The 68,674-nt window shown below is 44.9% G+C and overlaps 1 long non-coding RNA gene across 1 annotated transcript; it reads left to right on the top strand.

Annotated features, from left to right (window-relative positions):
- The first annotated feature begins 8,663 nt into the window (after positions 1-8,663).
- Positions 8,664-46,414, top strand: LOC130356083 (uncharacterized). The gene is made up of 3 exons (XR_008888772.1): positions 8,664-8,708; positions 38,832-38,895; positions 46,369-46,414. It is a non-coding gene; the product is annotated as an uncharacterized LOC130356083 (long non-coding RNA).
- Positions 46,415-68,674: the final 22,260 nt, after the last annotated feature.

Below are 68,674 nucleotides of genomic sequence, written 5' to 3'. Positions count from 1 at the left end.
GTGAGGTGGCACTGGTGCCACCTCACGATTGCCCTGATTCGTCGGCCGGATTACCGGCCGACCAATCAGGGCGCCTGCTGCGGGTGTCACTCCCGCAACCCGCTCCGCCCCTCTTCCGGAGGACGTGAGCGGGTGCGGGAAGACGACCCCCGATGCTGGGGACCCCGATCCCCGGCGTCCCTGTTGGGATCGGGGCCCCAGGAGCAGCGGCGGCGGCGGAGACGACGAGGGACTGACCTGTGCGGCGAGGATCGTTGGAGGTGAGTGACAGCCTCCTGCTGTTGCTTAGCAACAGCTCCCAGCATGCAACACGGGCATGCTGGGAGCTGTAGTTATGCAACAGCAGGAGGCAGACCACCACAACTCCCAGCATGCCCTTATGGGCATGCTGGGACTTGTAGTTTTGCAACAGCTGGAGGCACATTTTTTCTATGGAAAAGTGTACCTTCAGCTGTTGTGTAACTACAACTCCCAGCTTGCACAATCAGCTAAAGTGCATGCTGGGAGTTGTAGTGGTGCATCTGGTGGTTGCATAACTACAACTCCCAGCATGCCCGTTGGCTGTCGGTGACTGCTGAGAGTTGTAGTTTTGCAACAGCTGAAGGCACACTGAGTTAAGTAGTAAACCAGTGTGTCTCCAGCTGTTGCATAACTACAATCCCCAGCATCCCCAGCCAATGTAGTATGCCTCCGGCTGTTGCATAACTACAAGACCCAGCATGCCCTTCTGCTGTCCGTACATGCTGGGGGTTGTAGCTTTTGCAACAGCTGAAGGCACACTGGTTGCAAAACACTGAGTTTGTTACCAAACTCGGTGTTTCACAACCTGTGTGTCTCCAGCTGTTGCAAAACTACAACTCCCAGCATGCACTGATAGACCGTACATGCTGGGAGTTGTAGTTTTGCAACAGCTGGATGTTCCCCCCCCCCCCCCCCAATGTGAACGTACAGGGTACACTCACATGGGCGGAGGATTACAGTAAGTATCCGGCTGCAAGTTTGAGCTGCGGCAAAATTTCTGTCGCAGCTCAAACTGCCAGCGAGAAACTACTGTGAACCCCCCGCCCGTGTGACTGTACCCTAAAAACACTACACTAACACACAATAAAAAGTAAAAAACACTACATATACACATACCCCTACACAGCCCCCCTCCCCTCCCCAATAAAAATGAAAAACGTCTGGTACGTCACTGTTTCCAAAACGGAGCCTCCAGCGGTTGCAAAACTACAACTCCCAGCATGCACTGATAGACCGTACATGCTGAGAGTTGTAGTTTTGCAACAGCTGGATGTTCCCCCCCCCCCCCAATGTGAACGTACAGGGTACACTCACATGGGCGGAGGATTACAGTAAGTATCCGGCTGCAAGTTTGAGCTGCGTCAAATTTTCTGCCGCAGTTCAAACTGCCAGCGAGAAACTACTGTGAACCCCCCGCCCGTGCGACTGTACCCTAAAAACACTACACTACACTACACTACCACAAAATAAAATAAAAAGTAAAAAACACTACATATACATATACCCCTACACAGCCCCCCTCCCCTCCCCAATAAAAATGAAAAACGTCTGGTACGCCACTGTTTCCAGAACGGAGCCTCCAGCTGTTGCAAAACAACTACTCCCAGTATTGCCAGATAGCCACTGACTGTCCAGGCATGCTGGGAGTTTTACAACAGCTGGAGGCACCCTGTTTGGGAATCACTGGCGTAGAATACCCCTATGTCCACCCCTATGCAATCCCTAATTTAGGCCTCAAATGCGCATGGCACTCTCACTTTGGAGCCCTGTCGTATTTCAAGGCAACAGTTTAGGGCCACATATGGGGTATCGCCGTACTCAGGAGAAATTGGGCTTCAAATTTTGTGGGGTATTTTCTGCTATTACCCTTTTTAAAAATGTAAAATTTTTGGGAAAACAAGCATTTTAGGTAAAAAAAAAAAAATTTTTTTACATATACAAAAGTCATGAAACACCTGTGGGGTATAAAGGTTCACTTAACCCCTTGTTACGTTCCCCGAGGGGTCTAGTCTGGTATGCCATGTGTTATTTTTTTTGCTGTCCTGGCACCATAGGGGCTTCCTAAATGCGGCATGCCCCCAGAGCAAAATTTGCTTTCAAAAAGCCAAATGTGACTCCTTCTCTTCTGAGACCTGTAGTGCGCCAGCAGAGCACTTTTCACCCCCATATGGGGTGTTTTCTGAATCGGGAGAAATTGGGCTTCAAATTTTGGGGGGTGATTTCTGCTATTACCCTTTTTAAAAATGTAAAAATTTTGGGAAACCAAGCATTTTAGGTAAAAAAAAATAAAAAATGTTCACATATGCAAAAGTCGTGAAACACCTGTAGGGTATTAAGGTTCACATTACCCCTTGTTACGTTCCCCGAGGGGTCTAGTTTCCAAAATGGTATGCCATGTGGTTTTTTTTTTGCTGTTATGGCACCATAGGGGCTTCCTAAATGCGGCATGCCCCCAGAGCAAAATTTGCTTTCAAAAAGCCAAATGTGACTCCTTCTCTTCTGAGACCTGTAGTGTGCCAGCAGAGCACTTTTCACCCCCATATGGGGTGTTTTCTGAATCGGGAGAAATTGGGCTTCAAATTTTGGGGGGTATTTCCTGCTATTACCCTTTTTAAAAATGTAAAAATTTTGGGAAACCAAGCATATTAGGTAAAAAATAAAAAAAAATGTTTACATATGCAAAAGTCATTAAACACCTGTAGGGTATTAAGGTTCACATTACCCCTTGTTACTTTCCCCGAGGGGTCTAGTTTCCAAAATGGTATGCCATGTGTTTTTTTTTTTGCTGTTCTGGCACCATAGGGGCTTCCTAAATGCGGCATGCCCCCAGAGCAAAATTTGCTTTCAAAAAGCCAAATGTGACTCCTTCTCTTCTGAGACCTGTAGTGCGCCAGCAGAGCAATTTTCACCCCCATATGGGGTGTTTTCTGAATCGGGAGAAATTGGGTTTCAAATTTTTGGGGGTATTTTCTGCTATTACACATTTTAAAAATGTTAAATTTTTGGGAAACCAGGCATTTTAGGTAAAAAAAAAATAATTTTTTTTACATATGCAAAAGTCCTGAAACACCTGTGGGGTATTAAGGTTCACTTTACCCCTTGTTACGTTCCCTGAGGGGTCTAGTTTCCAAAATGGTATGCCATGTGTGTTTTTTTGCTGTTCTGGCACCATAGGGGCTTCCTAAAGGTGACAATTCCCCCAAAAACCATTTGTCGCTCCTTCCCTTCTGAACCCTCTACTGCGCCCGCTGAACAATTAACATAGACATATGAGGTATGTGCTTACTCGAGAGAAATTGGGTTTCAAATACAAGTAAAAATTTTCTCCTTTTTACCCCTTGCAAAAATTCAAAAATTGGGTCTACAAGAACATGCGAGTGTAAAAAATGAAGATTATGAATTTTCTCCTTCACTTTGCTGCTATTCCTGTGAAACACCTAAAGGGTTAATACACTTATTGAATGTCATTTTGAATACTTTGGGGGGTGTAGTTTTTATAATGGGGTCTTTTATGGGGCATTTCTAATATGAAGGCCCTTCAAATCCACTTCAAACGTGAGCTGGTCCATGAAAAATAGCGAGTTTGAAAATTTTGTGAAAAATTTCAAAATTGCTGCTGAACTTTGAAGCCCTCTGGTGTCTTCCAAAAGTAAAAACTCATAAATTTTATGATGCAAACATAAAGTAGACATATTGTATATGTGAACCCCAAAAAAAAATATTTTGAATATCCATTTTCCTTACAAGCAGAGAGCTTCAAAGTTAGAAAAATGCAAAATTTTCATTTTTTTCATCAAATTTGGTGATTTTTCACCAAGAAAGGATGCAAGTTACCATAAAATTTTACCACTAAGTTAAAGTAGAATATGTCACGAAAAAACAATCTCGGAATCAGAATGATAACTAAAAGCATTCCAGAGTTATTAATGTTTAAAGTGACAGTGGTCAGAATTGCTAAAAACGCTCCGGTCCTTAAGGTGAAAAAGGGCTCGGTCCTTAAGGGGTTAAAGTGTAAAAATAAAGTTAAAAAAATAAAGTAAAAAAAATGTGAAAAACCCCCTCCCCCAATAAAAACGTAAATTGTCCCATTTTCCCTGTTTTACCCCCCAAAAATGTTAAAACAAATTTTATATAAATATTTGGTATCGCCACATGCGTAAATATCTGAACTATTAAAATAAAATGTTAATGATACCGTACGGTGAGCGGCGTGAATGTAAAAAAAGTCCAAAATAGCTGCTTTTTTTTATAACATTTTATTCCCCAAAAAATAATAAAAAATGATTAAAAGTTTTGTATAAGCAAATATCATATCAATAAAAAGTAAAGATCACGGTGCAAAAAATGAACCCTCATAACGACGCTTATACGGAAAAATTAAAAAGTTATAGGTCTTCAAAATAGGGGGATTTTAAATGTACTAATTTGGTTAAAAAGTTTTGCAATTTTTTTTAAGCGCAACAGTAATAGAAAGGTATGTTATCATGGGTATCATTTTAATTGTATTGACCCAAAGAATAAAGAACACATGTCATTTTTACCGTAAATTGTACGTCGTGAAAACGAAACCTTCCAAAATTTGCAAAATTGCAGTTTTCCTTTTAATTTCCCCACAAAAATAGTATTTTTTGGGTTGCGCTATACATTTTATGGTAAAGTGAGTGATGGCATTACAACGGACAACTGGCCGTGCAAACAACAAGCCATCATACTAGTCTGTGGATGAAAATATAAAAGAGTTATGATTTTTTGAAGGAAAAAACAAAAACGTAAAAATAAAATTGTCTGAGTCCTTAAGGGGTTAAAGCACAACTGTCATGAACTCTGGGTGTTATAACCTACGCACATCCTTTGTACTGTGTGCAGATGGTGTGTACAGCATTGTTTTTACCTTATTTTTGCAGGCTTTCATCACCCCCAGTCGGATAGGCATGGCGCGAGGTACCGCTGTGTGATTGACACACAGGTCCCAGCACATGCACCCCTCAACTCATCTAACGTGCGCACCGTCGCATGTTATCCAGGCAAGCGCTCACTCCCCCAGCGAGCGTTCACTCCGCCGCCATCTGCCTCCTCAGTGCGCCTGCGCTCACAGGACAGTTCCAGGTACTAGAGACAGAGAGGAAGCACACTCTCTGCCTCTAGCACTGCGCAGGCGCACTGAGGAGGCAGGCGACGGCAGGCACACACATTAGATGATCTGAGGGGCACATGCGCTGGAACCTGTGTGTCAATCACACAGCGGTCCCAGCGTTTACACAATCCTGACCGGCAAATCACAGTTTTTCCAGGCCAATCGGGTCTTCGGTGATCGGGGTGCCAGCTCCTCCTATCCCCTACCATTGGTCGGTCAGGACTGATCGACCAATGGCAGGAGGGGGGTGGGAGGGAATAAAGTTCCCAGCAGGCAGCGGAAGACAGCAAGAGACAATCCAGAGGAGTGGCGGCAGTGGAGGAGGCTGCGGGCGACAGTGAAGATCATCTTTGGTGAGTGATCTTTACTGTGGCCTGCTAGAAGTTACAAAACTACAACTCCCAGCCTTTGGCTGTCTGGGCATGCTGGGAGTTGTAATTTTGCAACATCTGGGGGCCACAGATTGGAGACCACTGTGCAGTTGTCTCCAAACTTTGGTTAACAGGTGTTGCAAAACTACTACTCTCAGCATGACCAGACAGTCCAGGAATGCTGGGAGTTGTAGTTCTGTAACATCTGGCCCTTCAAATATTGCAGAACTACAACTCCAAGCATGCATGGACAGTCTTCAAAGTGGTTTTCAAACTGTATACCTCCAGATGTTGCAAAACTACAATTCCCAGCATACCCAGACAATCAGGCATGTTGGGCGTTGTAGTTCTGCAACATCTGGCCCTTCAGATGTTGTTGAACTACAACTCCCATCATGCCTGGACAGTCTGGGCAAGCTTGGAGTAGTAGTTTTTCTACATCTGGAGTTTCACAGTTTGTAGACCAATACACAGTGGTCTCCAAACGGTTCTCCTTCAGTTGTTGCATACCTACAACTCCCAGCATGTCCTTTGGCTGCATGCTAGGAGTTGTAGTTTTGCAACAGCTGTAGGCACACTGGTTGAGAAACACTGAGTTAGAGTCTGTTTCCTAACTCAAAGTTTCCCAACCATGTGCCTCCAACTGTTGCAAAACTACAACTCCCAGCATTCACGGTATGTAGTTTTGCAACTGCTGAGGCACATTGGTGGGGAAGCACTGAGTTAGTCTGTTACCTAATTCGGTGTTTCTCCACCAGTGTGCCTACAGCTGTGGCAAAACCATAACTCCGTCTGTCAATGCATGCTGGGAGTTGTAGTTTTGTAACATCTGGAGGTTTGCACACGTTTGTTCACACAGGTGGGGGTTTATAGTGAGTTTCCTGCTACAAGTTTGAGCTGCAGCAAATTTACAACCACAGCTCAAAATCCCAGCAGGAAACTCACTATAAACCCCCACCCCTGTGAATGTACCCTAAAAATACTACACTACACTACAATTACTTGAAATAAAGAGTAAAACACTACATATACACACACCCTTACACTGTCTCCCAATGAACAGCCTCCAGCTGTTGCAAAACAACAACTCCCAGCATTGTTAGACAGCCATTGACTGTCCTGGCATGCTGGGAGTTTTACAACAGCTGGAGGCACTTTGTTTGGGAAACACTGACGTAGGTTATTGTTGGTGGAGGAGGCAAGTGTAACACAGGCAAGTGTAAGTGTAAATAGAGGTCCGCCCCTATGCAAAACTCTAATTTAGGCATCAAATGCACATGGCACTCTCTCACTGTGGAACCCTGTCATATTTCCGTACAGTTGAGAGCTACACCAGCATGTAAAAAAATTAAAAAATGTTACACTAAAATGCTGGTGTTGCCCTATACTTTTTATTTTCACAAAAGGTAAAAGGAGAAAAAGACCCCCAAACTTTGTAACACAATTTCTCCTGAGTACAGAAATACCCCATAGTGGACGTTAAGTGCTCTGCGGGCGCACAACAGGGCTCAAGAGTGAGAGCGCACCATGTATATTTGAGGCCTAAATTGGTGATTTGCACAGGGGTGGCTGATAGTTACAGTGGTTCGACAAACGCAAAAAAGAAAACACCCACATGTGTCCCCATTTTGGAAACTAATGGAAGAATATCGGTCCCGTGGTCCCGAGAAAAAAGAGAAGTGCTTCTGTGGGCGCTCACCTCTGTCACAGATGTAGTCCGTCACAGGTATGTGGAAGTTTCCGAGAACTTGGTAAAATAAAACCGCTTGGACACAGATGTATTTTGGAAAATAAAAAGAAGGTTTATTCCTTCAGCATGCAATACAGCAACGCGTTTCGAGGGGCAGGGACCCCCTCTTCATCAGGCTGTGTGGATGTCCTTTATTTATACCTCATTTGCCCGTGAAAATCACATTTGTGTGTTACATAACATGAAAATAAAACAATAAAGAAAAAAAAAGAAAAAAATTAAATAAATAAATAATCAAAATAAATAAATAAAATCCATAGAAAAGAAGACATTTACATTAAAAATGGAAGTGAGCATTCTGTAAAATAACCCACAGATGGTCAGTTTGACTAACCATTATATTATGCACCTTATCTTGTATTGCATATGTGATATGTAATAATTCTGCAGACGTCGGGCCATTTCAAATGCTCTCCCTTCGGAGATCTACAGTGGCTGGGTGAGAGGTCTGAGGCACCGACCGTCTGTCCACACATCCGTCCTCCTGGCTGCTTATTGGATGGGGGACCGGCGTCAAACCCATTTCCCCACACAGGGATGATTACATTTATTTAATGTGTATGTACATACACACACATCCATACGCATGGTGGATGGATGTGTACTTATCAGCTGTTTGTTTTGTTTTAATTCAGTTTGTTTGTTGTGGTTGTTGTGCCAGTTGTTAACTATCTCATCTTTTTAAGATATTAATTCCACCGCTTCATTCAGGCCATGTGGTTGTAATGTCTGGAGGCTGTAAATCCAGAACATTTCTTTGCGTGACAGGATTTCAAACCTATTTTTCTTTCCCGGTGGAATGTGCTCAATTGGGGTTATGGATATGGCTGTCATGTTTCCCTCATGCATAAGGCTCAGATGTCTAGATAGGCTATGGTGCATGAATCTCTTCTTTATGTTGGAACGATGCTGATTCAATCTCAAATGTAATGGTTGTGTTGTTCTTCCAACATATTGTTTACCACATTGGCACTCTATGAGGTAGATGACATATTCCGTTTGGCATGTCATCAGATGTTTGATGGGGTAGGTTTCACCCGAATGGGTACTGGAAAAACATTTTTGGTTATGGCGTATGGTAAAGCAACATAGGCATCTAGGTTTTCTGCATTTGTATGTTCCCACGTTTCCAGTTTTGTCGTTTTTCTGGGAGGATTTGTTGTGGCATATGAGATTGCTTGGGGCTATCATACCCTTTATGGTTGGTGCCCGCCTGAAAGTCAATCCCAGATTTTTTGGGAGAATTTTTCCTAGATGTGCATCACTTAGTAGTATTCCCCAATGTTTCTTCATGATGTTTCTGATTTTTGTTTGACCCGCTGAATATGTGGTGATGAAATTGCATCTGTTTTTTTCCTCATTCTCCTTTTCTTTTTCTTTCTTTTGTAGGTGGAAGGCTCCCGGGTCCGTTGCCTCAAGACATTCCTCTTGGGTAAGTGCACAGGTTTTTTCATATGCATTTTCAATTAATTCTTTCGGATATCCTTTTGCTATGAATCTGGACTTTAAGATTTTGGACTGTTCGGAAAAGGTGGCAATATCTGTACAATTTTTTCTTACTCTCTTGAATTGTCCAAAGGGGATGTTTTGTTTCCACTTCTTATAGTGGCCACTGGTAAAGGATATATAATTATTGGAATCAGCTTTCTTGAAAAAGGTGGATGTGATGAATCTATCCCCTTTATGGGTGATGTGGAGGTCCAAAAACTCAATTGAAGTGGAGGAAAAAACGGGGGTGAATGTCAAACCCCAGTGGTTGGTATTAATATCCGTGACAAAAGATTTGATGTTCTCTGGGTGGCCACGCCATAATAAAAACAAATCATCTATATACCTTTTGTATATAGTAACATGTTTTTTATACAGGGGATGTTTTTTTATCACCTGTTCTTCAAAGCAACCCATAAAGAGGTTCGCATATGATGGTGCCACTCTGGTCCCCATGGCCGTCCCCCTTATTTGATGGTATAGGGTGCCATTGTATGAGAAAAAATTGTATATCAGAATGAATTTCAGACAATTGGTAAGGAAAATTACCTGTTCGTTTGGGATGTTTTTGTCTTTTTCCAGAAAGGAAATGGTGGATCGAATTCCAAGATCATGTTGGATATTCGTGTATAACGACGTTACATCCATGGTGAGTAAAACCATGTCATCTTCCCAGGGTGTATCATTTAAGATGGTGATCAGCTGATCTGAATTCTTCAGGTAACTTGGTAGATCTGCCACATATTCCTGCAATATCCTATCTAGATATTGGGACATGTTACATGTGGGACTATGTATCCCAGAAATGATGGGTCTGCCCGGGGGGTTTTGAGTGTCTTTGTGTACTTTTGGTAGATGGTAATAATATAGTATCCCAGGGTTAGGATTAAAAAGAAATTTCTTTTCATTCTTTGATATGATTTTATCCTCCAGAGCTTTGTTTAAAAGACTTAGAATGTCTTTCTGTAATTTTGGAAAAGGATCTGTGCTGATCGTTTTATAGTAGTTATTGTCTCCAAGAATCCGGTTGGCTTCTTTGTTGTAATCTGTGTAATTTTGGATTACTATGCTTCCTCCTTTGTCGGCCGCACGAATTATAGTGTTATAGTGTGGACAAAAAGACAACCCCCTTTGTAAAAGGGATTTTTCATCTACTTCTAAAGTGTGGTTGGATAGATTGAAAATCTTGATTAGAGAATCTTCATCCTTTTTTCCCCCTCTATTCGGAGTATTTTTTATTTTCTGTCTTTTTTGATGCAGCTTTCTAGATTTGGCCGTTGTTCCTCCTCTGGTTCCTCTTCTAGTTTTCTTTTTGTTGGTTTTCTTACAAAGAAGTAATCTTTGATAGTCCTGTGCCGTGCAGGACTGGCCCCTAAAAAAGACTCTCCGTGTGTGGAAGAGACAGGAATGTCAAGATGGTTTTGACTGGGACCTTCTCCGGGGTTTAAATCGACCTCATTCTGGTCTATCGGTATTGTATTTTCTTTAGTTCCATCTTTTGATGTTTTGTTGTTTAGGGGTTTTAGAAAAGGGACTGACGCTCCTCTTCCTGCTTCTGTATTATCAATCAGGGTGATCCCTGATGTGTTTTGTGGTGGAGCGTGGCATGGGACCAAGTGTTGGAGCGGGGCGCATATTTTCTCCGATTCCTGGTCCTTTTTATTACTCTCTAAAAGGGAATTTAAATTAGAGCTCTCATTATGCATGGGGGTGGGACATATGGAGACATCTAATAGAGAAAAATCCGTGGCTTCAGTGGGAGATGGAGAAAGGAACATTACTGTGGGGGTGAAATTTTCAGCCTCTGCATTGATGTTCTCCTTTAATTTCTTCTTTATTTGTTCGACCGTACTTCTCAGGTCCTTTAGGGGATCCTCCAGGATCAGAGGGGGGATTGGATTTGCAGGTGTTTTCTGTGTTTCATTGCCCCTCCTTGTGTTGTTATTTTTGTTGTTGTGGAGTGGGGTCGCTGGTTTCTTATTGTATGTGTTCTTAGAATTGTGCCAGGTTTTTTTTGTGGGTATATGTTCCTTTAAGATGTTTGAAAGGTTTTTTGTGGAATCTATGTATCCCTGGTGTACGGGCTGTGTATGGGTCCCTGTTTGTAGCTGCTCCAGGATCCGCATATTCACTTCGGGCAGGGTGGATTGTGGTGTTGGATGTGGAATTGTTCTTTTTATGCCAACATCTGTAAATCCCTTCATTTCTGTCGCCTCTATCTCGCACCAGTTTGCCTGCTTTTTTCGTGATGATTTCTTTTTGTATTTTGGCAATTCGACTAGATATATTGTGGTTAAGTGTGTGGAATTCTTTCCTATGTGAATGAGACTCTAGTTTATGTATTATAGATTCTATCTTGTTAGTGATGTCCTGGTGCAGTTTATTGCGTTTGTTTTTTATATGGTCAATCAACATATTTGAACATGTATTTAACAAAGTATCCCATTCCTGTACATATGCAGTGTCCTCTTTGAAGGTGGGATCAAAAGTTAATCTTAACCCCCTCGGGGCCAAGTTCTCTGTGAGATATATGTTAAGAAAATCGATGTCCACACTATGGCGTAGTTCATCCAACATATGATTTTCTAAATCATTAAACAGTTTTGTCATTTCAGCAGATTCCTGCCTAATACAGTCATTGTTATCCCCAGAATACATTCTGTTTTCTTGGGTTGTGTCAGTCACTTCAGAAATAAGTTGGTCTCTGACCGTATGTCTTTTGGAGAAATATTCCATCTTTGGGGAACCAGGAAAAATTGCTAGTGCCGCAGTAGTCACAACTCTGGCCCTTGGCGGGCAACCCGAAAAACCCAGCGGTGATTCGGTCCACAGTCAACAGAAATATATAGAAAAAGACAGAGGAGACACAATGCGCATCTAAGCGTAGTAAAAAAAAAAAAATATATATATATATATATATATATATATATATATATATATATATAGATAATCTGAGTGTAAAAGAAAATAATTAAATTAAATAAAAAATGGATGTCGGCTCCAAGGAAGGGGGGGAGCAGCCGTTTCCAGATTCGTGTTTTCAGTTGTTATGTTAGGTTTGCTCACCTTTCTGTGTTGTACTGTGGGCACAACACCAGTAGACGCTTGTTTCCCACTATTCTGGGGGACACAGATTGGAGGAGTGCAGCCCGCACTAGACCCGTTCTCACCGGCGGAGGACGGTCACTGGAATGGAAGAATATCGGTCCCGTGGTCCCGAGAAAAAAATTTTGGAAACTACACCCATCAAGGAACATAATAAGGAGTACGGTGAGCCTTAGTACCCGACAGGTCTTTGACAAATTTTCATTAAAGTTGGAAGTGAAAATGAAAAATTAGATTTTTGTTCACTGAAATGCTGGTGTTACCCCAGATTTTTCATTTTCACAAAGGGTAATAGATGCAATAGTCACACGAAATTTGTAACCCCATTTCTTCTGAGTAAGGAAATACCCAATAATTGGATGTAAAGTGCTTTGCGGGCACACTACAGGTCTCAAAAGAGAAGGAGCAAAATGTGCTTTTTTGAGAGAGAATTAGACTGGAATTGAAGGCCATGTGCATTTACAAAGCCCCCATGCTGCCAGAACAGTGGACCCCATTTTGGGAACTATACCCCTCACAAAATTTAACAAGGGGTGCATTGAGAATTTACAGCCCACAGGTGTGTGACAGATTTTTTTGAACAGTCGTCCGTAATAATTAAAAATGTAATGTTTCATTTGCACAGCCCACTGTTCCAAACATCTGTCAAACACCAGTGGGGTGTAAATGCTCACTGCACCCCTTATTACATTCTGTGAGGGGTGTAATTTCCGAAGTGGGGTCAAATGTGGGGGTCCACTGTTCTGGCACCATGGGAGCTTTGTAAACGCACATGGCCTCTGACTTCAATTCCAACCAAATTCTCTCTCCAAAAGCTCAATGTCGCTCCTTCCCTTCTGAGCCCTCTAGTGCAACCACAGGGCACTTTACATCCACATATAAATGTACCTGGGGGTGGAGCGGAGTGAGGGTTAGAATAGTTAATAGGAATAGGTTTCATAGGAAAATAAAACTTACACCCTTGAATCCCATTAACCCCAATAACATAGAGGATGGAAATGTAAAGTGTATGTTCACAAATGCCAGAAGCCTAGCAAATAAAATTGGGGAGCTTGAGGCCTTGATACTGGAGGAACATATTGATATAGTTGGGGTCACTGAGACATGGCTGGACTCCTCGCATGACTGGGCTGTCAATCTGCAAGGGTTAACATTGTTTCGTAAAGATAGAATGAACAGAAAAGGTGGTGGAGTCTGTCTGTATGTTAGAAGTGGTATGAAAGTCAGTGTGAACGATGCCATAGTGTGTGATGATTCTGAGGAGGTGGAATCACTGTGGGTAGAATTACAAAAGGAGGGAAATACTGAAAAAATAATATTTGGTGTAATCTACAGACCCCCTAATATCACTGAAGAGATAGAAGGTTGGCTGCATAAACAAATAGAGAGGGCCGCCCGGGCAGGTACAGTGGTAATAATGGGAGATTTTAACTATCCAGATATAGATTGGGGTCCGGGGTTGGCTAAAACTACAAAGGGGCGACAATTCTCCAATTAAATTTATTGCAGGATAATTTTATGGGCCAGTTTGTGGAGGACCCAACAAGAAGTGATGCCTTGTTGGATCTGATCATTTCCAACAACGCAGAGCCGGTTGGTAATGTAACTGTGCGGGAAAACCTTGGCAATAGCGACCACAATATAGTTACTTTTGACTTAAAATGTAGAAAACAAAGACAGACGGGGAAGGCAAAAACATATAACTTTAAAAAGGCAAACTTCCCTGGGCTGAGGGCTGCACTACAGGACATAGACTGGGGGGAGATGTTCTCAAATACTGATACAGAAGGTAAATGGGACATCTTTAAATCAACTCTAAATAACTATACATCTAAATATATACCAAAGGGGAACAAATATAAACAATTAAAACTAAATCCTACATGGCTGACAAATGATGTTAAAAGAGCAATAAACAACAAAAAAATAGCCTTCAAAAAATTCAAATCTGATGGGTCAGCTATAACATTTAAACAGTACAAAGAGCTTAATAAAATCTGTAAAAATGTAATAAAAACAGCAAAAATTCAAAACGAGAGACAGGTGGCCAAAGAAAGCAAAACTAATCCTAAATATTTTTTTAGATATATAAATGCAAAAAAACTAAGGACAGAGCATGTAGGACCCCTTAATAATGACAATGGGGAGGTTGTCACAGGCGATAAAGAGAAAGCGGAGCTACTGAATGGGTTCTTTAGTTCTGTATACACTATGGAAAAAGGAGCTGACATTGGCCAGGTCAGTGCTGGTAACACATCATGTAATGTACTGAACTGGCTTAATGTAGAGATGGTACAAGGTAAGTTAAGTAATATAAATGTAAGCAAATCTCCAGGGCCAGATGGATTGCACCCAAGAGTTCTTAGAGAGGTAAGTTCAGTAATATCTGTACCCCTGTTCATGATATTTAGAGATTCACTGGTGTCTGGTATTGTGCCAAGGGACTGGCGCAAGGCGAATGTGGTGCAAATCTTCAAAAAGGGCTCTAGGTCTTCCCCAGGAAACTATAGACCGGTAAGTTTAACGTGCATTGTGGGTAAATTGTTTGAAGGACTTATAAGGAATTACATACAGGAATACATAGGGGATAATAGTATTATAAGTGATAGCCAGCATGGGTTTACTAAGGATAGAAGTTGTCAAACCAATCTAATTTGCTTTTATGAAGAGGTGAGTAGAAGCCTTGACAGAGGAATGGCTGTGGATATAGTGTTTCTGGATTTTGCTAAAGCATTTGATACTGTCCCTCATAGACGTCTGACAGGTAAGTTAAGGTCTTTGGGTTTGGAAATTTTAGTAACTGGATTGAACACTGGCTCATGGATCGTACCCAGAGAGTGGTGGTCAATGATTCGTACTCTGATTGGTCCCCGGTAATTAGTGGTGTACCCCAAGGTTCAGTACTGGGCCCGCTGTTGTTTAATTTATTTATCAATGATATAGAGGATGGTATTAACAGCTCTGTTTCTGTCTTTGCAGATGACACCAAGCTTTGTAGCACGGTACAGTCTATACAGGATGTGCATAAGTTACAAGATGACTTGGATAGACTAAGTGTCTGGGCATCCACTTGGCAAATGAGGTTCAATGTGGATAAATGTAAAGTTATGCATCTGGGTACTAATAACCTGCATGCGTCGTATGTCTTAGGGGGGATTAAACTTGCAGAGTCACTGGTAGAGAAGGATCTGGGTGTACTTGTAGATCACAGACTACAGAATAGCATGCAATGTCAGGCTGCTGCTTCCTAAGCCAGCAGGATACTGTCATGTATCAAAAGAGGCATGGACTCAAGGGACAGGGACATAATACTCCCCCTTTATAAAGCATTGGTACGGCCTCACCTGGAATATGCTGTTCAGTTTTGGTTGCCTGTCCATAAAAGGGACACTGTGGAGCTGGAAAGGGTGCAGAGACGCGCGACTAAACTAATATGGGGCATGGAACATCTTAGCTATGAGGAGCGATTAAAGGAGTTACAATTGTTTAGTCTTGAGAAGAGACGTTTAAGGGGGGATATGATAAACGTATATAAGTATATTAATACAAAAAATATGGAGAAATACTGTTCCAGGTTAAACCCCCCCAAAGGACGAGGGGGCACTCCCTCCGTCTGGAGAAGAAAAAGTTTAGTCTCAAGGGGCGACATGCCTTCTTTACCATGAGAACTGTGAACTTATGGAACAGTCTACCTCAGGAACTGGTCACAACAGGAAATATTAACAGCTTTAAAACAGGATTAGATACATTCCTGGAACAAAATAACATTAATGCTTATGAAGAAATATAAAATACCATCCCTTACCCAATATCACGCCACACCCCTACCCTTTAATTCCCTGGTTGAACTTGATGGACATATGTCTTTTTTCGACCGTACTAACTATATGTAACTATGCAACTATATGAGGTATTTCCTTACTGGAGAGAAATGGGGTTACAAATTTTGGGGGGCATTTTTTCCTATTACACCTTGTGAAAATGAAAAGTTTAAGGTAACACCAGCATTTTAGTGTTAAAAATCTAAATTTTCATTTTCACGTCCCACTTTAATGAAAGTTCGTCAATCACCTGTCGGGTATTAACCCCTTAAGGACTCAGGGTTTTTCCGTTTTTTCACTTTCGTTTTTTCCTCCTTACCTTTTAAAAATCATAACCCTTTCAATTTTCCACCTAAAAATCCATATTATGGCTTATTTTTTGCGTCGCCAATTCTACTTTGCAGTGACATTAGTCATTTTACCCAAAAATGCACGGCGAAACGGAAAAAAAAATCATTGTGCGACAAAATCGAAAAAAAAACACCATTTTGTAACTTTTGGGGGCTTTCGTTTCTACGCAGTGCATATTTCGGTAAAAATTACACCTTATCATTATTCTGTAGGTCCATACGGTTAAAATGATACCCTACTTATATAGGTTTGATTTTGTGGCACTTCTGGAAAAAATCATAACTACATGCAGGAAAATTTATACGTTTAAAAATGTCATCTTCTGACCCCTATAACTTTTTTATTTTTCCACGTACGGGGCGGTATGAGGACTCATTTTTTGCGCCGTGATCTGAAGTTTTTATCGGTATGATTTTTGTTTTGATCGGACTTTTTGATCACTTTTTATTCATTTTTTAATGATATAAAAAGTGACCAAAATACGCTTTTTTGGACTTTGGAATTTTTTTGCGCGTACGCCATTGACCGTACGGCTTAATTAATGATATATTTTTATAGTTTGGACATTTATGCACGCGGCGATACCACATATGTTTATTTTTTATTTTTTTTACACTGTTTTATTTTTTTTATGGGAAAAGGGGGGTGATTCAAACTTTTATTAGGGAAGGGGTTAAATGACCTTTATTAACACTTTTTTTTTACATTTTTTTTGCAGTGTTATAGGTCCCATAGGGACCTATAACACTGCACACACTGATCTCTAATGCTGATCACTGGCGTGCATTAACACGCCTGTGATCAGCATTATCGGCGCTTGACTGCTCCTGCCTGGATCTCAGGCACGGAGCAGTCATTCGTCGATCGGACACCGAGGAGGCAGGTAAGAGCCCTCCCGGTGTCCGATCAGCTGTTCGGGACGCCGCGATTTCACCGCGGCGGTCCCGAACAGCCCGACTGAGCAGCCGGGTCACTTTCACTTTCACTTTAGAAGCGGCGGTCAGCTTTGACCGCCGCTTCTAAAGGGTTAATACCGCACATCGCCGCGATCGGCGATGTGTGGTATTAGCCGCGGGTCCCGGCCGTTGATTAGCGCCGGGACCGACGCGATATGATGCGGGATCGCGGCGCGATCCCGCTTCATATCGCGGGAGCCGGCGCAGGACGTAAATATACGTCCTGCGTCGTTAAGGGGTTAAGGCTCACTGTGCCCCTTGTTACATTCCTTGAGGGGTGTAGTTTCCCAAAAAGTATGCCATATATATATATATATATATATATATATATATATATATATTATTATTATTTTTTTTTTTTTTTTTTTTTTGCTGTTCTGGCACCATGGGGGCTTCCTAAATGTGACATGCCTCCCAAAAACCTTTTCAGCAAAATTCGCTCTCCAAAAGCTCATTGTCGCTCCTTCCCTTCTGAGCCGTACAGTATTACATAAACCACTAAAGAGTAATTACGTGCACTCTCCGATTACAAAGTGCCTTCCGATCCTGGAGGCTGAAGTCACCGGGAGGTATCCATGGACCACACCAAAGCGCTCGTAGGCAATGCCAGCCGTTTTGCACGGTACTCCTTGCTTCTTCTGGCTTCAAGTTCACATGATCGCACTGCATGCTTAAATCATGTGTCTCTAGAAAGTAACCATGGCAACACATAAACAAGATGCTCGGCAATAGCATAAGTGTAAGTATTAAAGTGACTATAATACAAAATAGTGAAAAAATCTATAATTATGTAAATAATATTATTATTCTTAAAGAGATAGGCTTTAATAGCTATGGAAAAGTGCACAGAGATTATATGGAGCTAAGAAACGTGGACAAATCTACTCGATCCTTGAAGCTGGCAGGGCCCTGAGCATTACAACTCAATGTCCAGTGGGCCTCTCGTTGTAGCGATAGGGTATGTCTATTACCTTCTTGCACAGGTTCTAAAAGAGATGTTCTGATAATCTGGGAATTCCATGACCAGTTTTTAAGGTATATATATATATATATATATATATATATATATATATATATATATACATATACTCTCCAAAATGTGTCCGCAGTTGCCGTTTTGCTTTTCCTATGTAAAATCTTTTACATGGGCATATGATGTAATAAATAACATAAGTACTTTTGCAGGTGATTGCCTGTGGTATGTTATGGCCAATGCCTCCTAAGTTACACCAGCTAGAACATGTATTGAAAGAACAGAAATTGCAGTCCTTTTTTCAATTTTCGATTCCCACTTGGGGCGCTTGTTGAAAGCCAATTATTCAGAGAGGCTCAAGGGATATTCAGAAAGGGATTCAAGGGACCGGAACACACAAAAACGAGCCAGCAAATAGTAGTTTTCCTCCAAAATTTTGGGATCAGTGTTTTTGCGGCAAGGACAATGAGGGGAATTCATCAAGCGTTTTAGCGTTTTTTGTTTTTTTTTTGCATCAAAAGTCTCAGTCACTTCTCCTGTTAGTTATGTGCAACTTTTGCTATAGATCATATCTGAAAGTGAACTACCATGTGCAGTGCTTTAGACTAGTTTTATGCAGTGGTGATCGATTCATGATGTGAGACTTTTCTCTGAAAGTCGCACAAAAGTCGCAGCTCCTGTCCTTTACACACTAGCCCACACTAATTTACTTCAGCTCTGAAAGTACTCAAAATGCCCGACACCTGACTGCGGGCCCTGGCGACATAACAGTTCAAAGCTCGTGGGCAATGAAACCACCATTGAACCCAACCTGGAGGCCATAAAATGAGTGTGCTGCAGATGATGCAGCCATTCAGAGGAGGGAAGGCCATTCCTGGACACTAATTGGTCAAAGGGCAGCAGGGAGAGGGTATGAGGGTCAACCACATCAGCATAACAATCCAAGAGGTCGGGATAATATAGAAAGGACTGGATAGTGGAGGAGGAGGAAGAAAGTCAATATTTTTCAGAACAGTATGCCCACACAAAACGAGAGAAGGACATAAGGCCTAAGAGTGAACCTACTGGAGTAGAAAAAGGGGTAGGACTCCAGAGAAGGGAGTTGGGATGCACAGGGGCCAACCAGAGCTTTTCCAGTTCCATTCATCTGCTATAAGCATGATAGAAGGACCATGCCACTAAATGGTGGAGGTGAGCAGCCCAATAATACTTGGTGTCATCTGGGACAGCAAACTCCCCGCAGATCTATTTGCCATCATGACAGACATAGTCAAACTGGGCCACTTGGCATCCAAATAAAATGAAAAATGGCCATTTGCAGCAAGCAGACAGCAGCAAGCGGGACCTGGACCGATAAAGTCTAAAAAAAGAAAAGCAGTTTGGGAAGTCCGTCATGTTACCAGCCGCAATATGGCCAAAAAACTAAATATACTGTAATTTCTCCATTGACGCCCTCAGGGCATGGAGCAAAGGAGGGAAGTTAATAAGAGCGGAGAGAAACACCGGGAGATTAAGGGACATCTCCTCTGTCTTAGATAGGTTTACCTTATAGCCCGAGACTACCCCGTAGGAATGCAGGACCCTGTAGAGGTTAGGAAGAGACGTCAGGGGACGAGTCAGAGTAAGGAGAACATTATCCGCAAAAAGACTGATTTTGAAGTCCCTATCATGCAGCCGCACACTCGAGATATCTGGGTCTCCCCGGATTAGAGCAGCCAGAGGCTCAATACAAAGAGCAAAAATCAGGGGAGACCGCAGATACCCCTGTCGAGTGCCAATATAAAGAGGACAACTAGAGGAAATCACATAAGGAAGTTTGATAGAGGCAGTAGGATAGGAGTAGAGGCATCGCAGTGCAGTCAGAAACTTCCCTGTAATTCTAAATCTCTGGAGAGTAGCAAATAAAAAGGGTCAACCTAGCGTATCATAGGCCTTTTACTCGCCGAGGCTAAGCACCAAAGCAGGCTTCGAGCGCCGATTGACCAAATGTATTAGACCCACCACTTTCCTAGTGTTATCCCGACCCTTATGAACAGGGATAAATCCCACTTTTTCCTTATGGATAAGGGAGGGAAGAAAACAGCACAGACGGTTAGCCAAAACATTTGCAAAAAACTTTAAACCAGAATTAAGGAGAGAGTTGGGCCGATAGCTGGAACAATCATGAGGACCCTTAGGAATGACAGTGATCAGGGAATATAAAAACGACTGCAGGACCTCCCACCCATCCAGGAAGGAGTTAAAGAGGGGAACAGGTTTAGGAATCATCAGTGCTGCTACAGAACGGACCTACCAATTTTTGCTGTATCTTCTGAGACAGCCGTGTCCCTAACAGCCAACTACCATCTATACGAAGTTGGGACCACAAGTGCTACATCAGGTACTATGTATACAGCTATGCTGTATTTTTGAAGCGCTGCAATCCCCCACTTTGCTTGGCCACTAAATCCTACTGCATTATTTGAGATCGCAAAATTTATAGCAGCGGGTCTCCTCTCAGGAGAACTAAGCCCTTCTTCCAATTGTTTGCATACATTGTAACACCTGCCTAATAACATTGTTTCTTTGCTACAAGTCCATTCTAAACATCACGGCATACTATTGAGACCACATACTCTCTAGCAGCCGGCTCCCTGCACAAAGAGGCAAACCTATATATTGGATTACAAATAGTCACAGGGAATGTGATTGACTACGTCATGTTACCAGCCGCAATATGGCCAAAAAACTAAATATACTGTCATTTCTCCATTGATGCCCTAAGGGCATGGAACAAAGGAGGGAAGTTAATAAGAGCGGAGAGAAACACCGGGAGATTAAGGGACATCTCCTCTGTCTTAGATAGGTTTACCTTATAGCCCGAGACTACCCTGTAGGAATGCAGGACCCTGTAGAGGTTAGGAAGAAACATCAGGGGACGAGTCAGAGTAAGGAGAACATCATCCGCAAAAAGACTGATTTTGAAGTCCCTATCATGCAGCCGCACACTCGAGATATCTGGGTCTCCCCGGATTAGAGCAGCCAGAGGCTCAATACAAAGAGCAAAAATCAGGGGAGACAGCAGATACCCCTGTCGAGTGCCAATATAAAGAGGACAGCTAGAGGAAATCACATAAGGAAGTTTGATAGAGGCAGTAGGATAGGAGTAGAGGCATCGCAGTGCAGTCAGAAACACAAAGAGCCAAACCTATATATTGGATTACAAATAGTCACAGGGAATGTTGCCGTATTATATTTATATTGATTGTGATTTTATATTGTGTATTTGCTGATCCACAAGGGTTCTGTGAGGTTCGGCACACTCTTTAATCATATATTATATTCCAATAAACCTATTTTTATCATACATTCATTGACCCTGAGCCTCAATTTCCATTTATAGTCTATTGCAATTTTTCAACACCGTGGGTATAGGTGTTATTTCAGTTGCTCAGGTCCCAGGTCACTAGGTGATAAGAGCCTCCCCTACATTTTGTATAAAATTTAGGAAGAAGTTGAGAGCGCCTCGAAAAAAGGGACTTAACCGCCTCCTGAAGCTCCAGCAAGGTGTTTTGAGCATTTAAATATGCTCCATCAGTAGCCGACAGGGAAGGAAGGTCACAGGTCGACAGAAAGGAATGTAAAATATGATAGGGGACAGAGTTTATGATAATGTTCTAAAAAGAAATGGTAGATATCATCCGGGTGATAGTGAAGAGTGCCAGAGGACTCCCTGAGAGCTGAGGGAGACTGGGCTGCAGTACGGTCATGGAGGTGCTGAGCTAACATAGTGTGGGCCTTATTACCATGTTCAAAAAAACCCTGCTTAGCATAAAGGAGGAAATGCTCCACCAGTCACGCCCGGGCAGCCACCAGCCTTCGCGGGACCGAAAGGGAGGGCAAGGAGAGGAATAATGCCTCTAATATACGAATCTCTGCCTTAAGATCTCAGGAGCGAGCCAAAACATCCTTCTTCAGGGGTGATTCCCAGAGCAAAGCTATGAACCTGCACTACAGATTTATGGGCTTTCCAAAGGGTAGCCAGGGACTACACTGAGCCTTATTGGTAAAATACTCTGAAATACAGGCCTGGATCGAATCCGAGGAGGGCAGAGATTTAAGAAGGGAAACATTCAGCTGCCAGTAACAGCGCCTGAGTGGGGAAGAGCGAGGCAGGAAAGAGACAAGAACCGGTCCATGATCAAACCAAGAGATCGGCTTCAAGGACGCCCATGATGGCATACGGGCCATCAGCAGGTTAGCTAAAAAGTAGTCAATGCGGATATGGGACCGGTGAGGATGGGGAAAAAAGGACCGATTCAAAAAGGACCGATCCAGCGGATGGTTAATGCGCCAAAGATCATATAGGGAAGACAAGCGAATAAGACTGCGGAAAGTCGTCGCGAGTTGCAACTGGGCCAGAGGTGGAGAAGTAGCCAATAGAGAATGGTGGTCTAGTAAAAAAGAGAAAATTAAGTTAAAATCCCCTTTCAGGAACCAAGCAATAGTGTTGAGCAGCATAGGCCATATTCGAATTTGCGATTCGTCATATATTCGCTAAATTCGCATATCTGTAATATTTGCATTTTATTTTCGCATATGCGAAAATTCGCGTATGTGAAAATTAGCATATACAAAAATTAGCATAAGTGAAAATTCGCATATGCGAAAATTCGCACGCCAGTCTCACACAGTAGTATTAGAGCCTTCTTTACACCACACAAGCTGGAAGCAGAGAGGGGTGATCATTGTGATGTGTACTGTGAAAAAAAAAACGAATATTCGTAATTACGAATATATAGTGCTATATTCGTGAATATTCGCAAATTCGCGACTATGCGATATTCGCGAATAGAATTCGCATTGCGAATATTCGCGGGCAACACTACCAATTAAATGGAGGATACTTCTGAAGTCTGGAGAGGACCCTGCGCAAGAAGGGAATCTGAGAGGAATTAGGAGCATAGACTTTTCAGGCTTACCCTCAAGGAAACCCTTGACTATCACCTAACGCCCCCCTGGATTTAAAAAAAAGAGGAGGTGACCCGTACTGGGCATGAACAAGAACTCAAAATAGCGACTCCCGCTGCCTTCCTATCAGAAACAGCAGAAAAAGTTGGAGGATAAAGGTGTTGGAGAAACTGGAAAGTTCCCATATGGTCAAAGTGGGTTTCCTGGAGGAAGGCTATATCAGTCTTCAGAAAGGACAACTCCCGCAGCACCAAGCATCGCTTAGATAGGGAGTTCAAGCCCTTCACATTTAAAGAAACACACTGGACCATGAAGGGGAACTGGAAGGAGGAAGAGCTAATGTAAAGAGGCACTTACCCCATCTCACAGAAGGAACCGCAGCACGTGGGAGGAAATCTCTGAAGTAACAGGAATACAGGAGAGATCTGGTCCCAAAAGGCCTGAAAGAGCAAAGAGGAGATAAGGGAGGGGGAGACAGGGGAAGACACAGGACAAGAGACAAAACAGACGACAAAAAACACTTAAAGTAGAGGGGAAAAGAAAGAGGTAGAGGACAAAAGAGAGACAACAGAGAACCACTGACCCGTAGGCCAGAGAGGAGGCCCAAAATAAGAGAACTGACATAAAAGACAAATTCTGTAGGTACAGAGAAAAAAAAACTAACCAACAAGCAGAGCCTCAAGGGGGAGATGAGAGGACAACATCAGGAAGAAGGAATGGTCAGCACACCATCCAAGCCCAATAGCAGGAGAAACATGCAAAGCCCCCGCCCAATAGGAGGAGCGAGGCAAAAGAAACCAAGCTCAGTTCAATAACAGCAGACATAATGCACCCTCAAGGCAGATGGGAGGACAGTCCACGCAGACCAGGAGAGGCAGGCTGTCGTTTTGCACCAGGTCTATGGTTGTGCACCAGCTGCCAGACCGGGGGGGGGGAGGGGGGGAAACAAGGCCCCAGTCCAAGGGGGACACGGGCATCAAACGTGGAGCAAAAAGTCCTCAAGATCAGAGAATGCCCGGAGCACAGCAGAGTGTCCATCCCTACGAGTCTGGAAGGCAAAAGGAAAGTTCCATCAATAGGAGGCCTGGTGGTCTCGGAGCATGGTCAAAACAGGATGAGGCATCCTATGCTTACGTAAGGTGATCCAGGATAAATCTTGGTAAAGCTGAATGGGTGAACCATCAAACTCAAAGTTCTTAAAGGAAAACTGTCACATATTTTCTCCCGCACTATCAACAGGTACTGGTGGATAGTGCGGGAGATGCTGATTAAAACAAGCCCTACCTTGGTCTGATCCGTGCCGCCGTTCGCCCGCAATTGTAGTTTTAATCTCTGTGTATATCCTGCTGTAACTGGCAAGGGCGGGGCTTCTGTGGGCTAACTGACACTGACGTCAGCACCGCTCATGAATAGGTTAGGTTAGGAGCGGCGAAGAGAGGGAGAACAGGAGGGAGGGGGGATGAATATTCATGAGCGGCGCTGACGTCAGTGTCAGTTAGCCCGCAGAAGCCCTTGCCAGTTACAGTAGGAAATACACAGAGATTAAAACTACAATTGCGGGCGAACGGCGGAGCGGATCAGACCAAGGTAGGGCTTGTTTTAATCAGCATCTCCCGCACTATCCACCAGTACCTGTGGATAGTGCGGGAGAAAATATGTGACAGTTTTCCTTTAAGATTGCAGGCAGAGCCTCTTTCTGCTGGAAGTCAGTAACACAGCAAATGACATCCCTAGGCAACCCCGTTGAGGACTTAGGGCAGAGTGCCCGGTGGGCTCTATCCAACTTGATCCTGTGAGAGGAAGGCTCACCGAGGATAAGATTGAAGATGGCTTACAGAGTGGCCTGCAGGTCCTTGTCCCGAGTAGCCTCAGGAAGGCCACAGACAGGGATATTATACCGCCCACCACTGTTATCCAGGTCCTCCACATGATTATGGAGATCAGAGAGAAAAGCAAACTGTGAAGATATGGTAGCATGCAGTTGGGAGATGTAGGCTCTAGTGGAGTCATGGGCATCCTCCAGCCCCTCAACAGACGTGCTGCAGATCTTGCCGGAGGGAAGAGATCTCCGCTCAACATGTATCCTTAACTTTGGAAATCAGAGAGCTATAGTCCTCCTTAGTGGAAATCTGGGAAAGTAGCTGACTTCAATCATGAGGAGCAGGAGATGGAGTCGGAATAGAGGAACAGTCCAGCTCAGAGTCAGAGAGAGCGTTCCATTCTGCGAGGTAAAGAGAGGAGCCCCAGCATTTGATGGGGCAGAAGAAGGCATTTTAGGAGGCTGAGGTCAGGTGGATGAAGTCTGCAGCAAGGGTGGAGTAGCCATAGGTGAGAGGTCAGTATGAGGGGCCGCAATTATCCCAGGTGCAACAGACAGGCTACTGGGAGACAGTCCAAGGGGGGATGGAGAGTCCACTGTAGGGCCAAGGGCCAGGGACCAAGGAGGCTGCCTCAGAGATGGAGATACAGGAGCCACCAACATGTGTGCAGAAGAAGCTGAGGATCTGTCCGTCACCTTGGCTCAAAATGGCCTCCACTGCAGCCATAAAGAGGGATCCAGGGGGTCGGTGCAGGGAGAGTCAGATCCCAACTCAGTACGTACCTCTGTACGTCTGGGGAGGCCGGCAGAGAGACTGGCAGTGTCCAGGCAGGAGGAGAGGGGGAGGCCCCACAGAAAGATGTAGCAGGGCAGCCTGAGTCTGGGCTGGAGGCTGGGGCAGTGCACTCCCAAGATGGCGGCCGCGGTTTAGGAGTGGCAGAGCCCCACCCATATGTCCAGTGCAAAGGGAGCCTGCGGGAGAAGAGCAGGAGGTCCGGCGGCACGAGTGGCAGCGATCCCCACATGAGCAGCGCTGCAGGAATGTGTGGAGAGTCCACGGGAGGAAGCTGTTAGGCCGGCCTGGGGAGCTGAGGTAGGCCCTAGTCATTGGAGGTAATGGAAGATCCCAGTGTTGGGTTCGGGCGGCAGCTCGGTAGAGGCGAGTCGCTTCTTGGAGTGCTTAGAGGTTCTCCCCATCAGGTGTGCAGAGTTTCAGCGGCCGGGAAGCAGGTAAAAAGGCCTTATGAAGTCGGTGCAGACCCACTACACATCCGTCTCCATCAGAGCCTCTCCGCGCGCCCCACACCAACAGAGTACCCCTTTAAGGGAGTAAGTACTTAAATCCCATAAAAGAGCTTTCACCAGCGATCTTCTGATCGCTCCCATAATACACTACACTAGTATTATAGTGCAGTATATGTTTAGTTATGGCTAATATGAGGGGGGGGGGGGTGTTGTTTTTTTTTGGGGTCATTTTTTATATATTTTGATTTTTAATAAATATTTTTTGTAGAGTGTGGGGTGGAGGTTAATCATTTTACAAATTGTTTATTTTTTACTTTTTTTTTTTAGATGGGAACCATGCAGAATACATTGCCATCTGTGGAAAAGGAATCTTCTGATTGCTTCTATAAAACACTGCACTAGTGTTGACCCCACCAGGACGCCCTCGCGTCCGGGTACTTAACCCCTTAAGGACCCAGCCATTTTACACCTTAGGACCCGGCCATTTTTTGAACATCTGACCACTGTCACTTTAAACATTAATAACTCTGGGATGCTTTTACTTATCAATCTGATTCCGAGATTGTTTTTTCGTGACATATTCTACTTTAACATAGTGGTAAAATTTTGTGGTAACTTGCATCCTTTCTTGGTGAAAAATCCCAAAATTTGATGAAAAATTTGAAAATTTAGCATTTTTCTAACTTTGAAGCTCTCTGCTTGTAAGGAAAATGGATATTCCAAATATTTATTTTATTTTATTCACATATACAATATGTCTACTTTATGTTTGCATCATAAAATTGACGTGTTTTTACTTTTGGAAGACACCAGAGGGCTTCAAAGTTCAGCAGCAATTTTCCAATTTTTCACAAAATTTTCAAACTCACTATTTTTCAGGGACCAGTTCAGGTTTGAAGTGGATTTGAAGGGTCTTCATATTAGAAATACCCCACAAATGACCCCATTATAAAAACCGCACCCCCCAAAGTATTCAAAATGACATTCAGTCAGCGTTTTAACCCTTTAGGTGTTTCACAGGAATAGCAGCAAAGTGAAGGATAAAATTCACAATCTTCATTTTTTACACTTGCATTTTCTTGTAGAACCAATTTTTGAATTTTTACAAGGGGTAAAAGGAGAAAATTTATACTTGTATTTGTAGCCCAATTTCTCTCGAGTAAGCACATACCTCATATGTCTATGTAAAGTGTTCGGTGGGCGCAGTAGAGGGCTCAGAAGCGAAGGAGCGACAAGGGGATTTTGGAGAGTACGTTTTTCAGAAATGGTTTTTGGGGGGCATGTTGCATTTAGGAAGCCCCTATGGTGCCAGAACAGCAAAAAAAAAAACATGCCATACCATTTTGGAAACTAGACCCCATGAGGAACGTAACAAGGAATTAAGTGAGCCTTAATACCCCACAGGTGTTTCACGACTTTTGCATGTAAAAAAAAAATAAAAAAATTTCACTAAAATGTGTGTTTCCCCCCAAATTTCACATTTTTGCAAGGGTTAATAGCAGAAAATACCCCCCAAAATTTGTAACCCCATCTCTTCTGAGTATGGAGGTACCCCATAAGTTGGCATGAAGTGCACTACGGGCGAACTACAATGCTCAGAAGAGAAGGAGTCATGTTTGGCTTTTTGAGAGCAAATTTTGCTCGGGGGCATGTCGCATTTAGGAAGCCCCTATGGTGCCAGGACAGCAAAAAAATATCCACATGGCATACCATTTTGGAAACTAGACCCCTTGAGGAACGTAACAAGGGGTACAGTGAGCATTTACCCCCCACTGGTGTCTGTCAGATCTTTGGAACAGTGGGCTGTACAAAATATTTTATTTGCACAGCCCATTGTTCCAAAGATCCATCAGACACCTGTGGGGTGTAAATTCTCACTGCACCCCTCATTACATTCCGTGAGGGGTGTAGTTTCCGAAATGGGGTCACATGTGTTTTTTTTTTCTTTTTTGCATTTGTCAAAACCGCTGTAACAATCAGCCACCCCTGTGCAAATCACCTCAAATGTACATGGCGCACTCTCCCTTCTGGGCCTTGTTGTGCGCCCCCAGAACACTTTACGCCCACATATGGGGTATCTCTGTAGTCGGGAGAAATTGCATTACAAATTTTGGGGGGCTTTTTTCCCCTTTACCTCTTGTCAAAATGAAAAGTATGGGGCAACACCAGCATGTTAGTGTAAAAATTTTTTTTTTTTACACCAACATGCTGGTGTAGACCCCAACTTCCCCTTTTCATAAGGGGTGAAAGGAGAAAAAGCCCCCCAAAATTTGTTAGGCAATTTCTGCCGAGTACGGAGATACCCCATATGTGACCCTAAACTGTTGCCTTGAAATACGACAGGGCTCCGAAGTGAGAGCGCCATGTGCATTTGAGGCCTGAATTAGGGATTTGCATTGGGGTGGACATAGGGGTATTCTACGCCAGTGATTCCCAAACAGGGTGCCTCCAGCTGTTGCAAAACTCCCAGCATGCCTGGACAGTAAACGGCTGTCCGGCAATACTGGGAGTTGTTGTTTTGCAACAGCTGGAGGCTCCATTTTGGAAACAGTGGCGTACCAGACATTTTCATTTTTATTGGGGAGGGGAGGGGGGCTGTGTAGGGGTATGTGTTTATGTAGTGTTTTTTACTTTTTATTTTATTTTGTGTTAGCGTAGTGTAGTGTTTTTAGGGTACAGTCACACGGGCGGGGGATTACAACGAGTTTCCCGCTACGAGTTTGAGCTGCCGCGCAAAATTTGCTGCATCGCAAACTTGCAGCCTGATACTCACTGTAAGCCCCCTGCCCATGTGAATGTACCCTGTACATTCACAAGGGGGGGACCTCCAGCTGGTGCAAAACTACAACTCCCAGCATGCACAGTCTATCAGTGCATGCTGGCAGTTATAGTTTTGCAACAGCTGGAGGCACACGGGTTGGGAAACACTGAGTTAGGAAACAGACAATGTTTCCCAACCAGTGTGCCTCCAGTTGTTGCAAAACCACAACTCCCAGCATGCCCACGCAGCCGAAGGGCATATTGGGAGTAGTGGTTACGCAACAGCTGGAGGAGAACAGTTTGGGGACCACTGTGTAGTGGTGTCCAAGCTGCAGCCCTCCAGATGTTGCAAAACTACAACTCCCAGTATGCCAAAACTGTCCAGGCATGCTGGGAGTTGTAGTTCTGCAACATCTGAAGGGCCAGATGTTACAGAACTACAACTCCCAGCATGCCTGGACAGTAAGGGCATGCTGATGATGTGTAGTTTTGCAACATCTGGAAGGGCACAGTGGTCTCCAAACTGTGGACCTCCAGATGTTGCAAAACTGCAACTCCCAGCATGCCCAGACGCCAAGGGCTGTCTGGGCATGCTGGGAGTTGTAGTTTACATGGTCCCATTACAGCAATGCATGTCGCTTTACGGCGACGTGCATTGCTGTAAAGGGCCCGATCGCGGCTGAAGATCTACTCACCTGTCGCCGCCGCCGCCGTCTTCATCGCCGGGATCCGGGTCTTCAGGGACGAGGTAAGTACCGGGGCCGGTCCCCAGCACTCCCCCGTCCCCCGCCTCATCCTCCGGTCTTCCTCCCGTCCTCTCCGGACTTCCAGGGGCCGGGCAGGACGGGAGGAAGTAACCGCCCCCCCTCCTGCGATTGGTCGGTTAACTAACCGACAGATCGCAGGGTATAGGAGGAGGTGGCAGGCTTGCCACCTCGCTCCTATACGTTAGCATGGTCCTGGCTGTCTGTGACAGCCGGGATCATGCGAAATTACCGGGCGGTCGGGTCCCAGAGACCCGATCAGCCCGGTATCGCCGCAGATCGCAAGGGCGATTTCCCTTGCGATTTGCGGCGATCGCCGACATGGGGGGCCTACATGGCCCCCCTCGGCGTTTGCCCTGGATGCCTGCTGAAGCATTTCAGCAGGCATCCGCTTCCGATCTCTGCCCGGGGCGCGGCAGAGACCGGAGAAACACCAGGACGTACTAGTACGTCCTGGGTCCTTAAAGCCCAGGGTGCCAGGACGTTCTAGTACGTCCTGGGTCCTTAAGGGGTTAAAGGGGTACTCCCGTGGAAAACTTTTTTTTTTTAAATCAACTGGTGCCAGAAAGTTAAACAGATTTGTAAATCACTTCTATTAAAAAAATCGTAATCCTTCCAGTACTTTTTAGGGGCTGTATACTAAAGAGAAATCCAAAAAAGAAATGCATTTCCTCTGATGTCATGACCACAGTGCTCTCTGCTGACCTCTGCTGTGCATTTTAGGAACTGTCCAGAGCAGCATGTGTTTGCTATGGAGATTTTCTCCTGCTCTGGACAGTTCCTAAAATGGACAGCAGAGGTCAGCAGAAAGCACTGTTGTCATGACATCAGAGGAAATGCATTACTTTTTTGGATTTCTCTTTAGTATACAGCCCCTAAAAAGTACTAGAAGGATTTTTTAATAGAAGTGATCTACAAATCTGTTTAACTTTCTGGCACCAGTTGATTTAAAAAAAAAAAAGTTTTCCACGGTAGTACCCCTTCAACCCCTTAACGACGCAGGACGTATATTTACGTCCTGCGCCGACTCCCGCGATATGAAGCGGGATAGCGCCGCGATCCCGCATCATATCGCGTCAGTCCCGGCGCTCATCAACGGCCGGGACCCGCAGCTAATACCACACATCGCCGATCGCGGCGATGTGCGGTATTAACTCTTTAGTAGCGGTGGTCAAAGCTGACCGCCGCTTCTAAAGTGAAAGTGAAAGTGACCCGGCTGCTCAGTCGGGCTGTTCGGGACCGCCACAGTGAAATCGCGGTGTCCAGAACAGCTTACATAACACCGGGAGGGCCCTTACCTGCCTCCTCGGTGTCCGATCGGCGAATGACTGCTCCGTGCCTGAGATCCAAGCAGGAGCAGTCCAGCGCCGATAACACTGATCACAGGCGTGTTAATACACGCCTGTGATCAGAATGAGAGATCAGTGTGTGCAGTGTTATAGGTCCCTATGGGAGCTATAACACTTAAAAAAAAAAGTTAAAAAAAAGTGTTAATAAAGGTCATTTAACCCCTTCCCTAATAAAAGTTTGAATCACCCCCCTTTTCCCATAAAAAAAATAAAACAGTGTAAAAAAAAATAAAAAGAAACATATGTGGTATCGCCGTGTGCGTAAATGTTCGAACTATAAAAATATATAATTAATTAAACCGCACGGTCAATGGCGTACACGCAAAAAAATTCAAAAGTAAAAAAAAAAGCATTTTTGGCCACTTTTTATACCATTAAAAAATGAATAAAAAGTGATCAAAAAGTCCGATCACAACAAAAATCATACCGATAAAAACTTCAGATCACGGCGCAAAAAATGAGTCCTCATACCGCCCTGTACGTGGAAAAATAAAAAAGTTATAGGGGTCAGAAGATGACATTTTTAAACGTATAAATTTTCCTGCATGTAGTTATGATTTTTTCCAGAAATGCGACAAAATGAAACCTATATAAGTAGGGTATCATTTTAACCGTATGGACCTACAGAATAATGATAAGGTGTAATTTTTACCGAAATATGCACTGCATAGAAACGGAAGCCCCCAAATAAGCCATAATATGGATTTTTAGGTGGAAAATTGAAAGGGTTATGATTTTTAAAAGGTAAGGAGGAAAAAACGAAAGTGCAAAAACTGAAAAATCCTGAGTCCTTAAGGGGTTAAGGACCAACAGGGAACCTGTAAGCTCTCAGCGTTTCCATTCACCGCCGGTAACAGGGCCATGAACACAACGGGATGCCTGCTGAAATCGTTCAGCAAGCATCCTGTGAAAACGACTGGGGTGGTCCTGAGTGGCAGCAGCAGAGATGCGGCGGGAGCAGGCGTGATGCAACCGGAGCAGGTGTGTTGCAACCGGAGCAGGTGTGTTGCAACCGGCGGCGATTCTCATGAGTGCCTGCAATACCTGGAGGGCCACAGTTGTGCAGTGGCCTCCAGATCTTGCAAAAGTACAACTTCCAGCATGCCCAGACAGCCATTTTCTGTCTGGGCATCCTGGGAGTTGTAGTTTTGCAACATCTGGAGGGCCACAGTTTGGAGATCACCCCTCTGTCACCCCCTACACCCCACTGTCACCCATGTGCACTCTTCTACACCCACCTATCACCCATGTACACTCCTTTACACCCCTCTGTCACCCATGTAAACCCCTCTGCACCCCTCTGCAACTCTTGTACACTCCTCTACATTCCTCTGTCACCCATGTACACTCCTCTACACCCCTCTGTCACCCATGTACACTCCTCTACACCCCTCTGTCACTCATGTACACTCCTCTACACCCCTCTGTCACCCATGTACACTCCTCTATACCCCTCTGTCACCGATGTACACCCATCTGTCACCCATGTACACTCCTCTTCACTCCTCTGTCACCCATGTAAATCCCTCTGCAACCCTTGTACCCTCCTCTACAACCCTCTGTCACCCATGTACACTCCTCTACACCCCTCTGTCACCCATTTACACTCCTCTATACCCCTCTGTCACCCATGTACACCCCTCTGTCACTCATGTGCACTCCTCTACACCCCTCTGTCACCCATGTACACTCCTCTATACCCCTCTGTCACCCATGTACACTTTTCTACACCCCTCTGTCACCCATGTACACTCCTCTATACCCCTCTGTCACCCATGTACACTCCTCTACACCCATCTGTCACCCCTACACCCCTCTGGCACCCCCTGTGACCCCTATCACCCATGTACACTCCTTTACACCCCTCTGTCACCCATGTAAACCCCTCTGCACCCCTCTGCAACCCTTGTACACTCTTCTACACCCCTCTGTCACCCATGTACACCCCTATGTCACCTGTGTACACCCCTCTGCAACCCATGTACACTCATCTACACCCCTCTGTCACCCATGTACACCCCTATGTCACCCGTGTACACCCCTCTGTCACCCATGTACACTCCTCTACACCCCTCTGTCACCCATGTACACTTTTCTACACCCATCTGTCACCCCTCTACACCACTCTGTCACCCATGTGCACTCCTATGCCCTCTGCCACCCATGTACACTCCTCTATCACCCCTATGTCACCCTTGTACACCCCTATGTCACCCCCTATGCCTCCTGTCACCCATGTACACTCTTCTACACCCCTCGGTCACTCATGTACACTTATTTATCACCCATGTACACTCCTCTACACCCCTCTGCCACCCATGTACACTCCTCTACACTCCTCTGTTACCCATGTACACTCCTCTACGCTCCTCTGCCACCCATGTACACCCCTCTACACCCCTCTGTCACCCATGTACACTCCTCTACACTACTCTGTTACCCATGTACACTCCTCTACGCTCCTCTATCACCCATGTACACTCCTCTACGCTCCTCTGCCACCCATGTACACCCCTCTACACCCCTCTGTTTACCAGGCACATGCCTCTACGCTCCTCTGCCACCCATGTACACTCCTCTACACCCCCAACTCCCCTCTGTCACCCATGTACACCCCTCTATCACCCCTACACCCCTCTGTCACGCCCTACGCCCCCCTTTCACCCATGTACACTACTCTACACCACTCTGCCACCCATGTTCACTCCTCTACACCCCTCTGTCACCCATGTACACTCCTCTACACCCCTCTTTCACCCATGTACACTCCTCTACACTCCTCTGTCACCCATGTACACCCCTCTACACCCATCTGTCACCCCTACACCCCTCTAGCACCCCCTACGACCCCCTATCACCCATGTACACTCCTCTACACCCCTCTGTCACCCATGTAAACCCCTCTGCACTCCTCTGCAACCCTTGTACACTCCTCTACACCCCTCTGTCACCCATGTACACTCCTCTAAACCCCTCTGTCACCCATGTACACTCCTCTAAACCCCTCTGTCACCCATGTACACTCCTCTATACCCCTCTGTCACCCAGGTACACCCATCTATCACCCCTACACCCCTCTAGCACCCCCTACGACCCCCTATCACCCATGTACACTCCTCTACACCCCTCTGTCACCCATGTAAACTCCTCTGCACCCCTCTGCAACCCTTGTACACTCCTCTACACCCCTCTGTCATCCATGTACACTCCTCTAAACCCCTCTGCAACCCTTGTACACTCCTCTACACCCCACTGTCTCCCATGTACACTCCTCTACATCCTTCTGTCACCCATATACACTCATTTACACCCCTCTGTCACCCATGTACACCCATCTGTCACCCATGTACACTCCTCTACACCCCTCTGTCACCCATGTACACCCATCTGTCGCCCATGTACACTCCTCCATACCCCTCTGTCACCCATGTACACCCCTCTGTCACCCATGTACACTCCTCTACACCCCTCTGTCACTAATGTACACTCCTCTACACCCCTCTGTCTCCCCTCTGACACCCCCTGCGACCCCATATCAGCCATGTACACGCCTCTACATCCCTCTATCACCCATGTAAACCCCTCTGCACTCCTCTGCAACCCTTGTACACTCCTCTACACCCCTCTGTCACCCATGTACACTCCTCTACACCCATCTGTCACCCCTCTGGCACCCCCTGCGACCCCATATCACCCATGTACACTCTTCTACATCCCTCTGTCACCCATGTAAACCCATCTGCACTCCTCTGCAACCCTTGTACACTCCTCTACACCCCTCTGTCACCCATGTATACTCCTCTACAACCCTCTGTCACCAATGTACACTCCTCTACACCCCTCTGTCACCCATGTGCACTCTTCTAAACCCATCTGTCACCCCTCTACATCACTCTGTCACCCATGTTCACTCATCTGCCACCCATGTACACCCCTCTATCACCCCTCTGTCACCTATGTACACCCCTCTGCACCCCTCTGCAACCCATGCACACTCATTTACACCCCTCTGTCACCCATGTACACCCCTATGTCACCCATGTACACCCCTCTGTCACCCATGTACAGTGGTCCCTCAACATATGATATTAATTGGTTCCAGGAGAACCATCATATGTTGAAACCATCATATGTCGAGTACATATGTCTATGTAAAAATGGTAATTGGTTCTGGGACCTCGGAACCATTGTATGTTGAATACATATCTCTATGGGAAACTGCTAATTGGTTCTGGGATGACCATTGTATGTGGAATGTATGGGGAGTGTTTAACAAACCAGGGTGCCTCCAGCTGTTGCACAACTACAACTCCCAGCATGCATGTACAGCCATTGACTGTCTGGGCATGCTGGGAGTTATAGTTTTGCAACAGCTGGAGGCACACTGATAGGGAAACATTGATGTATGGGGTGTATAGTGTGTATATGTATTGTATGTGATGTGTGACATTGCATACAGTACTGTACAGTTCTTTAAATACCTTCAGGGGGGGACAGAATGTCCTCCATTACGATCCTGCCGACTACAGCTCTATAGGAAAGGAAGGGGAGCAGCTCATTGGATGCCTGCAGCAAGATGCTGCAGGCTATTGGCTATGGCTGCTCTGGGGGGGCGGGGCTTACACAGAGCTCACAGTGGAAGCCTCCGTGAGCTAGCAGGACAGCATGTGAGTAACAGGAGGCAGAACGGGGCACACGGGGCACATTAAACAACTATCTGTCAGTTGCTGAAGTTGTCAGCGCTGTCAGATAGCTGTTTGTACGATGGCCCCGACACACAGCAGCATCATATGTCGAGGCTGCCTTCAACATACGATGGGCTCTAAGAGGCCATCATATGTTGAAATTATCATATGTCGGGGGCCATCATAAGTCGAGGGATCACTGTACACTCCTCTACGCTCCTCAGTCACCCATGTACACTCCTCTACACCCCTCTGTCACCCATATACACTCTTCTACACCCATCTGTCACCCCTCTACACCACTCTGTCACCCATGTGCACTCCTCTGCCACCCATGTACACCCCTCTATCATCCCTCTGTCACCTATGTACACCCCTCTGCAGCCCTCTTCAACCCATGTACACTCATCTACACCCCTCTGTCACCCATGTACACCCCTATGTCACCCATGTTCACCTCTCTGTCACCCATGTACACTCCTCTATGCACCTCAGTCACCCATGTACACTCCTCTACACCCCTCTGTCACCCATGTACACTCTTCTACACCCATCTGTCACCCCTCTACACCACTCTGTCACCCATGTGAACTCCTCTGCCACCCATGTACATTCCTCTATCACCCCTCAGTCACCCATGTACACCCCTCTGTCACCCCCTATGCCTCCTGTCACCCATGTACACTCTTTTACACCCCTCTGCCACGCATGTACACTTATTTATCACCCATGTACACTCCTCTACACCCCTCTGCCCACCCATGTACACTCCTCTACACCCTTCTGTTACCCATGTACACTCCTCTGTCACTCATGTACATTCTTCTACACTCCACTGTTACCCATGTACACTCCTCTATGCTCCTCCATCACCCATGTACACTCATCTACGCTTCTCTGCAACCCTTGTACACTCCTCTACACTCCTCTGTCACCCATGTACACTCCTCTACACCCCTCTGTCACCCATGTACACTCTTCTACACCCATCTGTCACCCCTCTACACCCCTCTGTCACCTATGTACACCACTCTGCACCCCTCTGCAACCCATGTACACTCATCTACACCCCTCTGTCACCCGTGTACACCCCTATGTCACCCATGTACACCCCTCTGTCACCCGTGTACACTCCTCTACGCCCCTTAGTCACCCATGTGCACTCCTCTACACCCCTGTGTCACCCATGTACACTCATATACACCCATCTGTCACCCATCTACACCACTCTGTCACCCATGTGCACTCCTCTGCCACCCATGTACACTCCTCTTTCACCCATGTACACTCTTCTACATCCATCTCTGTCACCCATGTGCACTCCTCTGCCACCCATGTACACCCCTCTATCACCCCTCTGTCACCTATGTACACCCCTCTGCACCCCTCTTCAACCCATGTACACTCCTCTACACCCCTCTGTCACCCATGTACACTCCTCTACACCCATCTGTCACCCCTCTGGCACCCCCTGCGACCCCCTATCACCCATGTACACTCTTCTACATCCCTCTGTCACCCATGTAAACCCATCTGCACTCCTCTGCAACCCTTGTACACTCCTCTACACCCCTCTGTCACCCATGTATACTCCTCTACAACCCTCTGTCACCAATGTACACTCCTCTACACCCCTCTGTCACCCATGTACACTCTTCTAAACCCATCTGTCACCCCTCTACATCACTCTGTCACCCATGTTCACTCATCTGCCACCCATGTACACCCCTCTATCACCCCTCTGTCACCTATGTACACCCCTCTGCACCCCTCTGCAACCCATGTACACTCATTTACACCCCTCTGTCACCCATGTACACCCCTATGTCACCCATGTACAGTGGTCCCTCAACATATGATATTAATTGGTTCCAGGAGAACCATCATATGTTGAAACCATCATATGTCGAGTACATATGTCTATGTAAAAATGGTAATTGGTTCTGGGACCTCGGAACCATTGTATGTTGAATACATATCTCTATGGGAAACTGCTAATTGGTTCTGGGATGATCATTGTATGTGGAGTGTATGGGGAGTGTTTAACAAACCAGGGTGCCTCCAGCTGTTGCACAACTACAACTCCCAGCATGCATGTATAGCCATTGACTGTCTGGGCATGCTGGGAGTTATGGTTTTGCAACAGCTGGAGGCACACTGATAGGGAAACATTGATGTATGGGGTGTATAGTGTGTATATGTATTGTATGTGATGTGTGACATTGCATACAGTACTGTACAGTTCTTTAAATACCTTCAGGGGGGGACAGAATGTCCTCCATTACGATCCTGCCGACTACAGCTCTATAGGAAAGGAAGGGGAGCAGCTCATTGGATGCCTGCAGCAAGATGCTGCAGGCTATTGGCTATGGCTGCTCTGGGGGGGCAGGGCTTACACAGAGCTCACAGTGGAAGCCTCCGTGAGCTAGCAGGACAGCATGTGAGTAACAGGAGGCAGAACGGGGCACACGGGGCACATTAAACAACTATCTGTCAGTTGCTGAAGTTGTCAGCGCTGTCAGATAGCTGTTTGTACGATGGCCCCGACACACAGCAGCATCATATGTCGAGGCTGCCTTCAACATACGATGGGCTCTGAGAGGCCATCATATGTTGAAATGATCATATGTCGGGGGCCATCATAAGTTGAGGGATCACTGTACACTCCTCTACGCTCCTCAGTCACCCATGTACACTCCTCTACACCCCTCTGTCACCCATATACACTCTTCTACACCAATCTGTCACCCCTCTACACCACTCTGTCACCCATGTGCACTCCTCTGCCACCCATGTACACCCCTCTATCATCCCTCTGTCACCTATGTACACCCCTCTGCAGCCCTCTTCAACCCATGTACACTCATCTACACCCCTCTGTCACCCATGTACACCCCTATGTCACCCATGTTCACCTCTCTGTCACCCATGTACACTCCTCTATGCACCTCAGTCACCCATGTACACTCCTCTACACCCCTCTGTCACCCATGTACACTCTTCTACACCCATCTGTCACCCCTCTACACCACTCTGTCACCCATGTGAACTCCTCTGCCACCCATGTACATTCCTCTATCACCCCTCAGTCACCCATGTACACCCCTCTGTCACCCCCTATGCCTCCTGTCACCCATGTACACTCTTTTACACCCCTCTGTACACATATATCTTCATTACAAGGGAGAGACTATAATATCTCTGCAGGTCTAAATTTTACATATAGCTTGATTGTTATCAGTAATTAATATAAATATTAATTATGTGTTTCGTGGTTCCTTTCTTGCAGCTAACAAGAGTATATGTCGCGTTCACCTTCTCACCGAGCATCAGTCACCTGTAAAAAGACACAGGTATGATAACATGTTCCTGATACATGCTACAGACGCTAATATACATAACACTCTAGGGCCAGAACTACTTATCTCATTTGGAATTATGAAACAGCATAAGAAAATGGAACAAAAAAAAAAAAAAAAAAAACAGATGGAACACATTGGGATCTAGATAATTTGTATAACTTAAAATATATTGTATATTTTAAAAAAATTATTAAATATTTTATCTAAAATTTGTATATTATATACAACAGTTAATTATGTAATGGGAATGTATGCCTTTTAATTTAGAAAGGGGGGTGGGGGGGTTGAATTATTTTACTAAATGTTTTATGCCTCCCAACATTATACTGATGATCATTTTTTATTATTTTATCGACCGTTTCTTTTCTTTGTACTTTCTAAACTAATCCTATAATACACTGCACTGGAATTATACTGCAGTATATTATGACTTTCAGCCTTATGCTGACAGCCAATGTTTAGTTATGGCTAATGCGAGGGGGGGGTTGGATTTTTTTTTTGGGGGGGAGGGGTTATTTTTTTATATCTATTTTTTTTATAAATATATTTTTTTGTGGGTGTGGGGGTTGATGGTTTTATAAATCATTCGTCTTTTATTTTTTTACTTTGTTTAAACATAAACTATGCACAATCCATTGCCATCTATGAGGATGTGCAGTGTATTATGCTTCTTGGCATTATGCTGACAGGCAGCATATGGTTATGGCTATTGTTAAAAGTTTATGGGGTTATAAAGTTTTTTTGGGGCATTTATATATATTTTTTCTTAACTTTATATTTGATACAAAAATATTTTTAGAGAAATGTTTTTGTGGAGGCGGAGTTTTATTTTTTTTTTAATTATTTTATTAAATGTTTTTCTTCTTGTTAGTTTTAACTATTCCCATTAAGGGACTTAAAGCAGCCATCTTTCGATAACTCATATATTAATAGAGAGCAGTAGTATGACAGTGTTTTATGCCTCTCGGCATTATTCTGAAAGACAATGTATGCTTACGGTAATGTCAGTGGTTTTATTGTGGGGGGTTTTAAAACATTTTTTCTCTTTTTAAATTTTTTTTTATTATTTCATAAGAGGGCTTTCACCAGCCTTCAAACTTTGGCTTGAAATTCCACAGTTTGAACCTTGCCTTTAATTTTGTATAAAGGGGAATTTTAACAGCGATCCCGAGATCATTCATACAATACACTTCACTAGCATTAAAGTACAGTGTATTATGCCCTTCAGCATTATGTATTATTATGGCTGTAGTATGGCTGTAATTATATTTTTGAAGCAAACAAAATAATATAGATTTTTCTTTACTTAGTACAGTTAAAGGGGTACTCAGGTGGAAAACCTTATTTTATTTTATTATTTTATTTTTTTTAAATCAACTGGTGCCAGAAAGTTAAACAGATTTGTAAATTACTTCTATAAAAAAAATCTTAATCCTTCCAGTATTTATTAGCTGCTGGATAGCTGCTTTTTGGAACACAGAGCTCTCTGCTTACATCACAAGCACAGTGCTCTCTGCTGACATCTCTGTACATTTTAAGAACTGTCCAGAGTAGGAGAAAATCCCCATTTCAAACATATGCTGCTCTGGGCAGTTCCTAAAATGGACAGAGATGTCAGCAGAGAGCACTGTGTTCCCAAAAGAAAATAATTTCCTGTGTAGTATTCAGCAGCTAATAAGTACTGAAAGGATTAAGATTTTTAATAGAAGTAATTTGCAAATCTGTTTAAAGGGGTACTTCGCTGCCCTGTGTCGGAAGCTACGCTCCCCAGCGTCCGGAAGTTTACTGTTCCGTGTCCAGGGCTGCCCCTCGTGACGTCACGCCCGCCCCCTTCGTGACATCACGTCCGCCCCCTTCCCATAGGTCGTGACGTCACAAAGGGGGCGGGTGTGACGTCACGAGGGGCGGCCCTGAACACGGAAGCCCGCACACAGTGTCCGGAACAATAAACTTCCGGCCGCTGGGGAGCGGAGTTTCCGACACAGGGCAGCAGAGTACTCCTTTAACTTCCTGGCACCAGTTGATTTAAAAAAAAAAGTTTTCCACCGGAGTACCCCTTCAACCTCTTGGGGAAGCATCCCTGATCCTTAAGGACTCATGACGTAACTGTACGCCCTGGTCCAATATAAGGGGTTTAAACCATTCTCACCAGCAGAGAACGGGTTAAACCCAGTGGGTCCTGTTTGCTACAGGCAGCCAGGACCCACATCGAATGCCTTAACCCTTTAGACACTGCAATCAAAGTTGATCAATGCGTCTCAATCGAAAGTAAAAGAATCCCGGCAGCTCAGCGGAGCTGAACGGGACTATTGCAACAAAATCGCGATGTCCTGATCAGCTTGCCGGATGACGGGAGGGTCCTCACCTGCCTCTCCGTCATCTGATCGGCGATCTATTGTTCCATTCCTGCGCAGCAGGCTAGAGCAGCAGATCGCCGGTTGCACTGATCAATGCTGTGCAATGGCATAGCATTGAACAGTGTATGCAATCAGAAGATTGCATGTTGTAGCCCCTATGGGGGCTAAAAAAAAGAAAGAAAAAGTGTAAATTTTTTAAAAGTTCATTAACCCCTTCACTATTAAACGTTTAAATCACCCCCCTTTTCCTATTTTTTAAAATAAAATTATGTAATAAAGAATAAAAATAATCATATGTGGTACTGCGGCGTTCGATGGCGTACACGTAAAAAAAATACCAAAGTCCAAAATTGTGCATTTTTGGACACTTCATTTACCATACATATAATAAAAATCGATCAAAAAGTTTCATCAAAACAAAAATGGTACAGATGAAAACTAAAGACGACGGCGCAAAAAATTACCGTAAATGGAAAAATAAAAAGTTATAGGGGTCAGAAGATGCCAATTTTAACCCCTTAAGGACCAGCACAAATAAACCTGTACGCCCCTGAAAGACCAGGCCTGTTTTTTCAAATCGGGGATGTCTGTCTTTATTAGAGAATAACTCTGGTAACGTTTTGCCAATCATGATAATTCTGACATAGTTTTTTTGTCACAAGTTGTCCTTCATGTACCTAGTAAAAGTAAGCCGATATCATTTGTATTTTTTTTTTTTTTACAATGCAAAAAATCATGAAATTTAAAAACAAATTAAGATTTTTTGCTATTTTAACACTAATAGGTTGCATATATTTATACTTACTGTCCAAATAGTTTATGTAACTTATACTTTCAGATGTCTACTTTATTTTGACAGCATTTTTTTTTTGTTTTTAATTCACATTTTAAATTAATTAGAAGCCTAACAATTTAATTAGAAATTTTGAAAATTTTGAAAATTTGAAAAGTACATCTTTTTTTATGTGCTATGCAAGGTATGCAGAAATGCGAAGGTTGTAGAACATAGGAACACCCCCCCCCCCCCCCCCAAATGACCCCAATTTAAAAACTAGGTCCTTCAAGATATTCGCTAGGGGGTACAGTGAGTATTTTAACACCATAGTTTTTTGGCAGGAATTATTACAAAGTCAGTGTTAAAAATTCGAAATTAGCATTTTTTCACAAATGCATAATTTGTGGGACATATATTTTGTACATCACTTCTGATCTTGCAGGAAATGCATCCTATATTTTATTAAGCTGCTCGGCCAGTGTTTTGAAATATCCCCGCTTAGGCCATATTTGGTTCCTTGGCCGCGTGGTAGGGCTTTCAGGGCATCATTTTAGGCCGAATGGATTATAGGCCGCACTTCATGCCTGCAAAGGGTTTTAGCTGCCAGAACCATACAGAACCCCCACAAGTGACCCCATTTTGGAATCTACACCCCCTTAAGTATTCATCTAGACCAAAAGTGAGTACTTTGAGTCCTTTTTGTTCGTCCCGTGTTCGGAAATACCCTCGCTTAGGCCATGTTTGGTTGCATGGCCACATGGTGGGACCCAAAAGGATAGGAGCACCATTTGGCTTTCAGGATATCATTATACAAATTATGGGCCGCACTTCATCTTGCAAAGCATTCTAGCTGTCAGAACAATACAGCACCCCCAGAAGTGACCCCATTTTTGAAACTACACCCCCTAAAGTATTCCCCTAGGGCAAAAGTGAGCACATTGAGCCCTTATTCTGTTGCTAGAATTATTTCAAAGTCAGTGGAAAAAATAGAAATGAGCTTTTTTTCCCACAAATTCTTTTTTTGTGGAACATCATTTTGGTAAGTCGCTTTTGAAATGGAGGAAGTACGCCCCATATTTTATCACGCTGTTCATCCCGGTCTGGGCAGTACCCCTACTTAGGCCATATCTGGTTGCCTGACCGCCTGGTAGGACCAAGAAGGAGAGGAGCCCCCTTTGGCTTTCAGGGCATCATTATATGAATAATCCCCATTCATACTGCGTTTCTGCAGTATAGGTGTCCGTTGTCATGTCAAAAAAGGGATGCCAATATATACTGTAGCCATCTCATTCAGAAATAAATGGAGCTGCTACAGTATACGTCAGCATCATTATTTTTGACGTGAAGCTGACAGATACCGCTAACACTGCAGAAAGGCAGTATGAACGGGATGCAGTGTAGGGGCACAGAGCACATCCACGGCTTATTTCACACCGCGGATGCCCCGCCAGCAGTCACAAGGCGCAAGATCACTGCTATGGCTGGGTAGCTCAGTGTATCTGCTCATGACTGCCGGCGGGAAATCCGCCGCTATGAGTGGACACACAAAGCTACCAAGCCGCAGCAAGGAGCTCATTATTGTGACTGTTGGCGGGCATCCGCAGCATGTAATATGCTGCAGATGTGCGCCGTGTGATCCTACACATTATGCATTTTTATTTTTTATTATATTTATTTAATAAATGTATTTTTATAATTTTTTTGCACTTTTTTTTTTTAAATTAAATTTCTTTACACTTTTTTTTACACCTTTTTTTTACATTTATTGTCTTTACACTTTCTTTTTTAATTATTTTATATTTTTTTACACATTTTTTTAATGCTTTGGAATACTCAGTATTCCAAAGCACTGCAGTTATATGCTGTCTGCCAGTTTTGCACTAGCATATAAGGACGTGCCTCAGGCACGTCTTGTCAGGCAATAACCGGGGCAGACCTGGGGGTCTTAGTAAAGACACCCAGCCGCGCAGGTAAGCAGCAGCACCCCGCGATAGTTGTGGGGTGCTACAGGAGAGAGACAGAGGGAGCCCCCTCCCTCTGTCAAAACTCCTTACAGCTCGCGGTTGCTTCCGACCGAGGCTGTAAGGGTTAAACTGCCGGGACCGAAGTTTTCTTCTGTCCCAGCAGTAACGCAGGTCCCCGCCCGCCGGGGATTACACACAGTACCCCGCGATCACGTTGCGGGGAGCTGCAGGGAAGACAGAGGGAGCTCTCTGCCTCTGTCATAACACTTACAGCCAGCGGTCACTTCCAACCGCGGCTGCAAGGGTTAAAATGCCAGAACTGAAGTCTACTTCAGTCCCGGCATTGCAGCAGGGTCCCGGCTGTGTGTTACAGCCGAGTCCCTGCCGCGATCTCGTGGGTGCACTGGGCAGCACCCACGAGAACCATGGACGAGTATACACGTCCTAATGGCTGAACGTGCATTCAGCCTGGACATGCATACACGTCCATGGTCCTTAAGGTGTTAAACATACTCATTTTGGTGCATGTAGTTTAAAAAATTTTCAATTATTAAAATAAAATAAAACCTACATAAATTCGGTATCCTTGTAACCATATAGACCACCTGAATACAGATATGGGCCCTCATTTACTATTGCAAACCCGACATGTTTTGTCGCGTTGTGCGCCAGAATCTGTCGCGTTGCGTCAGAAATTCTGTCTGCGCCAGATTTTGCGCCAGATTTTGTGTCAGAATTGAAAAAACCCCGACTAACTCTCCATTTTGCTAAGAAAACCTGAATAAGGGGCGTGGCCTCTGTGAAAATGGGGTGTGTTCTCCAAAAAGGGGCATTATCCCGACATTTTCACAAAAACCCAACATATTTACTAAGGTTTCCACATAAAATGTAGTGAATTTGAGCTGAGGAAAACCAGATAGATCAGAGCAGAAAATAAATTGTAGGGAATTCAAACCCACAAAGAAACCTACACTACACTCTTAGTAAATAAGGGCCATGGTGTCAGTTTTACCGAAAAGTGTACTGCTTGGAAAAGGGAGCCCCCAAAATTTACAAAATGTTGTTTCTTTTTTCTTTTCACCCCACAAATATTTTTTTTCTTTTGCCGCAGTTTATATTATAAAAATAAGTAATGTCATTACAAATTACAATTGGTGACTCAAAAAACAAGCCCTTATATGGGTCTGTAGGTGAGAAATTGAAAGTGTTATGATTTTTAGAAGGGAAGGAGGAAAAAAACTAAAATTTGCTGAGTCCTTAAATTGAAAACAGGCTGAGTCCTCAAGGGGTTAAGTCCTAAATCTGTGGTTAGTCAGCTCACAGTCTAAAGTAAACTTGTAAACTCTGCAGTCGGTTGACTCTATTCTATTAATTATTAAAAATAGGGCATTCCTACAAATAAATAACAGAGAATAAGGATCATAAGTGTTCCTAATCTCTGTACCTGAGATATGCTTGTGTTGTATAAGAAGCTGTCCATAAACGATATACTTATTAAAGCGCAACTGTCAATAATTTTTTAACCCCCCAGACTACGATAATGTTGTTCCTGATGACCATAATGTGACTGCAGCCATACCTTTAGCGCTGCTTTTCCTTCTTTTATAACTTATAAAATCCTTTTATTCAGCGGTCAGGCACAGTCGGATAGGCGTGGCTTGGGGTTCACAAAACCCTGCCTCCGCCACTTATATCCTCTCTTTCAGCGCTGGGACCACTGTGTAGTAAGACACCGTGGTCCACAACGAATCAGGGGCACATGCGCCCCTCTCAGACATGTGCGCTACTGCCCTGAATTGACAGAGCGAGCGCTCACTACCTCCTGCCGTCTATGCGCTCAGTGCGCATGTGCTGTGCTAGAGGCAGTGAACGAACAAGCACTCTGCCTCTAGTATCTGCACAACATGGTCACCGGTAGCTGAAGAGGACAACGGGCATTTTTTTCTTTTTTGTAGAATATCAGAGCCAGACGGGAGGGGCGCATGTGCTGTGGACCGCTGAGTCTTACTACACAGCGGTCCCAGCGCTGAAAGAGAGGATAGTCGTGGCGGAGGCCGGACTTTGCGAACCCCAATCCACGCCTATCTGACTGTGTCTGACCGCTGAATAAAAGGATTTTATAAGTTATAAAAGAAGGAAGAGCAGCGATAAAGGTATGGCTGCAGTCACTTTATGGTCATCAGGAACAACATTATAGTAGTCTGGGGGGTTAAAAAATTATGACAGTTGTGCTTTAACAACACATATATCTTCATGTATAAGGGAGAGACTATAACATCTCTGCAGGTCTAGATTTTAAATCTAGCCTGATTGTTATCAGCAATAAATATAAATATTAATTACCTGTCTCGTGGTTCCTTTCTTGCAGCTGACGAGACTATATGTCACGTTCAACTTCTCACCGGGCATCAATTACCTGTAAAAAGACACAGGTATGATAACATGTTCCTGATACATGCAACAGACATATATATATATATATATATATATATATATATATATATATATATATATATATTGTGGCAGTGTGGCAAGGAAAGGGTGTATTGTCTTGACTCACCCTGCAGAAGCTCTCACCTGCTTCTTAAGTAATGAGGCAGGAGGGAAGGGAGGTGTGTATATAAGATGGAGAGTCAGTCTAATGTGGGCTCTTCCTAGGAGACAGCATGTGGGCTGTAGGGAAGAGACAGAGCCTCCTGAGGAGTACACAGCCAGAGCTATGAGTGGCTCAAAGAGAGTGACATGAATTGTGAGTAGAAGGTTGCAGGGGACATATGTTTAACCGGCTGAGGGAAGCTCAGCGGTTGTTAGTCAGGACAAGCTGATCTGTTTAGTCAGTGACCAGACGGTCTAGGATTTTGTTTTGCTCCTGCTTTTTGTTTATTTCTTTCCCTGCAACCTGTCTAATAAAACTGGCAAGGTGCCAGATTTGCATTATAAGGGTTCGTTTGCTGGTTTATTGAGAAGAAACGCATCCTGTGGCGTGGTCCAGGACGATCCCAGAGCTAATCCCCAAGAAGGATCATCACAATATATATATATATATATATATATATATATATATATATATATATATATATATATATATATAACACTCTAGGGCCAGAACTACTTATCTCAGGAAGTATGAAACAGCATAAAAAAAGGAACAAAAAACAGATGAAACACATTGGCATCTAGATCATTTTTTTTTTACCTAAAACACATTGTATATTTTTAATTATTTTTTTATTAAATATTTTATCTAAAATGTTTATATTATATGTAACAGTTAATCATGTACTGGAAATGTATGCCTTTTAATTTTGAAAGAGGGGGTTGAATTATTTTATTAAGTGTTTTATGCCACCCAACATTATGCTGCTGATATTTTTTTTTATTATTTTATCAACTGTTTCTTTTCTTTATTCTTTTTAAACTAATCCTATAAATGGGCGTTTACCAGCGATCTTCAGATCGCTCATATAATACACTGCACTGGTATTATAGTGCAGTATATTATGCCTTTCAGCCTTATGCTAACAGCCCATACATAGATAAAGTGATAAACCTTATTTTTGGCACTGGAGCAGTATGAGTGAACGGAGGCTCCACTCCGTCTAAAACAGCATCCAACATAAGAAGTAATTCACACTTGACAACAATATGCATTTTTAAGAAATGCTTTAGTAGTTTAAAGTTCTTAGTACAAAATCGGAGCAATCTCCATTTTTTGAAAGTACAAATGTAAAAAAGTCACTTCACCCACAGTGCTTACTAATAAATGTCCGACAGTCCTGATCCAGCAGGCGGTGTAGTTTCACCCTTTCATTGGCATATCGGAGCTCATGTTTATGCTGACAGCCAACATTTAGGTATGGCTAGTATGAGGGGGGTTTGGGTTATAAAATTTTTTTTGGTGATTTTTAATATCATTTTTTTTATTTTTTTATGAATATATATATTTTTTGTGGGTGTAGGGGTTGATGGTTTTATAAATCGTTTGTCTTTTATTTTTAAACTTTGTTTAAAATCAATCTGTGCACAATACATCTACATCTATGAGAACGTGAATGTAAGTGTGGAATTTCCGTTCATAAATATTCCGGATTGAAATTCCTGAGTGTGACCCTAGCCTTTAAGTATTTTTAAAGAGGACAATCAACAGTGATCTTCTGATTGCTCATTTAATACACTGCACTAGAGTTAAAGTGCAGTTTTCTATGCATTTCAGCATTATGTTTACAGGCTATGTATTACCATGGCTATGGTCAGTTTTATTTTTATTATTAATGTTTTTTTTAGAGCATTTCTGCCTTTCTATTTTTGTCTTTCCCATAAAAGAGCGACCTTTCTCCACTGATCTTATCGTTTCTATGAAACACTGCAGTACTATTGTAGTGCAGTGTATTATGCCTCTCGGCATTATGGTGACAGGCAGTGTATGGTTATGGCTATCATTAGAAGTTTTTAATGGGATTATAAAGTTTTTGGGGCATTTTTATATATTTATTTTTCTGTTTTCTTAATTTTATATTTGATACAAAAATGGTTTTAAAAGGGATGTTTTTGTGGAGGCGGAGTTTTAGTTTTTTTAAATTATTTTACTAACCTTGTTTTTCTTATTATTAGTTTTAACTATTCACATTAAGGGACTTAAAGCAGCCAACTTTTGATAGCTCATATATTAATAGACTGCAGTAGTAAGACAGTGTCTTATGTCTCTTGACATTGTTCTAAAAGACAAGATGTTTTTTATGCGGTTATAAAGTTTTTGGGCATTTTTATATATTTTTTTTCTTTGTTCTCAATTTTATATTTGATACAAAAAATTTTTTAAAGGGATGATTTTTTGGAGGTGGAGTTTTAGTTTTTTTTTTTTTTAATTATTTTATTAACCTTATTTTTCTTATTATTAGTTTTAACTATTTCCATTAAGAGACTTAAAGAAGCCATCTTTCGATAACTCATATATTAATAGATTTCAGTAGTATGACAATGTCTCTCTTCATTATTCTAAAAGACAATGTATGGTTACGGCATTGTCAGGAGTTTTATTGTGTTTTTTTATCTCTTTTTTTATATGTTTTTTAACCCCTTCAGGACCAAGCCCATTTTGGCCTTAAGGACCAGAGCGTTTTTTGCACATCTGACCACTGTCACTTTAAACATTAATAACTCTGGAATGCTTTTAGTTATCATTCTGATTCCGAGATTGTTTTTTCTTGACATATTCTACTTTAACTTAGTGGTAAAATTTTATGGTAACTTGCATCCTTTCCTTGTGAAAAATCAAAAAATTTGATGAAAAATTTGAAAATTTTGCATTTTTCTAACTTTGAAGCTCTCTGCTTGTAAGGAAAATGTATATTACAAATAAAAAAAAATTTTATTCACATATACAATATGTCTACTTTATGTCTGCATCATAAAAGTGACGAGTTTTTACTTTTGGAAGACACCAGAGGGCTTCAAAGTTCAGCAGCAATTTTCCAATTTTTCACAAAATTTTCAAACTCACTATTTTTCAGGGACCAGTTCAGGTTTGAAGTGGATTTGAAGGGTCTTCATATTAGAAATACCCCACAAAAGACCCCATTATAAAAACTGCACCCCCCCAAAGTATTCAAAATGACATTCAGTCATCATTTTAACCCTTTAGGTGTTTCACAGGAATAGAAGCAAAGTGAAGGAGAAAATTCACAATCTTAATTTTTTACACTCGCATGTTCTTGTAGACCCAATTTTTGAATTTTTACAAGGGGTAAAAGGAGAAAATTTATACTTATATTTGTAGCCCAATTTCTCTCGACTAAGCACATACCTCATATGTCTATGTAAAGTGTTCGGCGGGCGCAGTAGAGGGCTCAGAAGGGAAAGAGCGACAAGGGGATTTTGGAGAGTACGTTTTTCTGAAATGGTTTTTGGGGGGCATGTTGCATTTAGGAAGCCCCTATGGTGCCAGAACAGCAAAAAACCCTCACATGGCATACCATTTTGGAAACTAGACCCCTTGAGGAACATAACAAGGAATAAAGTGAGCCTTAATACCCCACAGGTGTTTCACGACTTTTGCATATGTAAAAAAAAATTATTTTTTTTCACTAAAATGTGTGTTTCCCCCCAAATTTCACATTTTTCCAAGGGTTAATAGCAGGAAATACCCCCCAATATTTGTAACCCCTTCTCTTCTGAGTATGGAGGTACCCCATAAGTTAACCTGAAGTGCACTATGGGCGAACTACAATGCTCAGAAGAGAAGGAGTCATATTTGGCTTTTTGAGAGCAAATTTTGCTCGGGGGGCATGTCTCATTTAGGAAGCCCCTATGGTGCCAGAACAGCAAAAAAAAACACATGGCATACCATTTTGGAAACTAGACCCCTTGAGGAATGTAATAAGGAATAAAGTGAGCCTTGTTACCCCACAGGTGTTTCACGACTTTTGCATATGTAAAAAAAAAAAAAAAAATTTCCACTAAAATGTGTGTTTCCCCCCAAATTTCACATTTTTGCAAGGGTTAATAGCAGGAAATACCCCCCAATATTTGTAACCCCTTCTCTTCTGAGTATGGAGGTACCCCATAAGTTGACCTGAAGTGCACTATGGGCGAACTACAATGCTCAGAAGAGAAGGAGTCATATTTGGCTTTTTGAGAGTAAATTTTTTCAGGGGGCATATCGCATTTAGGAAGCCCCTCTGGTGCCAGAACAGCAAAAAAAAAACACATGGCATACCATTTTGGAAACGAGACCCCTTGAGGAACGTAACAAGGGGTACAGTGAGCATTTGCCCCCCACTGGTGTCTGATAGATCTTTGGAACAGTGGGCTGAACAAGTTTTCATTTTCACGGACCACTGTTCCAAAGATCCGTCAGACACCTGTGGGGGGTAAATTCTCACTGCACCCCTCATTACATTCCGAGAGGCTTGTAGTTTCCGAAATGGGGTCACATGTGGGGTTTTGTTTTTTTTGCGTTTGTCAAAACCGCTGTAACAATCAGCCACCCCTGTGCAAATCACCTCAAATGTACATGGTGCGCTCTCCCTTCTGGGCCTTGTTGTGCGCCCCCAGAGCACTTTGCGCTCACATATGGGGTATCTCTGTAGTCGGGAGAAATTGCGTTACAAATTTTGGGGGGCTTTTTTCCCTTTTACCTCTTGTGAAAATGTAAAGTATAGGGCAACATCAGCATGTTAGTGTAAAAAATAAAAAATTTTTACACTAACATTCTGGTGTAGACCCCAACATTTCCTTTTCATGAAGGGTTAAAGAAGAAAAAGCCCCCCAAACCTTATAACGTAATTTCTCCCGAGTACGGCGATACCCCATATGTCGCCCTAAACCGTTGCCTTGAAATACGACAGGGCTCCAAAGTGAGAGCGCCATGTGCATTTGAGGCCTAAATTAGGGATTTGCATAGGGGTGGACATAGGGGTATTCTACGCCAGTGATTCCCAAACAGGGTGCCTCCAGCTGTTGTAAAACTCCCAGCATGCGTGGACAGTCAGTGCATACTGGGAATTGTAGTTTTGCAACAGCTGGAAGAGCACAGATTGGAGACCATTATACAATGGTCTCCAAACTGGGGCCCTCCAGATGTTGCAAAACTACAACTCCCAGCATGCATGGTCTGTTAGTGCATGCTGGGAATTATAGTTTTGCAACAGCTGGAGGCACACAGGTTAGGAAACACTGAGTTAGAAACAATGTTTCCCAACCAGTGTGTCTCCAGTTGTTGCAAAACTACAACTCCCAGCATGCCCAGACAGCTGAAGGGCATGCTGGGAGTTGTAGTTCGGCAACATCTGAAGGGCCAGATGTTGCTGAACTAAAACTCCCAGCATGCCTGGACAGTCAGTGCATGCTGGGAGTTGTAGTTTTGCAACAGCTGGAAGAGCACAGATTGGAGACCATTATACAATGGTCTCCAAACTGGGGCCCTCCAGATGTTGCAAAACTACAACTCCCAGCATGCCCAGACAGCCAAAGGCTGTCTAGGCATGCTGGGAGTTGTAGTTTTCAGACTCCTAGAAGCAGCAGTGAAGATCTTCACTGCTGCTTCTGAGGACCATGCACTTACCTGCCGGTCCCGTCGCTGCTCCTCCACGTGGCCGGTCCCGCGCTGCTCCTCGGTCCCGCCAGGTAAGTCCGCCGGTCCCCTGATGTTCCCCTCCTATGCCGCAGGTCCCCGCAAGCCCCCGCAGCCATCGTCCCCCGTTCTGCCCGACTTCCAGGGGCGGGCAGTGCGGGGGATCTGAACTTTCACCCCAGATCACTGTGATTGGTTTACAGGGACCAATCACAGTGATCGCTGACCAGGACCATCAATGGATGGTCCTGGGGGTGAAGCAGAAGTTGTCCCCTGCTGGAAACAGCGGGACTTCTGCCAGTTAACCCGTGCGATGCTGCGCATCGCCGGGTTAACTGAATGGCATATATAAACGCCGGGATGCGCGAACGCACTGCACAACCCGGCGTTTATATATGCCATTCTGCGGGAAGGGGTTAAGGGTGTTCTGTTTAATTCATTTATTTAACTTTTTTTTGTGTTCTTTTTTATTCCATGAGAGGGCTGTCACCAGCGATCTACTGATCACCCATGTAATACATTGCACTAGTATTACAGTGCAGTGTATTGTAGCTGTCAGCATTATGTTGACAGCCAATGTTTAATTATGGCGAATGTGAGGGGAGGGTTGGGTTATTTTTTATATTTTTTGGGTAATTTTTAATACCTTTTTCGTATTTTTATATATAATTTTGTAGCGGTTGGGTGGGGTTTTTTAGATAGGATCCATGCAGAATACTTGTCATCTATGGGGACAGCAAGGCACCCGTGGAACCTCTGGCAATAGTTATTCCATCTGGAAATTCCTCAGTTTGAACAGGCAGGCTGGAAACAGGTTGCGGGTGTCCCTGGCAAGGGATGAAACCCAAAATCTGACTTCTTCTTTAGCGCTTCATCGGGGTGACAAAGACAAGTTTTGCAGATGTGCTGTAACTTTTTATTTTCCAATGTACAAGGCATACATGGACAATATCAGTTATACAGTTTTTTGGTCAAGGAACAGTCCTCAGGAAAACAGTCACCAGGTTCAACCTCCGAACAACTTAAATACAGGTACTCCCTCCATCCTTATGTACCGGGAAGCAAGGGCGTACCCATACGCCCTCCGTCCCCAAAAGGTTGAGGGCCTACTTACTGTGATAGGCCAGCCAAAAGTACACACCTACTGGTGTTGTAGACAAATACTGTTTTAAGTTTAGTGGAGCGTATTGTACTCCGCTCATAAGTGCATACCACATGCATCTACGTGGTGTACCATTTTGTTCCGGTTAAAGTCTTAAGGGCCTACTTACTGTGAAAGGACAGGCTAAAGTACACACCTGCTGGTGTTGTAGACAAATACTGTTTTAAGCTTAGTGGAGCGTATTGTCCTCCCCTCACATACGCACTAATTATGTCAGGCTGAGAAGTGCCATGACATGGACAGAGAAGTGGCAGAGGCCTAAATTCTTCATGCAGAGGTCACAGCAGACTAGGGGCAAGTGGCAGCAGGAGTTGCAGCAAGAGGCCTGTGCTCCCGATATCAGCAATCGGTTGTGTCTCGACCAGCAACCCATCTGTTGTCATTGACTAGTTAACTCGGTCATCCACTTCATCACAAGTGACATCTGACACCCACCCCCCCAGTCAACAGTCGGTGGGTTCCTCAGACACAAACCTCAGTTGGCATGGCCCGAGAGCAGTCCCTGTCCTCCCATTGCCTCTGTCCTATGCTGTTTCCTCCCCTAAAGAAGTATCGTATGCTGTGGGTTCCGCTCCACTATTTAGTGAGGACTATCTACTGGAGGACAGTCAGCAGCTACTACCCAACCAAGAAGTGGAGGAGACATCTGCGGCTTCCCCGGCTAGTGATGAGGAGAGTGGCGTGGGAGGTGGTGTTGCGAGCATTCAGGCTCCTGAAGAAGACACTGTTGAGGAGGACATCAGTGACTTGCAGACACAATTTGATGATGATGAAGTCGATCGCACTTGGGAGCAAGGTGCAGAAGGGGCTTCATCATCAGGAGAAGAAGGTTGCAGGTTGCCCGTGAGGCAGCAGGTGAGCCAGCAGGGTGGTTGCATGGTTGGCAGTCAGCATGGTGGCAGAAGTGGGAAGTCTGGAGCAAAATGTGCCTGGGGTAGACCACCTGCTTCGCGGCAGCCTACCTTCCCCTGGAGTTCCTGGAGTTAGCAGCAGTAGCAGTCAATCAGTGTGGACAGTTGGGGGGAAAATCAGCTACTCGGCGGTGTGGCAGTTTTTCATCAAGCATCCGGAAGATGTTAACCTGGCCACATGCAAAATGTATAGGCAGAAGGTGAAGCGTGGCCAGGGTCCCAATGTTGGCACCAGGGCCCTGCTTCAATATATGCAGCATCACCATAAAGTGGCCTGGGAGAACCGTGGCTCCGATGTGGTGGCCCAGCCTGCTGCATCACCCAGTGGCACGCCGCTCCCTGTTTCAGCCATCCAAGGCTCCAATGTCATACCCATCTTCTGTCGCTCCAGATGCTCCTGCTCCTCCTATTTCGAGTAAGTCATTCCACCAGCAATCCATCTGCAAGAGACAATCCATTGTCCAAGAGACAACAGTATGTGCCCACTCAAGTTGCTAGTGCTGCAGTCCCTCCATTTTCAAGTGGTGGACTCTGCACCTTTCAAAGAACTGATGGCAGTACCAGCCATGCACAATTTTGTGGAAGAGAAGGTGGGCCAGTCCTTGAGCCTGTCGGAGTGTACCAAAGTGCACGACAGTGCCGACGTGTGGAGCTGTAACTATGGTCAGGGACAACACCTGTCCTTTATGGCCCACTGGGTGAATGTGGTGCCTGCACAGCCACAAAAGCAACTTGAACAGGTCACGCCGTTTCCGCCTCCATGCTCTCAGGCTGTTTGTCCTGTGACAGTGTGCGACTCCGTCTCCTCATCCTCCACCATGTACCCAGCCTCCACTGCATGGACAAGTCTCAGTGCCCCCCCCCCCCCCCCACACACACAGCATACCATATGCGCAGGGCACGGCAGAGTCACACAAGGGAGGAACTGCTAAAAGTCATTCATCAAGAAATCGAATCAGGGCTTACTCCACGAAAACTGGAAATGGGAACCATGGTGACTGGCAGTGGGAAGAACATCTCTGCGCTGTGAAAAGGAAGCCTGAGCCATGCGCCCTGCATTGCACACGTTTTCAATCTGGTTGTCAAGCGGTTCCTGAAGTGTTCTCCTCCATCTGCAAGACATCCTAACAATGGGATGGAAACTTTGCATGCACTTCAGCCACTTGTACACTGCAAAGCATACATTCCTTGAGCTGCAGCGTCAGAATGGTATCCCCAACATAGTCTGATTTGCGACATTTCCACATGTTGGAATTCCAGCCTCCATATGTTGGACTGACTATTTGAACAGAGAAAAGCCATCACCGATTTCTTGATGATCCAAGTGGATAGGGGGACTCCCCTATGTAACTTTAATGTCAACCAGTGCCAGTTCATAATGTGACACCTGCCATTTGCTCAGGCCCTTTGAGGAAGCCACATTATTAGTCAGCCGCCAGGATTATTCCACTGCTTCTTTTTTTTTCCTATAACACGTGTTGAAAATGAAGGCTGTTCAGGGCACTCGAAAGGTGGTGACTACATCAAAAGGCCACATGAGCCCTGTGGGGAATGAACTGGAAGAAGAGGGGGAGGGAGAGAGTGGAGCACAGTTTAGGTTTCGCGAAAAGGGCAGTTTATATAGTAATATGACAGGAGAGCAGGAGCAGCCAGAGGAGCTAGAGGGTTATGAGGAAGGCGTGGCAGAGGACCCAGACACACCGTGGCAGTATGCAGTGGTGATGAGGGCAGGGAGCCCCTCCAAGTAACTTGCACAAATGGGACGATGCATGCTCACTTGCTTGTGTAGTGACCGCTGAATTGTCACCATTCGGCATTGGGATGACTTCTGGCTCTCCACCTTATTGGATCCTCACTACCGCCACAAAATTAGGGCCTTTTTTACACCCACTGAGAGGGAGGGAAAACTGACCTACTACAGTTGGCCGAAGCCTATCGGAGCCATCGTTCATCCTCTTGCAGGTCTGACTCGGGGGGCCCTCTGCGCTCACTTTCAACTGCCATGGCTGCTGGGGAGTGGTGGGGTGGCAGGAGCAGTACCAGCTCCATCAGCAGCAGCCTGAGTCTACAGTCACTGATGAGTACCTTTCTTCACCCGCAAAGTGAAGCAACTCATCAGCAGCAGGTAAACCAGCAGGTGGTGGCATACCTTGACATGACCCTGCCCACACCCTTTGAAGATCCGCTGGACTTCTGGGAAGCCAAACTTGATTTGTGGCCGCAACTAGCAGAGTTTGCCCTGGAAAAACAGTCCTGTCCGACCAGTAGTGTGCCATCAGAGCGAGTGTTTAGTGCGACGGGGGCCATAGTAACCCCAAGGAGAACTTGTCCACGAAAAATGTGGAGAGACTGACCTTTGTGAAGGTGAATCAGGCATGGATCACTATTTCCACCCACCAATGCCTGATGCATCAGAGTAGATTGACCATGGTGCCACACCAACACTTCACAAATATGGATAGTGCAAAACATATTTAAGGTGCTGCTCCCAGTTAAAGAAATTCCTCCGCATCAGACCACAATTAAGTATTGAGGATATGCATTAGCTAAAACTTAACTTTTCTTAGGATAGAATATATGGACCCCAATTTTGTTTTATATCTAAGAAAAGGAAAGGTGTGCAAAAAACACCATGTGCCACCTACCCCACCTAGTATTGATGTGATGCAAAGACCTCTAAAAGGTGGAAGGGAACAACGTATGGTCCATTTTAACAGGTGGGGTAAAAACTTTCCCTGTATACTCTTGCATTATTAATTCCCTTCTTGGCAAGTGTAACTCGCCCTAAAAAGGGCGGTCCCACTGTTACGCCGAGCGCTCCGGGTCCCTGCTCCTCCCCGGAGCGCTCACGGCGTCTCTCTCCCTGCAGCGCCCCGGTCAGACCCGCTGACCGGGAGCGCTGCACTGACATTGCCGGCGGGGATGCGTTTCGCACAGCGGGACGCGCCCGCTCGCGAATCGCATCCCAAGTCACTTACCCGTCCCGGTCCCCGGCTGTCATGTGCTGGCGCGCGGCTCCGCTCTCTAGGGCGCGCGCGCGCCAGCTCTCTGAGACTTAAAGGTCCAGTGCACCAATGATTGGTGCCTGGCCCAATTAGCTTAATTGGCTTCCACCTGCTCCCTGGCTATATCACATCACTTCCCCTGCACTCCCTTGCCGGATCTTGTTGCCTTGTGCCAGTGAAAGCGTTTAGTGTTGTCCAAGCCTGTGTTACCTGATCTCCTGCTATCCATATTGACTACGAACCTTGCCGCCTGCCCCGACCTTCTGCTACGTCTGACCTTGCCTCTGCCTAGTCCTTCTGTCCCACGCCTTCTCAGCAGTCAGCAAGGTTGAGCCGTTACTAGTGGATACGACCTGGTTGCTACTGCCGCAGCAAGACCATCCCGCTTTGCGGCTGGCTCTGGTGAACACCAGTAGCCTCTTAGAACCGGTCCACCAGCACGGTCCACGCCAATCCCTCGCTGACACAGTGGATCCACAACCTGTAAGCCGAATCGTGACAGTAGATCCGGCCATGGATCCCGCTGAGGTGCCGCTGCCAAGTCTCGCTGACCTTACCACGGTGGTCGCTCAGCAATCGCAGCAGATTGCCCAACAAGGACAGCAGCTGTCGCAGTTGACCGCCACGTTACAGCAACTTCTGCCTCTGCTACAGCAGCAACCATCTCCTCCGCCAGCTCCTGCACCTCCTCCGCAGCGAGTGGCCGCTCCTAGCCTCCGCTTGTCCCTGCCGGACAAATTTGATGGGGACTCTAGACTCTGCCGTGGATTTTTGTCTCAATGTCCCTTGCATATGGAGATGTTGTCGGACTTGTTTCCAACAGAACGGTCTAAGGTGGCGTTCGTAGTGAGCCTTCTTTCAGGAAAGGCCTTGTCTTGGGCCACACCGCTCTGGGACCGCAATGATCCTGCCACAGCCACAGTCCAGTCCTTCTTCGCTAAAGTCCGTAGTGTCTTCGAGGAACCAGCTCGAGCTTCTTCTGCCGAGACAGCCCTGCTGAACCTGGTCCAGGGTAATTTTTCTGTAGGCGAGTACGCCATCCAATTTCGTACTCTTGCTTCCGAATTATCTTGGAATAACGAGGCACTCTGCGCGACCTTTAAAAAAGGCCTATCCAGTAACATCAAGGATGTGCTGGCCGCACAAGAGATTCCTGCCAACCTGCAAGAACTTATCCATTTGGCCACCCGCATTGACATGCGTTTTTCTGAGAGACATCAGGAGCTCCGCCAGGAAAAAGACTTAGATCTCTGGGCACCTCTCCCACAGTATCCTTTGCAATCTACACCTGGGCCTCCCGCCGAGGAGGCCATGCAAGTGGATCGGTCTCGCCTGACCCAGGAAGAGAGGAATCGCCGTAGGGAAGAAAATCTTTGTCTGTACTGTGCCAGTACCGAGCATTTCTTGGTGGATTGCCCTATTCATCCTCCACGTCTAGGAAACGCACGCACGCACCCAGCTCACGTGGGTGTGGCGTCTCTTGGTTCAAAGTCTGCTTCTCCACGTCTCACGGTGCCCATGCGGATTTCTCCTTCTGCCAACTCCTCCCTCTCAGCCGTGGCCTGCTTGGACTCTGGTGCCTCTGGGAATTTTATTCTGGATTCTTTAGTGAATAAATTCTGCATCCCAGTGACCCGTCTCGTCAAGCCGCTCTACATTTCCGCGGTCAACGGAGTTAGATTGGATTGCACCGTGCGTTACCGCACAAAACCCCTCTTAATGTGCATTGGACCCCATCACGAAATGATTGAATTTTTCGTCCTTCCCAACTGCACCTCTGAGGTCCTCTGAGGTCTGCCATGGCTCCAGCTTCATTCTCCCACCCTTGACTGGACCACCGGGGAGATCAAGAACTGGCACTCTGCTTGCCATAAGAAATGCCTCTCCCCCCCCTCCCAGTCCCGTCAGGCAAGCCTCAGTGCCTCCTCGTACACCTGGTCCCCCCAAGGCTTATCTGGACTGTGCCTTGCCTCCTCATGGCACCCGTCCTGGTGACACCCTGTCCCGTGCCATGCTTCACCCCCTGCCCTCTCTCCCCATTCCCACTCCTGCTGTACGGCCTGCCTTTGAGGAAACCCTTTAATCACTCCCGGTGTCCTCATCCCATGGGAAGCAGTTGCCGGACAAAGAAAGGGGGAGACCTAAGGGGGGGGGTACTGTTACGCCGAGCGCTCCGGGTCCCTGCTCCTCCCCGGAGCGCTCACGGCGTCTCTCTCCCTGCAGCGCCCCGGTCAGACCCGCTGACCGGGAGCGCTGCACTGACATTGCCGGCGGGGATGCGATTCGCACAGCGGGACGCGCCCGCTCGCGAATCGCATCCCAAGTCACTAACCCGTCCCGGCCCGCCGGCCCCCAGCTCTCTGAGACTTAAAGGGCCAGTGCACCAATGATTGGTGCCTGGCCCAATTAGCTTAATTGGCTTCCACCTGCTCCCTGGCTATATCACATCACTTCCCCTGCACTCCCTTGCCGGATCTTGTTGCCTTGTGCCAGTGAAAGCGTTTAGTGTTGTCCAAGCCTGTGTTACCTGATCTCCTGCTATCCATATTGACTACGAACCTTGCCGCCTGCACCGACCTTCTGCTACGTCTGACCTTGCCTCTGTCTAGTCCTTCTGTCCCACGCCTTCTCAGTAGTCAGCGAGGTTGAGCCGTTGCTAGTGGATACGACCTGGTTGCTACTGCCGCAGCAAGACCATCCCGCTTTGCGGCGGGCTCTGGTGAACACCAGTAGCCTCTTAGAACCGGTCCACCAGCACGGTCCACGCCAATCCCTCGCTGACACAGTGGATCCACAACCTGTAAGCCGAATCATGACACCCACACAGGAACCTCTCCCTATTTCCACCTACAAACACTGCCATTTCCCAGGGTTTTTAGGTGCAAATAGGGAGAGTTTCCTGTGCAGGGCTGCCCTTTTTAGGGTGAATAACACTTACCAAGAAGGGATTTAATAGGGCAAGTGTAGGGCCTTACAGGGGAAGTTTTTGCCCCCACCTGCTACAATGGACAATACGTTGTTCCCTTCCAGCTTTTCAAGGAAAGTGTTACTCATCTTAAAAAGGGCGGCCCCACACAGGAACATCTCCCTATTTCCACCTAAGGACCCTGGGAAATGACAGTGTTTGCAGGTGGAAATAGGGAGAGGTTCCTGTGTGAGGCCGCCCTTTTTAGGGCAAGTAGGGAATTAATAGTGCGAGAGTAGGGCCTTAGAGGGGACGTTTTTACCCCCACCGGTTACAATGGACCATACGTTGTTCCCTTCCACCTTTCAGAGGTCTTTGTATCACATCAATACTTGGTAGTGTAGGTGGCATATGGTGTTTTTTACACACATTTCCTTTTGTTTAATAAAAATAAAAATTTTGGGTACATATTTTATCCTAAGAATATTATTAAAAGTAAAATTTTACGTAATGCATATCTTCAATACTTTCTTGTACACACTAACACTTTTACAAAAGATACCGTTTCTTCTGCCTACCTGCCTCAGTTACTATTCTGATCACCCACTTGATGCCACACATCTGAATCCAAGTTCTCCTTTTTTCATCCACCTTCGTCACTGGGTACTGGTATTGCCACCCACTGCCCCACTCTGTCACCAGGTTACTTTTCAGGACTCCTGATGCTGCTGATGCTACCTCCAGGCTGTCTCATTCTGCCACCATATGTTCTCCTCATGCTGATGCTAGCTCCAGGCTGTCTCATTCAGCCACCATATGTTCTCCTCATGCTGATGCCAGCTCCAGGCTATCTTATTCTGCCACCATATGTTCTCCTCATGCTGATATCTTCAACACTCACAGTTAGAAGACAGGAACACTGGAGGTAGTGGATCCGCTGGACCTGTGTGGCAGATGATGTGGGCTGGACCAGGTAGCAGAGTCTAAGGTGCCACTAGTTTTAACCAGAGCCCACCGCAAAGTGGCATGGTCTTGCTGCGGCAGGCCCACCCCTGGCACGACTCGACCACGCAGGAGGCTGAGGAGATTCGAGGCACAGGAGGGATACATTAACTCATAATCAGGATAGCAGAAGGTCAGAGCAGGCAGCACAGATGCGTAGTCAAGAACATAGCAAGCGGTCAGTAGGCAGGCGGCACAGTAGTAAGGTGAGGTCAAAGAACAAGGGGTCAGAAACACGGCAAGGCAAGACTCAGTAACGCTTTCTCAATGGCACAAGGCAACAAATATCCTGTAGGAATGTGTGGGAAGTGCAGGAATTTATAAGGGAGGCACAGGTGTAGACTTAATTATTGGGGCACTGGCCCTTTAAATCTTATAGCTCCAGCACGTGAGCGCCCTAGGAGATGGGGACACACGCACCGGAGCTGAGTGGCAGGGGAGGAGACAGCAGAGGACTGAGGTGAGTGATGGGCTGGGATTCGCATGCAGGCGAGTCCTGTGTTGCGAATCCCAGCCCCACCGGCTGGAGGAGAGAGCAGGGCAATGTACCCTCCTTTGGTCTCCCCCTTCCTTTTGTGGGCAGAAATTTCCTGAGAAGGTCATGGTCCAGGATATTCTCCTCCAACTCCAAAGATCTTTCCTCTGGACCATAACCTTCCCGGTCAACCAGGAAGAATTGTTTATCTCTCACGTTCTTAGTGGCAAGAATCTCTTTGACCTTGTAGACATCAGAAGAGAAGAGACTGGCTTGGGGACAAAATTCTTCTCAGTAAACCGGTTGATGACTAGAGGCTTGAGGAGGGAAACATGGAAAGAATTAGGAATACGTAAAGAAGCAGGTAAACAGAGTTTGTAGGAGACTGGATTAATCTTTTGCAACACCTGGAAGGGGCCTAGAAAGCAAGGACCAAGGTTGTAGCAGGCAATCCTAAACTGAATGTATTTGGAGGAAAGCCAAACCTTGTCACCAGGAGAGAAGGTCTTCTACTCTTATCAGCCTGTGCCTTCATGCGTGAGGAAGCTTGAGATAAAGTCTATCGAGTTTGTTGCCAAATGGAATAAAATTCAAGGACAAGCTCATCAACAGCTGGCACATCGGAAGAAACTGGAAGTGAAAGAGGAAGACGGAGAGGGAGTCCGTATACAACAAAAAAGGAGAAGACCTCGTGGACTCGGAATCCTTATGATTATATGAGAATTCTGCCCAAGGGAGAAGGCTGACCCAATCGTCTTGGCGAGCAGAAACAAAATGACGAAGATAAGTCTCCAGAATTTGATTAACCCTCTTCACTTGACCGTTGGACTGATGGTGGTAGACTGAAGAGAAGTCCAGATTGTTGTCTAGACGGGTACAAAGAGATCTCCAGAACTTAGAAATAAACTGAACTCCGCCGTCCGAAACAATATGCTGTGGAAGACCATGTAGACGGAAGATATGTAGCAAAAAGTACTGGGTATGGGAATGGGTAAAGGCTGTAAGAGTCCACCAGGTTTCTGCTGAGGAGTCTTGTCTCTGGCACAAGTGTCACAGGAACAACCAAAATCAGAAACATCACGTTCTAGATGCGGCCTCCAGTAGTGCCAAAGATTAGAAGTAAAGTCTTACGCACTCCAGGATGACCAGAATGACCCACTTTCAGAACCTTGCGTCGTAATCTGGCGGGCACAAAGGATTTTCCAGGAGGAACTTGCTGAATATTGGCAGGAGCTGCAGAAATCAAGCGATCTGGAGGAATAATATGCCTTGGCGGGGAGTCCAAACCTATGACATCTGAGGACCTGGAGAGAGCAGTATGCTGCCAGTATAGATGTATGCCTAGTTTTTACAGTTTTTACACTTATAAGCTTTGAATTTTACAGCAAAAAGATGGAATAAAGAAAAACTTAATCGAAGCATCTAACAGTGAGAGTCTAATTATTTGAGTAAAAATGGAAATGCTATATAGCTCATGGTCTTGAATTCTATGGATATGTGCAGTGGATTTGGTGAATACCCACACCTGAGCATTACCTAAGGTCTACACAGAGACCTTTTTTCTTTCTGACCTGCAGTGATTCACCGTGTAGACATTTAAAAGAGAAAAGAATAAAGAAAAATGTATTTTTCAGATCTCAGCCAATTGACTGAGAATAAAGCAGAGGTCTTTTCATTCACTGAAAGGGATAGTAACAAAAAATTACAAAAATGATAACGTGATATGAGAGACTATATGCAAACTAGATGGGCAGAGGAGAGACGACAATGGAGACTAGGAAAATTAAATCAATATACAACATCTGATACTTCGGATGCAGACAAGTCTGAACAGACAACAACAAGAAAACCGTGTTTTTTAGGAAAAACAAAAGAAAAATCTGGTATGAAAGAGAAGTTTGGAGAAAAAGAGTTTGGACACTACAGAAGAAGAAAACAAATCGACAAGAAAGTAATAAGACAAAGACAAAGAAAAAACTAAATGAAACAAATTACAGAAGAAGATCTAACTGTGAATATTTCTGATCATGGCCTTACCGATACAGAAAGGACAGTGTTTAATAAAGGTTCGGGATTTGTTCCCTTTCATGACAAAGACATATTTGATTTAAAAATTGACATGTTTAAATTCTGTCATAATATTAAAATGAAAATGTATCTTCATGATAAAGAATTTTCTCCTCAGCGTGCAGACAGACCGTTACACACTGTCCCTGACACGCTGAGAAAGAAATCTACTTTTGTACCAGAAATAATATGCAATAGCTTTGAAACATTCTGCAGTAATTGCAGAAGTCTGCGAAAAATTGAATAATGTTCCTAGGGTGCATTCCAATATATCGAAAGATGAGTGGAGTGCTCTTAAAAATCAGCGCGATGACCCCTCCCTTGTGATAAAGAGGGCTGACAAGGGAGGGGCCATCGTGCTGATGCGCAGAGTGATAGAAATGCATATACACTGTTAAAAGAAGATCCAACAGCTAAACTCAAATTAGATATTGACACATTTGTTAAACATGCTGCAGAGGAAGAAATAATTTCGCAAAGAATATGTAACAGTCTGAATGTAGAATTTCTATGACTAAGCGCATCTAAGCGCGAAACGCGTCAGAAAGACCATTTGTACCTGTTTGTCCTGTGCAACTTCAATAAACGAAGAATATTTTATTCGCATACCAAGTGCTGGACATTCGTTTGTGTTGGATTTACTGTGGAAGCCGGGGCGGTGCCGGCGGGTCCGAGACACAGGTGTGCGCATTGCAGGAGTGAGCTGTATCTTGCTTGGATACTTCACATAGTTAGAGCCTCCCTTTAGGCAGTACATAGTTAGATTCCCCCTTTAGGCAGCACATAAGATTCCCCCATATTAGGCAGCACATAGTTAGAGCCCCCGTTGAGGCAGCACATAGTGGGAATTGAACACAAGGCCCCAGCGCTGCAAGACAGCAGTGCTAACCTCTGAGCCACCATGCTACCCTTTGCATACATCTAATATCCACGGTTGCAAAAATGGACAGAGATGTCAGCAGAGAGTACCTGAAAAATTAGGCATGTACACATGCCTAAAAATTTGGTATTGTTGCAGCCGCTTCTGCAGCAGTGGCCATAAAAACTGCAGCACCATAACAATTGCAGCAGCAGAGGCCAGAAAAATTAGGCATGTACACATGGATGAAAAATTGGGTATTGTCACAGCCGCATCTGTAGCAGCAGCCAGAAAAATTGCACCACCAGAAAAAGTGCAGTAGCAGAGGCCAGAAAAATTAGGCATGTACACCTGGCTGGAAAATTTGGTATTGTCGCAGCTGTAGCAGCGGCCATAAAAATTGCAGCACCATAACAAGTGCAGCAGCAGAGGCCAGAAAAATTAGGCATGTACACCTGGCAGGAAAATTTGGTATTGTTGCAGCTGTAGCAGCGGCCATAAAAATTGCAGCACCATAAGTGCAGCAGCAAAGGCCAGAAAAATTAGGCATGTACACATAGATGAAAAATTGGGTATTGTCGCAGCCGCAGCTGTAGCAGCAGCCAGAAAAATTGCAGCACCATAACAAGTGCATCAGCAGAGGCCAGAAAAATTAGACATGTACACCTGGCTGGAAAATTTGGTTTTGTCGCAGCCGCTGCTGTAGCAGCGTCCTGAAAAATTTCTGTTTGTTTTGCCAGGCAGAAAGTTCCCTAAAACATTGCAGCTTGAACCCTAGTTGGTGGCGGATAAGTCACGCAAGTCATCCGGCATTCAGAGTTCAAATACAGCAGCGTGTGGACCATTTTTAGGCCAAGGGAGCTCATCTGATCAGGCCTTGTTCAGTCAAATGTATCGCCCAGTGTCAGTCCCTTCGGGATCCATCCCTCATTCATCTTAAGAAAGGTGAGGTAATCCAGACTTTTTTGACCAAGGCGACTCCTCTTCTCAGTGACAATACCTCCTGCTGCACTGAAGGTCCTTTCTGACAGGACACTTGAAGCAGGACACGCCAGAAGTTCGAGAGCAAATTGGGATAGCTCAGGCCACAGGTCAAGCCGGCACACCCAGTAGTCAAGGGGTTCATCGCTCCTCAGAGTGTCGATATCTGCGGTTAAGGTTAACTCCTCTGACGGATCAAGTAACACTGTTGTGGTGCTAGTGTTGGTGGTGGCGGCAGGCGGGCAAGTGGTAGCATGAGAGGTGCCCGAAGCTAAGCTTGAGGAGGAGAAGGACGGTGCGTCAAGGTTCAGAGCGGAAGCTTTAGTAGTAGATTGGGTGTCTTGTGATAGCCAGTCAACTAAGTCCTCAGAACTTTGGGGGTTCAGGGTACGTGGCCTCTGAACACTGGCCATTCTAGGGCCAAAGGGAATCCCAGCACCACGACGGACCCTGCGGGGTGGCCTTCCTCTGCGTGTCATTTTGTTCTTTAAATTTACACAAGTGTCACACCTAATGTGATTTGCACTAGGGTGACACAATTTTCCCTACAGGCAAGAAAAATGGCAACTGTGACGTGAACTAACAGTGACGGCTGATTTTATTTAACAGCCAAAAAGGGTATTTTTTTTTTATTTGCACAACTGTCACACCTAATGTGATTTGCACTAGGGTGACACAATTTGCCCTGCAGGCAGGAAAAATGGCAACTGTGACGTGAACTAACAGAGACGGCTGATTTTATTTAACAGCCAAAAAAGGTATTTTTTTATAATTTGCACAACTGTCGCACCTAATGTGATTTGCACTAGGGTGACGCAATTTGCCCTGTAGGCAGGAAAAATGGCAACTGTGACGTGAATGAACAGTGATGGCTGATTTTATTTAACAGCCCAAAAAGTTTTTTTTTTTTTAATTTGCGCAACTGTCACACCTAATGTGATTTGCACTAGGGTGACACAATTTGCTCTGCAGGCAGGAAAAATGGCAACTGTGACGTGAACTAACAGTGACGGCTGATTTTATTTAACAGCCAAAAAAGTTTTAGTTTTTTTTTAAATTTGCGCAACTGTCACACCTAATGGGATTTGCACTAGGGTGACACAATTTGCCCTGCAGGCAGGAAAAATGGCAACTGTGATGTGAACTAACAGTGACGGCTGATTTTATTTAACAGCCAAAAAAGGTAGTTTTTTTTTTATTTGCGCAACTGTCACACCTAATGTGATTTGCACTAGTGTGACAATGAGCAAAAAAACTTGCCAGCGGAGTTCCCCTTTTATGCAGCGGTCCCCAACCAGGGTGCCTCCAGCTGTTGCAAAACACAAACGGACTGATATATTTCAGCCCTTTGAATACTGTAATAGTTAGTTGCTTTAAAGAAAAAAGCTTGCCAGCGAGTTCCCCTTTTAAGCAGTGGTCACCAACCAGGGTACCTACAGCTGTTGCAAAACACACGGACTGATATCTTTCAGCCCTTAGAATACTGTAGTAGATAGTTGCTTGAAGGAACTTAAGTTTGATTCTGGAGTACCCCTTTTAACCAGCGGTTCCCTCCCAACCAGGGTGCCTCCAGCTGTTGCAAGACTAACGGACTGATATCTTTCAGCCCTTTGAATGCTGTAGTAGTTAGTTGCTTGAAGGAACTTAAGTTTGATTCTGGAGTACCCCTTTTAACCTGCGGTTCCCTCCCAACCAGGGTGCCTCCAGCTGTTGCAAGACTAACGGACTGATATCTTTCAGCCCTTTTAATACTGTAGTAGATAGTTGCTTGAAGGAACTTAAGTTTGATTCTGGAGTACCCCTTTTAACCAGCGGTTCCCTCTCAACCAGGACTGATATCTTTCAGGCCTAAAAAGGGCTTTTTTGGGTGCTGTCCTTAAAGCAGATGTTACACTAGTGCTTTAGGAGTAAACTGGACCCTGAATACACCACCTAGCAGCAACCTAGCTATTGCTTTCCCTATACAGCAGGAGCAGCTTCTCTAACCCTCCACTTTCTAAGCCTGCAGCATGCTGAATGAGGCTAAAATGGCATCCATGCAAGAGGTAGCAGGGTCTGGAAGGGAAGGACTGATGCTGATTGGCTGTAATGTGTCTGCTGGCTCTGACTCACAGGGTCAAAGTTTACTGCAATGTTAACGTATAGGGGGCGGATCGAACTTCACATATGTTCGCCCGGCGATATGAACGCGAACATGCTAAGTTCGCCGGGAACTGTTCGCGGGCGAACAATTCGTGACATCTCTAGATATGACGTAAGCGCAAATATTTATAAAAATATGCAGTGGGTATGTGAAATGTGCGATGTATTGCGTCAAAAGACATCAGAGAGTCATTGTCATAAATAAGAGCAATATGGTTAATCCCGTGTGAGATCCAGTTTGCAAAGGATAAGCCTATCATTGTGAGTTGCAAAAGTGAAAGAGGTAAGTGTTTGAGATTGGTGTGGGGGACTGCTTGTCGAGCTTTCAGAAAGGACGTCCATGCTGAAAGGGATGCCGCGACTACGGGGTTGTATATTTGTGGGTGCGGTAGGTCCAAGCGAACTCAATGAGGATAGTGTGAGCTTTGCGGAAAAAAGAGTTTGGGAGGGCAATAGGTTATATGCAGAATTTGTAAAGTATTTTTGGGAGGAGAAACATCTTGAAGGTTGCTATTCTGCCTATCCATGATAATTCAAATTGGGACAACCTACGAGTTTTAGTTAATAGTTCTGAATGGAGGGTCTCATAGTTAAGTTTGTATAAGGACGAGTGAGGGTACGAAAGATAAACACCCAAGTAGTCCAAACCCTGTGTGTGCCATTCAAAATTATACAGGGAACGTAAGCGTTCCGCTTCTAAAGTGGGGACATTCAGTAATAGTGCCTGGGTTTTTGTATTGTTAAAGTGATAGTAGGAATGTGTGCCGAATGTGGAGATGTGATTAAGAACGTTAACTAGGGAAAGGAGGGGATTAGCCAATGTGAGTATGATATCATCCGCATACAACAAAACGGTATGTAAAGAATTATTAATTTCTATTCCCCATATTTCAGGATCTAATCTAATTAATTGAGCCAGTGGCTCCAAGGATAAGATATAAATAAGGGGGGAAAGGGGGCAGCCTTGTCTGGAACCATTAGTGATAGAAAATTCCTCAGATAGTGATCCATTGGCTAGGACTCTGGCAGAATGGTTGGAATATAAGGAGGCAATAGCAGAGATCATTAATCCCTCAAATCCCATTTTCCTCAAG

This window comes from Hyla sarda, chromosome 2, assembly GCF_029499605.1.
Source record: "Hyla sarda isolate aHylSar1 chromosome 2, aHylSar1.hap1, whole genome shotgun sequence".
Taxonomy (NCBI): Eukaryota; Metazoa; Chordata; class Amphibia; order Anura; family Hylidae; genus Hyla; species Hyla sarda.
Note: the sequence above shows the minus strand (reverse complement) of the source record. Positions and strands in the feature narration are given on the sequence as shown.